Source organism: Camellia sinensis, chromosome 7 (assembly GCF_055761805.1).
Source record: "Camellia sinensis isolate YWXY chromosome 7, ASM5576180v1, whole genome shotgun sequence".
In the NCBI taxonomy this organism is placed as follows: Eukaryota; Viridiplantae; Streptophyta; class Magnoliopsida; order Ericales; family Theaceae; genus Camellia; species Camellia sinensis.
In genome coordinates this window covers 164,028,029-164,100,117 of record NC_138967.1, presented here as the reverse complement: position 1 = coordinate 164,100,117, position 72,089 = coordinate 164,028,029, and the positions used below count along the sequence as shown (strand labels likewise).

Below are 72,089 nucleotides of genomic sequence, written 5' to 3'. Positions count from 1 at the left end.
AACCCGTCTGAAAATTGCAGCAAAACTCATTCTTTTGGGAGTGTTTGCAAAGCTCTAAGATGGATCTTTTAATTGCTAAATCATGGTTCAAAAAGCATGTAAATAGGGATACAAACATACAACCATTTGCACATGGATTTGATCTTCTTCACTCTCTCACCATCACAATCCCATTCTCTCCAATACATACACAATTCATCTCTCACATAATTAGATGCAAGCATGTAAATTCACAAAGAGCATGTAATTTTCCCTCTTATGGTTCAAATTAACACAACTACAACATGATGATCATACTTCTTCAATTCCATAAATGTCACACACACACACACCACAACACACCTCTTACCTTACTTGAACACCCAAGAAATTCATGCCCCAGGACAAGAAGAGGAGTTAATTAAAGTGAAATTTACATACCTTGTGCCTAGATCTCTCAAATTCCCAACCTTCTTTGATGATCTACCTCCCTTAGCTCTCAACCCTTCTCTATTCTAAACTCTTCCTCCAGGAGATATTTTGAATGAAGTCCTAAATCCATTTGTTTAAAGAGCTTTGATACAAAGATATATATATAACATGTGAATAGGACAAAAATCATTCGTTTAATCATCCCAAATTGAAATTTCACAGAAACGCTTATTATTATCTAAAAATTACACTGATCTCAAATGTAAAATCAATTTTAGCTAATTAAGTCTCTAAGGCTTCCAATTTCTGATTCAAACATTATAATGGTGACAGATACTTCCTTATTAAGACAGATAGAAATCAATGTTCATAAGTTTTGCTTAATTAAACCTCATTTCACATGAAATTTCACAGGAAGCGAGTAAATGCACAGAATAAAGGACCGAAAATGTACCCGAAACGGATATAAGGGTCGGGTTATTACACCATCCCCCCCTTAAAATAAGTTTGGTCCCTCAAACTTGTTTTACCATGTAATAGATTAGAAGTCTCAGTCTCACACCATTGGCCAATTCTGTTATAGAGATTCATATAATTCCCTAGTTTGAATAATTCGCAGTTAATCCGATATTCTTCTGCAATTTTGAGAGCTATCCACATTTAAGCAAACTTTATACTTCTATTTCAGAAAATCATATGTCGAATAAGATAGGGCTATAAGACTCCCTGGCAGGACATACAGGGTATATCATTCCCCGTGGCAGAGTTTACATTCACAATACGTTTCCTGACAATACATTCTATCATATTAATTCCCACATGCAAAATACAAATAAACCATTCCCTTATACACATACTTCAAATATTCCTATAGCATAGGTTAATTTTTATCATATTATGCGTAACGAAATCAAATATTAGAGCCCACCACAAGATTCTGCCCATTTGACAAGGTATACTTCACTCCAATAGTTACAATTAAATCACTTAAGTACGTAATTTGTAGCTTCTTAATTTGTTTGTAGTATTTCCCTAGTTCTATAAGCATTTCAGGGTCATACCAGTATATTGGCTCAGAATGATAGGTAATAGTTCTTAACATAGTCAGTACAACAGAAAGAAAGATCACAGTATACATCGTGAATTCCTCATAGCTTTATTCTTAATGCAGTAACACAAAAAGAATCTTACTCCGAATTAAACAGTTATGATAATATCAAACTAGTATCATATGCTTTTACAAATTCATACCAACATAATACTGTCATAAATTTAAGTCTGAGCAATAGATACAAATATGACAACCATCATTTCGAGCAAAGGGAGCCATTCAAAGATAGAGTTAGAAATCAAATTTCGAATTGTATTTCATAGTCAGTCATAACGGTAAGGTACCACATCCACTTTTATTAAGCAATTTTTTTTTTGTCATCACCTCAGGGTTCTATTGGTCATATAACTTCTCATTTTCTAACTATAGGGTATAAAATCAGTCACATTGTTCCGTATCCACAATTTAGAAATACGGTGGTTAACACCAGTCATACAGCTTAGTTCTAAAATCATAGATCCCATTAAATATGCCGCAATCATAGTTATCACATTCATCCCGATTCTGTAATGTCAAAACCCAATAGACAATGATATAGCAAAAGAATAATTTCTCGTAAATCAATTCATAACCACGTGCTGAATATCGGTCAAATCTGTATCCACTTGCAATAAGAGGTAAATGCCTGGTGCATAACCTCAATCGAACATTATCATAGCATATTCCCAATTCCATTTGTTCCTATCAGAGTTCACAATGTCATGCAGAACAGTTCACATTATAATCTCCAAGTAGGTAATAGAAGACTAATTCACAATATCCAATATTTGCATTTTACACAGAAATGATTTCTCCATCTTAAATCATTAACACACATAGACAGAGTTTTCGTTCTTGCGATAAATTATCAGATCCCACTCATTTAATTTGGTTTCACGGTGGTCCTTAACTACCCTTTTTTTTTCCGGGTATCATATAAGCAGATACATAATATAGGTAGGGCTCTTCATGTTCTTCGCCCAGTTCTTATAAGAAATCTCGATTACAGATTACAGATGAAACGTAAACAGAACATATTACAAATTTCAGATTTTAGGTTTCAGATAACAGATTACAAATTACAGAGGGCAGAGTACAGAGTACAGAGTACAGATTACTTAACTATGAGCAGTCAGAATTATGGTTACCGATTCCCATAATCAAATTCCTGTTACACACAAACACTACTCCTTAGATCTCATCAATAATTCCCTATCAGAAGTCTTCGATAATTTCCTTAGTTCACGAAATCATGTCACTTACATACTATTTCAAGATCATTTATTCTGTACTTAGAGTTTAATCAAGTCACGTAAGCAGATGCTAAAAGCTCATTCATATTATCATTATTCCCATGATAACACACATTTCATCTAATCATTTGTATATAAATTGTCTTACCGACCAGCTCAAATCCTCACCACGCTTCCGCTACGCAACTTTATTGATTTAATCCCATCTGCAAGTCTTACCATGTTTTGCATGGCAATCAATCACAATATACACAAGGAATGTACAACCGACATAAATAATAACCATTACGGTTAGCGATATACATGCACCATTATCGTTGCTATCAATTTCTTGATATGCATTAAGGATGTCATGCATGATACCTAAGTCTTTTCTAGACATCCTAAAGCTCAATGGATTCGTGTGTGAGATAGCAACTCGTGCTCTGATACCACTTGTCACGCCCCAAACCCGCCCCTAAAAGTTTGGGCATGACTTATTCGGAAACGGACACTAAATCTGATATACATATCATATGTGGCTTGAACGGAAGCATTTAATATCATATAATAACATACATGACATCCATTGAGCTATCACTACTATGCCAGGATCGCGAACAGAACATAAGGCAGATAAACATACAGTGACGTGCATCTGAGAATTCGGCTATGTACATATACATATACAAACCCAGCCCTCAAAATTGGGCGCATAACAAGAATATTGAAAGGTAAAAGGATTATATACACTTCGACTTTAGACAGACAATTAAAGCATAAACCAAAAACCTAGTAAAATCTTGCAAAATGTATGGTTCCATCTAAGTGCCTGGATACACTGGGGTTGACAAGAGAGAGACGAGCCTTAAGGGTTAGGACTGGCCTCCCGGATGCTTACCTACAGAAACGAACAAAATGCAGAGTCAGTAAAACTCAGTGAATAATAGTATATAAATAATGTAATGGTTAACTTGAATGATAGAGCATATAACTGCAGAGATATATGATTAACTTCTTTCTGTAATTATTTTCAGAACAGCCATGGGTTCAGTTTGCTTAACAGAGTAGCTTTAAGCTCAGTAATGTACAGAATGGCCATAGGCCTAACAGATACAGAACGGCCATAGGCCCAAAAATATCAGAACGACCATCGGCCCAGAAAAAACAGAACGGCTTTAAGCCCAGAAATAACAGAACGGCCATCGGCCCAGAAATAACAGAACGGTTTTAAGCTCCATTCATATATGTATGGACTCAAGCGGTGGCTCGCACGGATTCTAGAGGTGGCTCCCATCAAAGTGTAGCACTTAGTTCCGTACAGCAATTTGTTCCATACCAGAAATCAATAAGTCTCATCATGTCATAATATAAACGAAATGAACATCATAACAGAATAACCACAGATATCATCAGAGCAGACTAGTCTTATAGTCATACAAAGGCACACGGTTTCTTTTTATCATTCAAATGAGTTAGCATAATTAAGTTACATTTAACAAAGTACTAACAACAACCATTAATAGATTGGGCGATTCCAAAGGTACATAACTACTGTAGTTTCATAATGTACCCACATTTCACTTGTTCATCATGAATTAATGCCACTAACTTGCAGATAACAGAATGTGCATATTAATTATCAGCATAGTTATCTCGTAAATAGCAGAACATAAACATTAACGAGGATCAAGAGCAACTATACCATTAACAGAGGGCATACATGCCATTCCATTGCATTTAATGAGGATAGAACACTTCACATTCTAACGTGGGTTATATGATAACATTAGACCTTTGCATTTATGTCATAGGATCTGAATGATCTCAAGTTCATGTGTCATCTAACAGAATAATCTTGATTCATTAGTGGCAACCCAGAATGATCTTAAATGCACCCAAATTTCATCATTCTAAGATGAACATAAGTTCCCTTTATGCTTAAAAGACGACATAGTTCGTTTATAGATAACATGGAGTTAATGTTCGTTATTGACAGAACAAAATGATTCCAAAGTCATACCGACATATGTAAACCTTTCAACATTTACATTGATTTCCAGCTGACATAACTGTTAGTGTAATCACTTACAAGGATAAGACGTTAGTAACAACCGTACTATTACTCACAGTGGTAGGTCTCTGATAGCGGTAGAACGATGTCCTCGTCTTGACCTACAAACATAATGCATATAACAGATTATGAGAATAAAACCAATCTCTTTTTATTCCTCACTCAATAGCTATGGTGGTTCTAGACTCATTATTCCTCCATAGGTTATAATCCATGCCTCATAAGATAGGAGGAATCGATAGGAGAAAGGTTCAGACGAAGAAATGGTACAAATCGGCGAACAGAAAGTGAACAGTCATCACTAATTTGGGCATAACTATTCTTGTATTTAAAATTTGGGAGTGAAACCACCACCATTGGAAACTAGACTTCTGGGGCTTGATTTTAGGCTCAAGAATCACTCAAAACGGAGTCTGGATGCAAAAGATATGCTTGTTCAAAGTTGGCCGCTCGTGGGCCCACTTTGGCCGCTCGTGCGGCCCAATTCCGCTCGAGCGGAAGAACCCGGCCGCTCGAGCGCCCAAAAACAGAATGAAAACTCCTTTTTTCTTCTTCATGTCCGCTCGTGCGGTGCCCGTGGCCGCTCGTGCGGTCTGGGCAAAGAAACCAGTCCGAAAATTGCAGCAAAACTCATTCTTTTGGGAGTGCTTGCAAGGCTCTAAGATGGATCTTTTAATTGCTAAATCATGGTTCAAAAAGCATGTAAATAGGGATACAAACATACAACCATTTGCACATGGATTTGATCTTCTTCACTCTCTCACCATCACAATCCATTTCTTTCCAATACATACACAATTCATCTCTCACATAATTAGATGCAAGCATGTAAATTCACAAAGTGTATGTAATTTTCCCTCTTATGGTTCAAATTAACACAACTACAACATGATGATCATACTTCTTCAATTCCATAAATGTCACACACACACACACCACAACACACCTCTTACCTTACTTGAACACCCAAGAAATTCATACCCCAAGACAAGAAGAGGAGTTAATTAAAGTGAAATTTACATACCTTGTGCCTAGATCTCTCAAATTCCCAACCTTCTTTGATGATCTACCTCCCTTAGCTCTTAACCCTTCTCTATTCTAAACTCTTCCTCCAGGAGATATTTTGAATAAAGTCCTAAGTCCATTTGTTTAAAGAGTTTTGATACAAAGATATATATATATATATATATAACATGTGAATAGGACAAAAATCATTCGTTTAATCATCCCAAATTGAAATTTCATAGAAACGCTTATTATTATCTAAAAATTACACTGATCTCAAATGTAAAATCAATTTCAGCTAATTAAGTCTCTAAGGCTTCCAATTTCTGATTCAAACATTATAATGGTGACAAATACTTCCTTATTAAGACAGATGGAAATCAATGTTCATAAGTTTTGCTGAATTAAACCTCATTTCACATGAAATTTCACAGGAAATGAGTAAATGCACAGAATAAAGGACCGAAAATGTACCAGAAACGGATATAAGGGTCGGGTTATTACAAAACCAAAACAGTCATATGTGGTACATCTAATAGCAAAACAGTACAGTAGGTCTTAACAGACCGAACAGTCAGTTGATGGCCATCATAACAGTAAACAGTAGTAGTTCCAACATGGAAACTGACAGAGATCTCTGTAACAGTAACAGTAACAGTAACAGTAGGTTGCTATGGATGCCACGAGTACAGTTTACAAATAGGACAAACATTCATTCATTGAACAATAGCATTTCAGTAAGCAGTACAGTTGATCATTCAGAAAATAATCATAATTGAATATATCTTTATAACATTGTTACTCATAGAGCATTGGGCTACAGATAGGCTAATGAGCGTCCTCGGATGCCAACCCTACACAGTTATAGAACAAACACACACTAAGTTACGCACTAGGGAATCAATAACTTAGCCCCTTATCTAGACTTGGTGTGGTTCTAAAACATTATCCTCATTAAGATGTCTTAAACTAGGCCTAGGAATGTCTAGGATGGAATGAGAATGCAAAAATGCACTTTAAAACACTTTTCAAATTTTTGCTGAAACAGGGGTCTTGCTCGAGCGTGGCTTTCTACGCTCAAGCAAGCGTGCCAAAACAGAGGGGTCGCTTAAGCGTGGACTTCCTCGCTCGAGCGGTCTGTAAAAATGCAAAAAGTGCTGGATGTTGAAAATCCCCGCTCGATGCTCGCTCGAGCGTGAGACACAGCTCTTCGCTTGAGCATAGGTCTCGTCGCTCGAGTGTGCGTCTGCGTGCACCAAAAACCCGAGAGCTTGCAATCTACACTCGAGCCAGCATTCCGTCGCTCGAGCGGAGCTCTGAACAAAACGATGGTCGCTCGAGCGTGGAATCCTTCGCTCGAGCATGGAAGCCAAATCTGGAATTTCTAGATTTGCCTTCAAAGCTCAAACCAAGCATTCAACACATCAAAACTCAACCTTTTGGGCCAATTTTCTAGAAAACACTTGCAAACTCATACTACAACATGTTTTTGAAGATCAATTTGTAAAATCAAGCCCAAAGGTGAGACAATTCAACACAATTTCAAAGAAACCTCCAAGAATAAAACTTAAATGCAACATGCATGATCTCCCTTGAATTTCAACACTTTAAACCAAGGTTAAACTGGCAATTTGATAGTGAGACATGATGAATTCATGGACTACAACAAAATTATGAACTTGCATGTAAGAATTTCATGAAAAACAACTTCAAAATGCTATGATATATACATGCATGCACGAATTACTACTCAATTCCATTCTTTAGACCAATTCTTGACTTTAACTCCAAATTTCCATGAAACATGCAAGAGATTACTTGAATTCACAATTAAGAAGATGATTTTCCTACCTTAGGCCTTGAATTCTAGGTATGGAAGCTCAATTTTTTGCAATCTCCTTCAATTCCTCTAAGTCTCCAATCTAATTCTTGTTGAAAACAATTTTTCTTCCAAGCCTCCCTCTCTCACTCGGTTTTGGTCTCAAGAAGATGAAGTGAAGAAAGATGCTAAACAATGTAAAGAGTGAGAGAAGTAGTGGCCTAGCATGATGCACTCAATGCCAAATTGGTAGTAAATGCAAACTAATGTAATTTAACTTTATTTAATCTAATTTAATCATTCCAAATTGATTTTTAATTAAACCTACCATAAAATCACATAAATCCTAATTAGCATATAACACTAATCAATTTCAGATTCGGTCACTGATAAGGCCTTTAATTCGCAGTCCAAAGTTAAAACATGAACACATTCATTTAGAAATCAAACAAATAGAAATGCATTCAAAACAATACACTCATGCAATCAGTTCAGAATTTCATTCTTATCAATTACTTATCATGCTTAATCATAGATTAGCACTAATCGGAGGTGAGGGTTATCACACTTCTCCTCCTCCAAGAAACTTATCCACTAAGTTTCTTCTCCTCCAAGACACTTGCCTACCAAGTTTCATCTTTTATAAATTGATCTAACTTCTTATCTTGGAGGTGAGAAGAAGTTTTTGTTACTTTATTATGTTTTGTGTGAGATTATCTGGCAAATAAAAAAAGGTATATGATAAAGCTTTGGGTTCAACCAATTGTGCAGTATTGGTGAACCATACGACTTAATCGGGCTGTTGTATCCTGAGGGGGACAAGTCAAAGTTTTTTCTGCTGCACCGGTGTGAGGCTTTGCCTAACTGTAGAGGGCTTGAATCTCCTTAAAGAGAGCGAATTTCCCGCGCCTCAGCCCTTACAATAATTATTGTAATTTTTATTATTTGTATTTTCTAGTGTTTTATTTGTAGTTATCACCAACAATTTTAAGGAGATTCAATAGCAAAAATTCATAGAGCCAGTACTGGAGAAGCCCAACGAGAATATTGGCGATCTCAACAAGCCCTTTCGGTTCAAGGGAGCCCATTTCAAGAGATAGAAAGGCAATGTGCTTTTTTACCTCTGTCTCCTCAAGGTAGCCTATATCCTGATCGAGAGAAATCCAAACAAAGTCCCCACTGAAAAGATGACCGACGAAAAGTATGCTGCTTATCTTGAAAAATCAAGAAATACAACACAGATGAGTATAAATGTCGATATTATCTTTTGAATTGTCTTTCAGATCAATTTATGATTATTATGATACTACTTACACCACAAGCAAGAAAATTTAGAAAGCCTTACAGAATAAATATGACATTGAAGAAGCAGGGGCTAAAAAATATACTGCAAGCCGTTTTTTCCACTATCAAATGATAGATGAAAAATCAGTGGTGGAGCAAGTTCAAGATTTTCAGATGCTAGTGGCTGAAGTTAGATCTGAAGGCATCAAACTTGGAGACAATCTTGTTGTAGCAGGTATTGTTGACAAACTACCATCATCTTGGAGGGAGTTCCAGAAGTCAATGCGTCACAAGCAAAAAGAGACATCCTTGGAGACTCTAATCACACGGATTCGGGTGGAGGAGGAAGCACGAGGACAAGATGCGCTTATGACACAAAAGCATTCCACTACAAAGGTAAATTTAACTTTTGAAAATATTTTACCTAAAGGTCGATTTCATAAAAATAGTCACTTGAAGCCAATTAAGAAAATCTGGAAAAATACTGGAAGACCACAAAATAAAAATTACCCGAGGCAAAAGAAATGGAACCAAGAACCCCCTTCACAAGATTTGACAAATGTGACATGTTTTGTGTGGAAAAAATGGGCATATTGCTCGAACTTGCAAATTTCGGAAACAACAGTCTCGACCACAGGCTAATGTCACCGAGGAACCATTTGTGGCTATGATTACAGATATTTTTATGGTTCAATCTGTGAAAAGGTGGTGGGTAGACTCTGGTGCCAATAGGCATGTCTACTATGATAAAGATTGGTTCAAAGATTTCACTCCTTTTAATGAGGAGATGACTGTTATGCTTGGTGACCCCAGTTTAACCAAGGTGCTCGGGTGTGGGGATGTTGAGCTGAATTTTACCTCTGGACGTGTGCTTGTTTTAAAAGATGTGTTGTACACACCATCCATGAGGAAAAATTTGATGTCGAGTTATTTGCTCAACAAAGCTGGTTTCAAGCAGACTATTGAATCTGACTAATATGTAATCACCAAAAAAAGCATATTTGTGGAGAAATGGTATGCTTGTGATGGAATGTTTAAATTAAATATTGAGAATAAGAAAGCACACATTTTTGTTTACATGTTGTCTTCTATGAACTTTTGGCATGCTCGTTTGTGTCATATTAATAGCTGATATGTGGGAGTCATGAGTAGTTTAGGATTAATTCCCAGACTAACAAATAAGTTTGAGAAATGTGAAGTTTGCAGTCAAGCAAAGATAACTAAAAGGCCTCATAAAAGTATGGTGAGAAATACTGAATTGTTATAATTAATTCACACTGATTTATGTGAATATTGAGGAATTTTAACACGTGGTGGAAATAGATATTTTATCACTTTTATTGATGATTTTTCAAAATACACTTATGTATACTTGTTGAAAAATAAAAGTGATGCTTTTGAAAAATTTAAAGAATTCCTTCTTAAAGTTGAAAATCAATTCAATAAAAAGATTAAAAGATATAAAAGTGATAGAGGCCGCGAGTATGAATCTTTTGGATATAACTCGTTTGCTCAGTCTTTGGGAATAATCCATGAAACTACTCCACCATATTTACCTGCATCTAATGGTGTAGCAGAAAGGAAAAATAGAACTTTAACTGATTTAACAAATGCTATGTTAATTGAAGCAAGTGCTCCTTCAAATTTGTGGGGAGAAGCAATTTTAACTGCATGTTATGTTATGAATAGAGTGCCACATAAAAAAACAAAAGTTACACCTTTTGAGTTGTGGAAAGGGCATAAGCCAAATTTGAGATATTTGAGGGTTTGGGGTTGTCTAGCTTTTGTTAGACTTGTGGACCCTAAAAGACCTAAATTAGGTGTGAAAGTTGCCACTTGTGCTTTTCTTGGATATGCAACAAATAGTACAGCTATAGATTTTTTGATATGGAAAACAAAATAATTTTTGAATTAGGTGATGCAATTTTTTATGAAGAAAAATTTCTTTTTAAATCTAAAAATGGTGGGGGTCAAAATTATCAAGAAAATATTTTATTTGAAACCGGTTCCTCTACTCATCTTTTACAAAACCAAGATACTGTAGTTTTTGAACTTAGAAAGAGTATAAGAGCTATATTAGAAAAAGATTTTGGCCCTGATTATCATATTTTTAATGTGAAGGAAACTCCATTAACTTTACAAGAAGCTTTGGCATTTCCTGACTCTGTTTTTTGGAACGAGGTTGTAAATGATGAGATGGAATCATCATTATCCAATAAAACTTAGGTATTAGTAGATTTACCACTAGGTTGTAAAACTATTGGCTGTAAATGGGTTTTGAGGAAAAAAAAACTTAAACCGGATGAAACTATTGATAAATATAAAGCAAGGCTTGTTGTAAAAGGTTTTAAACAACAAGCAGATCTTGACTTTTTTGATACATTTTCTCCGGTTACTAGAGTTACATCCATTAGATTATTAATTGCAGTGGCTGCAATTCATGATTTAAAAATTTATCAAATGGATGTTGAAACAACCTTTTTAAATAGAGACCTGGGTGAAGAAACCTATATGGATCAACCTAAGGGCTTTTTGAAACTCGATCAAGAAAGCAAAGTGTGCAAGCTAGTTAAATCCCTATATGGCTTAAAACAGGCCCCTAAACAGTGGCATGAGAAATTTGATTCCTGCATGATTGAGAATGGCAATAAAACAAATGAATGTGTTAAATGCATCTACTATAAATCTGAAGAAAATTCACATGTCATTATTAGCCTCTATGTGGATGATTTATTTATATTTGGCTCTAATTTGCATATCATCGTGGAAACTAAAAATATGCTTAGTAGTCATTTTGATATGAAAGATCTTGGTGAGGCTAATTATATTTTGGGAATGAAAATTACCAAAACTTGTGATGGTATATTTCTTGATCAGTCGCATTATGTTGAGAAAATATAATTTTTATAAGTGCAAGCATGTTCTTACTCCTTTCGATCCTCATGTGCATTTATTTCCTATTGAAAATGATAAGGATGTAATTAATCAAAAGGAATATGCTAGTATGATTGGTAGCTTGCGTTATGCGACTGACTGTACTAGACCTGACATTGCCTATGCAGTTGGAGTACTTAGCAGGTTTACTAGCAAGCCTGGCAGTGATCACTAGCTAGCCATTGAGCGGATTATGAAATATTTATCTAGTACCATAAAATATGACTTGTTTTCTAATAAGTATCCTGCAGTATTTGAAGGTTACAGTGATACTGATTGGAATACCTTGTCAGTTGATTCATTATCAACCACTGGTTACTTATTTACATTGGGAGGTGGTGCTATAAGTTGGAAATCGAAAAAACAAACCATTATTGCTAATTCAACAATGGAGGCTGAGCTTATTGCTTTAGCTACAGCTAGTGAAGAAGCAAATTGGTTGAGAGATTTGTTAAATAAAATCTTTTATTGGGAAAAACCGATCCCACCTATATCGATTCATTGTGATAGCACCACAGCAATTGGTCGAGTTAATAACCGTTATTATAATGGTAAATCCAGACCTATCAGAAGAAAACACAGTACTGTGAGATCTTATATGAATAATGGCATCATAAATGTGAATTATATTAAATCTGGTGATAATCTTGTAGATCCATTAACTAAGGCCTTAGCAAGAGATAGAGTCTGGAATACATCGAGGGAGATGGGGTTGAAGCCCATTGAATATAGCAGGAGCCATGTATGAGGATACTCAACCCAGGGACCAGAGATCCTGTAACTGGGTTCAATGAGAAAAACAATCATATGATGGCTGTGAGAAATGCACTGAATTACTTTTTACCTATCCCTATAATGTAAGTGCATTTATCCTGTAACATTGTAGAGGTTGAGTTATTAAAAAACTCTTAATGAATTTCTGTAGCTTTTATTGAGTGGGGTGTCATAGTTACAGGAGCACCCTTGACAGAATTCACCTATGTGAGTGTGATAGTGGGGCTGCTACCTATGAGATTTGGGCTAATTCTCAACCACACTCATGAATCTTGGGATCGCACTAGGCCGTAAGGTGCTGGCTCTTAAAGCTTATGTGAACACCTGGAATATTATGTGTGTGCAATAATTATTTATTTCCCTTAAGTAGTCATAGTTCAATGCTGAGCATACTATTGGCTCTGGAGTAGATATTATTGTTTCACTAATGGAGGTTCAATGCAGAGCACACCTACCATGATACATAATATCTTTATTCGCCTAATAATCTTAGTTTTTGTTACCTATAATATTAAAATAGGTGGGGGAATGTTAGCAGATATTTTAATATTATAATGTGTTATAGATTATCTTATGTGATTGGGCTCCAAATAACTTGTTAATCCTTTCTTTTCCTCCAAGGAAACTTGCCAACGAAGTCTTCCAAGTCAAGTCTTCTTCTCCAAGTCTTCCAAGTCAAGTCTTCCAAGTCTTCCAAGTCATGTCTTCTTCTCCAAGTTAAATAAAAAATGGTTTATGTGATAAAGTTTTGGATTCAACCAATTGTGCAGTATTGATGAATCATATGACTTAGTTGGGCTGTTGCATCCTGGGGGGACAAGTCAAGGTTTTTTTTGCTGCACCGGTATGAGGCTTTGCCTAACCGCAGAGGGCTTGAATCTCCTTAAAGAGAGCGAAATCTTGATTGTAAAGTTAGTTGTAGTTTCAAAACCGTGAGATATTTTTTATTTTATTTTAATTATTTTCAAAATCAAACTCTTCAAATTATTTTAATTATTATTTTTGAATCATCACAATTCGATTAACCTCTGAAGATTGACGCCGGATTTTAATCGTTATATTTCAGAATATGAATTATTAATTTAGTTTAAATAGAATATTTTAATATGTAAACAATCACACCAAATACAATATAAATTAAAATTTTAAAATTTTAATTAAAAGAATTACTATTTAATAAAATAAAATCACTCAAGGTTAAGCCTAATGGAATTCGATTAGGGCATACCTTTAATTTTAATTATTATTATTATTATTATTATTATTATTATTATTATTTTTTACCACGGGTCAATTGATGAGCTGCCTTACAAGTCAATGAGCTGAATTACAACACACAGGCACAAACCTTAATACTACAACCCTTATTCCGCCTAGTTGTTTTGTTAAAGTTTTTTAAAATTATTTTTATACCAGTTTTGTTTGTCTTTATTGAATTTTTATATTTTATTTATTTTTTTGTATTTTTTAAATAAATTAAGGTTAGATGTATTTTAAAAAAAAATTAATTTAAAAAAAATATATATATATATATAACTAAAAACAAATAAAATCCAAACAAAAATGCACAGTGATTTTTATTAAATTTTTATTTTTATAATGATTTTTTTAAAAAATATTTTAGTCAATTTATTTTACTTTTTAGATGCAATTGATTCGGTGCATTTAAAAAGTACCCAAAAAAAAATTAAAAAATACAACAAAAAAATCACTAAAAATAAACAAGAACTCATCTAAAAATAATTTTTAAAAAACCAAGCCAAATAGACACTAAGGCCTCGTTTCGGAATTTGACTATTTTAATTGACTTTTTGACTATTTTATGAACAAAATTTATGTTTGGTATAATTTGTGAATTTTTTTGTAATTGAATAGATAGTTATGAGAGAAAACATGATTAATTTATATGTAAGATATAATATTTTATTTTATTAACTATTTTTTTTTTATCTTTTATTAATTATTTTAGCCCCAACACTTGTTTTCAAACAAGACCTAAATTTGAACCATATAAAAACTCGTCAGTTTAGGTGGACTAATTGTACCCCCAAAAAAGTAATGATACTAATAGAATTTTTGCACAAAGTTACGTACAAAATGAGTTGACATCTTATAATTTTTTTTTTAATTAAAATAACAATTATTATTTGGGAACCGCTATTCCCACTCTATTTGACTCTAAATACATTCTTTTCTTAGTCTTTTATGGATTAATGCTTGAGACCCAAAAATGGGTGATCCCCATAACTCCCAATTGATGTGGACAAGACATATATATCTATATATATATATATATATATTTTTGCCCCTCTCTCATAAGTGCGTGGGTGTCGTGGGGTTTAGGTTTTGTAGGAGTCTGTATCAAAACTGCATACATAGTTACATTAATTCCTTTTCACACAAAATACACTATTTGAAAAAACTAAAATTCCAAGAGTATTAATGCAACTATGTATAATAAAGATAAAGAAGGGAGTATATTTAGAGTAAAGTGTAGTGAAAAAAGTAGTTCCCTATTATTTTTGTAATTTCATAAATATTATTGATACTTATATATTCAAAGAATTTTATATTCATAAATCACTATCTCCAAGTAGGTCTTACTTTTGAAATTTATTCTCCATTAAGTTTTATTGATAAATTTATCACTTAAATTTATTAGTCTCTCTTATTTTTATGAATAAATTTATAGTGAAAAATTTATCAATTAAGATCTGTAGATAAATAAATCTAATGAATAGGGCTGATTGATAAGTGGCCCAAATAAAAATTGGTAATGAGAGAGAAGCTTCTATTTGCACCCCAAAAATTATGTTGGACACCCTAGTTTAATAATATTTTTTTTATTGCTATTAAGTCCCTATTTAAAATGACCAAAAAAGGCTTGACATTAGAAAAAGTATAAATAAAAGTGTTTTGAACAGCCCATTAATCATCAATCTCAATATGCCTTTTTTCTCTTCTCTTTATACTTTCATTATTTTGCATCGTCATACACAACCCTAACCCAACCCTATTTGTTTTAATTCATCATTCTTGCATTTTATTTCATATTGAAATCAACAATGGATAATAAAGAAAATGTTTTCAAACAATTTTCTACAGCGCAAGTAGTTTTTGTTAGAAAAATGGTTTAATATAGGCAAATTTTTTTTTTAGCTCTAATTTGAGTGGGCCCCGAACGTCTTTTGGGGTGGGTCCGAAGAGGTGACGTGTTCCTTACCGCGTGACAAGTCACACGGTGAAGACGGGAACGCCAAAACCATTTATGAGTGAATGAGAAGTTGACGTCGTTTTCGGATTTAACATTAATTTTTTAGATAAAATTCATTTGAATTTTTTAATAAAAAATTATTGTGGAAATTTAATTTAAATTCTAAATTTAATTTTTGGGTTCCTAAGTGGTCTCCTAAAATTTGTACCTCTTTCTTTATTTATTAAACTATTTAATTTGTTTTATATATATATATATATATATATTCAAATAGTTTAATATATATATATATATTCAAAATAGTTTATAAAATAAAGTCCAAACATGTTTTTCACTATTGACTCTGATTAAACTATTCTAATAGTTTAAATAAAGTATATTCCAAACAGTTTGTTTGATAGTTCTCCAAACGGCTACTTTTTCAAATTTGTTTGGAAGGAAGAAAACTGCTTCATGTGGTACGGGCAGTTTTTCTTCAAATTTGTCCAGATCTGTATAATATTCAAAACAGTATCTGTTGCACCTGTTCACTACATGTAATTGCACCTGTTCAGGAGTGTGATGTTGCCTATAAATACTTGGGTTTACCAACAGTCTTGGGGATGAAAAACAATCTCACATTTTGTCTTTTTGTTGTCCAAATTACTTTAGTGCATTATTCTTCATTTTAGATTTAAGAATAAATAAATCTGAATTGATGGCTACTGAAACGAATGCCCAAACAAGTACTACTGTGGTGGCTGCAATGACGCCAACCTCCTCTCCTGTGATGACAGTACCAATAAATATAGCAATCCCGGTTTTCCCTTTCGTGTTTAACTATAATCCGGATTCGGTTTCGTAAGGGTGCTGTTGTCTTATCCTCTTTCTATCCCTTTACTCCTTGTGTTCGAGTCTTGGGTTGTGTTGGGCAGGTTTGAAACAGGATGGTTGAACTTGGAAACCAAGAGTAGTTGCCCAGATTTTGGCCTTCACACTCGAGCGGGGATTTTGACGCTCGAGCGGGACCTTCGTTGTTGTCTGTCCGCTTGAGCGGGGTTTCCGACGCTCGAGCGTAGTTTTCCATCTTCCAGTATCTCCTCTGCAGTGTTGTGCGCTCGAGCGGGATGTTGTGTGTGACGCTTGAGCGGTGAGGGTTAACGCTCGAGCGGGGGTATGGTTCTGTAAAAGTTCTGGAAGTGTGTATCCGCCGCTCGAGCGGGATTGTTGACGCTCGAGCGGCAGTCTGTGACTGACGCTCGAGCGGGGGTTTGGACGCTCGAGCGGGACGACTTTTATATAAATCCGAGATCCGACTTTTGGATCACTTTTTCAACTCCTTTTCTCTCTCTTACTTTTCAAAATCTCCATTTGAGAGCTCCTCTCACTAGAACCTCAACTTCTCTCTAAGTATTGATCTAGCTAGGGTGTATGCCTCACCTTTGGTCTTTACAAAAGTTGGGTTGATCGTCGAGGGCTTTGCATTGATCCGAAAATTTCGAGTTTTGGAGCACGTTGAGTTTCTTCATCTTCACCCCTTGAACTCCGAATTTGAGGTAGGGATATCCTACTCCTCTTTATGAGTTTTGTCTTTAAATTTTGGCATTTCGATATGTTGGGAGTTGTTGGGTAACTTTGAGAAAGTTTGGGCCTTTGTGTAATTTTACAAAAGTTGGGGTTTTAATCATATAAAACCTAAATGCATGCTTGGCATGGAAAAGTGAAATTAATGTTAAAACATTAATGAAAATGGAACCTAAGGGTTGTGATGTTAATTATGGAATATGCCCTAATTACATTGGTAAATTAATTTGTATAATTAATTGTTAGAAATGAGGAATTGAATTGAGAATGTTGAAATCGGGAATGTATGGGACTAAAGAGTGTGGTTGGATCATTTATTGCTCACCTAATTGAAATGTCGATTTAATATCCATTTTTATGCATTTATTTTCTGTTTAGAAATAACTGCTTTGGGCTATCGGTGGAGGATAGTCTTGATTGTTGTAGACAATGCATGATGATTAGGCAAACTAAAACTAATCGATTGAATGTGTCATAGAGTATGACGGCGGATAGAATACATTAATTTTATGTATTGATTGATTGTATATAGGACCCTTGGGTTTATATGCATTGTGTGTAGAGGAGGAGATGGGGGATGTACTCCGCGGTTTAGGGGAAGATGGGGGATGTACCTCTAAACCGGATAGGATTGGAGGAGATGGGGGATGAACTCCGTAGACACAGCTCATATGCTTGTCTAGAGAAGTGAAGATACAGCTCATATGCTTGTCTAGAGAAGTATAGATACAGCTCATATGCTTGTCTAGTGAAGTGTAGATACAGCTCATATGCTTGTCTAGTGAAGTGTAGGTACAGCTCATATGCTTATCTGTTGATGTGTAATGTGTTTGTCTGTTGTAGCATTGATATAGCTCATATGCTTATCTGTTGAAGTATTGATATAGCTCATATGCTTATCTATTGTAGTAGTGATATAGCTCATATGCTTATCTATTGAAAAGTTTGTTTAATTTGGTATAGCACTAAAATGTATATCATCATCATTTGCGAAGCATGGAAGTAGTTTATGTGTTATTGATACAACACCAAAATGTGTATCCACCTTGGATTTCGAAAGTGTTCTAGTGATGAACTATAATCTCATCAAATGTTTTGGCCAGAGTACTGAGCCTTGTTTTCAAACTCAAAGTTGAATAAGAAATGGAAAGTGAATTGTAACATAGACTTGGCTGTCATGGAATTGTAATAAGATGTAAATGGAAGTGTAAGTATTGACCATCTATCAGTTGTTAATCTTTTAGGCATTGTTCATAGTCGGTTTAGTATATTTCTACTGGGCTGTGGCTCACCCTATATGGGAACATCATTTTCAGGTACAGGTAGCATGCCACCTCTGAGGACATAGCTTGGGAGGCTAGAGGCAAACATACTTTTGTTGCCTTATTCTTTCTTGATTGTATTACATATAGATTCAAGCCAAGGGCTTAATGTGTAATTGAGTTAGTACTCTCTTTTGTAACCAAGTGTCAACTTGGAAAGCTGTAAGCCCGTAGGGCATTTGCTTTTGTTGTTAACATGTAATACTTTTGAAATGAAATACTCTGATGAATTGATGAATGTGGATTTTTATATATAAATGCATGTTTATATTGATGGGTTTAATGTTATTATTTTGAGGGCGTTACAATAAATCATGGAGAAAAGTCAGAGAAGTTCTTAGGAACTGACTTTAAAAGATGGCAACAAAAAATGTTGTTCTATCTTACAACTCTGAACCTGGCTCGTTTTCTCCGTGAAGATGCTCCTATCCTGAAAGAAGATGAAACCGACCGGCAAGTGGTTGCTGCGGTTGATGCTTGGAAACATGCCGATTTCCTTTGTCGGAATTATGTCTTGAACGGACTGGACAACACATTATACAACGTCTACAGTCCAATCAAGACAGCAAAGGAACTTTGGGAATCGTTGGAGAAAAAGTACAAAACAAAAGATGCCGGCTCAAAGAAATTTGTGGTTGGCAGATTCTTGGATTTTGTAATGGTTGATTCAAAAACTGTGATCAGCCAAGCTCAAGATTTCCAACTCATTCTGCATGACATTTACGCAGAAGGTATGTCTCTCAGTGAATCCCTTCAAGTTGCAGCCTTAATTGAAAAATTACCAAAAGGCTGGAAAGAATTCAAGAACTACCTCAAACACAAGCGCAAAGAAATTTCTATGGACGAGTTAATTGTGCGTTTGAGGATTGAGGAGGACAACCGCAATTCTGAAAAATGGGCTGGTAAGCTTCCTATGGAGTCTAAGGCAAATGTGGTGGAACATGCTTCAAAAACCAAAAAACGAAAGTCTTCTGGAGAAAGTTCATCACAAGGCTCTAAAGGGGGGGAAAATAAAAAGTACAAGTTTAATGGCAAATGTTACATCTGTGACAAAGAGGGACATCGGGCCAAAGATTGCTGTAGCAAAGGCAAAAACAAAAGAAGAACAAGCAAGAAGCCTGCTCAAGCCCACATGATTGAAGTGGACAATATTTCCAATGGTGTCGATGACATCAATCTTTCTGCAGTTGTTTCCGAGGTAAATCTTGTCGGAAATCCTAAAGAATAGTGGGTGGACACTAGTGCTACTCGCCATATTTGTGCCGACAAAAAGATGTTCACATCTTATTCTTCAGTGGACAATGGTGAACAACTTTTTATGGGCAACTCCTTAACTTCCAAAGTTGAAGGACAAGGAAAGATTATACTCAAGATGACATCTGGAAAGGAACTCACTCTCAACAATGTGTTACATGTACCGGACATTCGCAAGAATCTTGTTTCCGGATCTTTGTTGAGTAAGAATGGGTTTAGGCTAGTATTTGAGAGTGATAAATTTGTACTTACTAAGAATGGGATGTATGTAGGAAAAGGTTACATGATTGATGGCCTTTTCAAGTTAAATGTAATGACCGTTGTACCCTCAGTTATTAATAATACTACATCTTCTTCTTACTTGCTTGAGTCTTCAAATTTATGGCATGGTAGACTAAGACATGTTAATTATGGATCTTTGCGTAGATTAATTAATATGGAATGTTTACCTAAATTTAACATTGATTCAAATCATAAATGTGAAATTTGCGTTGAGGCAAAATTATCTAAAACTCCTTTTCATTCAATTGAAAGAAGTACGGAACCACTTGAATTAATTCATAGTGACATTTGTGATTTTAAATCAATTCAAACTAGAGGTGGAAAAAAGTATTTTATCACTTTTATAGATGACTATACTAGATATAGTTATGTTTATTTAATTCGAACCAAGGATGAAGCTTTGGAAACTTTCATTCAATACAAGAATGAAGTTGAAAATCAACTTGGTAAGAAAATCAAGAAACTTAGAAGTGATAGAGGTGGTGAATATGAATCACCTTTTGGTGAATTTTGTAAAGAACATGAAATAATTCATCAAACCACCGCTCCTTACTCACCTCAGCAAAATGGAATTGCTGAAAGGAAAAATAGGACTTTAAAAGAAATAATGAATGCCATGTTAATAAGTTCTGGATTACCTCAGAACTTGTGGGGGGAAGCAATACTTTCTGCTAATTATATACTTAATAAAGTACCCCGAAAGAAAGTGAATCAAACACCTTACGAATTGTGGCATGGAAGAATACCATCCTACAAATACTTAAAAGTGTGGGGGTGTTTGGCTAAAGTGGCTATTCCTAGTCCTAAAAAGACTAAGATAGGTCCTAAGACCATTGATTGCATTTTCATTGGTTATGCCAAGAATAGTAGTGCATATCGGTTTTTGATTCATAAATCAGAACATTCCGAAATGCATGTAAATACTATTATTGAATCTCGGAATGCATCTTTCTTTGAACATGTATTTCCGAATAAGATTGGACAAGAGACTAATAATAAGAAAAGATCTTTTGATGCTATTACTAGTAATGATCAAGAACATGATCAAGAACAAGAGTTAGATCAAAATGAAGAAGAGGAACTTAGGCGTAGCAAACGTGCTAGAACCTCAAAATCTTTTGGTCCAGATTTTCTAACATTTTCGTTAGAAAATGAGCCTTTGACTTTTAAAGAGGCTATGTCCAGTCCTGAAGCTCCTTTATGGAAAGAAGCTGTCAACAGTGAAGTTGAATCCATTTTGCAAAATCACACTTGGGAATTAGTGGACTTGTCACCAGGTTGTAAACCTCTTGGGTACAAGTGGATTTTCAAAAGAAAATTGAAAGCGGATGGATCAATAGACAAATACAAGGCAAGACTTGTAGTCAAAGGTTTTAGACAAAAAGAAGGTCTAGATTACTTTGACACATACTCACCAGTTACTAGAATAACATCCATTAGAATGCTAATTGCCATTGCATCTCTATACAATCTAGAAATTCATCAAATGGATGTTAAACCGCTTTCTTAAATGGTGAGTTAAATGAAAAAATTTACATGGAACAACCAGAAGGGTTTTCTATTCCAGGGAAAGAAAAGAAAGTGTGTAAATTGGTCAAATCATTATATGGTTTAAAACAAGCGCCAAAGCAATGGCATGAGAAATTTGACAAGGCAATGATGTCAAATGGATTTAAAATTAATGAGTGTGACAAATGTGTTTATATTAAAAACACAGACAAAGGTTATGTCATTGTATGTCTTCATGTAGATGATATGCTCATCATAGGTAGTAATAATGAAATGATTAAGACTACTAAGAAAATGTTGAATAAACATTTTGACATGAAGGACATGGGCATTGCTGATGTAATACTTGGTATGAAAATTACCAAAACATTAGAAGGATATGCTTTGTCACAATCTCATTACATTGAGAAAATACTTGACAAATTCAGCAAAGATGATGATCATCTTGCTAGAACTCCTGTAGATGTTAATTTGTATCTTTCTAAAAATGTACAGGAAAGTATTTCTCAATTAGAGTATGCCCAAATTATTGGAAGCTTAATGTACTTGATGAACTGCACTCGCCCAGATATAGCTTATGTAGTAAGTAAATTAAGTAGATATACGAGTAACCCGGAAGTAGAACACTGGAAAGCAATTATAAGGGTTCTAAGATATCTCCGATTTACTCGTAACAGTGGGCTTAACTATACTAGATATCCAGCAGTACTTGAAGGATACTGTGATGCAAATTGGATATCGGATACTAGAGACTTGAAGTCCACCAGTGGGTATGTCTTTACTCTTGGTGGGGCGGCTGTATCTTGGAAATCTTCCAAACAGACTTGTATTGCTAGGTCTACTATGGAATCTGAATTCATAGCTTTAGACAAAGCAGGGGAAGAGGCAGAATGGCTTCGCCACTTCCTTGAAGATATTCCAATATGGCCAAAACCGGTGCCTGCTATATGCATACATTGTGATAGTCAATCAGCTATAGGTAGAGCACAGAGTCATATGTATAACGGTAAGTCACGACACATTCGTCGTCGACATAACACCGTGAGACAACTACTCTCTAATGGAATTATTTCCATAGAATATGTTAAGTCTAAAGACAACATAGCGGATCCACTAACCAAAGGGTTAGCAAGAGAGTTAGTTGAGAATTCATCGAGGGGAATGGGACTTAAGCCTATGAAATAAGAGTTACCACAACGGCAACCCAACCTAGTTGACTGGAGATCCCAAGATCTAGGTTCAAAGGGACAACCAAGTTGTGATTGATTTAGAAGGATCACTGTGGAGTCCAACTCCTACCCATTTCCATGATGAAATAAGTGATGTCTGCAGCGATTTAGGTTAAGTAATACTTTTAATGATTCTTATATCTAGGTAAACCTAGTGGAGTATGGCAGGATACTTTTCATAAGAATCACCTATGTGAGTGTGAATCGGGCCGGTTCTATGAGATTTGTGAAGGGCTACAATTCTCTAGAGCACTCATGAAAGACCAGGTTGTTCAGGGCCAAAATGAACACAATAGTGAGAACTAAACTGTGTCTGGGAATATACTGTATGAGTTCTATTGTCTTGGTTTATACAAACGGCTAAACAGTTCAAGACATCATGTTCACTGTTTAGCTAGTAAATCCGATAGTGTCTCACAAGGGAAGGTTCAAAGCCAAAAGCTACCTATCCTTTGCAGAATATTACCAATTTTTTAACTCTCTGATTAGATCATGTTGTTGCATTTTCTCTCCGTCAAATTCCATTCATGTGGGGGATTGTTGGAAAAATGGTTTAATATAGGCAAATTTTTTTTTTAGCTTTAATTTGAGTGGGCCCCGAACGTCTTTTGGGGTGGGTCAGAAGAGGTGACGTGTTCCTTGCCGCGTGGCAAGTCACACGGTGAAGACGGAACGTCAAAACCATTTATGAGTGAATGAGAAGTTGACGTCGTTTTCGGATTTAACATTAATTTTTTAGATAAAATTCATTTGAATTTTTTAATAAAAAATTATTGTGGGAATTTAATTTAAATTCTAAATTTAATTTTTGGGTTCCTAAGTGGTCTCCTAAAATTTGTACCTCTTTCTTTATTTATTAAACTATTTAATTTGTTATATATATATATATATATTCAAAATAGTTTATAAAATAAAGTCCAAACAGGTTTTTCATTATTAACTTTGATTAAACTATTCTAATAGTTTAAATAAAGTATATTCCAAACAGTTTGTTTGATAGTTCTCCAAACGGCTACTTTTTCAAATTTGTTTGGAAGGAAGAAAACTGCTTCATGTGGTACGGGCAGTTTTTCTTCAAATTTGTCCAGATCTGTATAATATTCAAAACAGTATCTATTGCACCTGTTCACTACATGTAATTGCACCTGTTCGGGAGTGTGATGTTGCCTATAAATACTTGGGTTTACCAACAGTCTTGGGGATGAAAAACAATCTCACATTTTGTCTTTTTGTTGTCCAAATTACTTTAGTGCATTATTCTTCATTTTAGATTTAAGAATAAATATTCAGAGAGTTAGAACACAGGTTTGGTTCGCCGAACAAATTTGTTTGAAGTGCTACAACAATTTTGTGAAGATCATTGTATCCTGGGAGATAGACGCCACTCAACCGTAAGTACCGTAGCGGGACGAATCTGTCTTAAGGACAGAGTGTCACACACTTGACTTGGTCTTAATTTTAATTCGTTTCGATAAATAAATCTAGTATGATATTTATTTATTTTGTTTGAATTTATTTCAAGTTATTTTATATACACAGAAGATTGTTCCAACAGTTTTTAATTGTTGTTCAATGTTTTTCGTAATTTAGTTTTCTGAATACATTCGAAACTGGAACAAACTCCATATGTTTGGAATTAAGTAATTAAACAAATATATTTTGTTCAACACTGAGTATCTAGATAAAATAAATAGAACCAATTTTCTTGTGTTCGACACTAAGTATCAGAACAAATTTCATATGTTTAGAATTAAGTATCCAGAAAAATATATTTTATTCGATACGGAGTATCCATATGAAATAACTTGAACAAATTTTCTTATGTTCGGTACTGAGTAGCTGAACAAATTTCATATGTTTGAAATTAGGTATCTAGACAAATATATTTTGTTCGATACTGAGTAATCATATGAAGTAAATGGAACCAATTTTTTTGGGTTTGGCACTGAGTATCGAACATATTTCATATGTTTGGAATTATGCATACAGACAAATATATTTTGTTTGCCACTGAGTATCTATATAAAACAATTGAAATCGATTTTCTTGAGTATTAGGAAACCGATAGTCGCCGATAGATGTAGAGTGAGAGGAGATCTTCGTCTAATGTAAAATGGGAGGAGACCGCCGATAAAGGTAGAGTGGGAGGAGTAGACTTTCGTCGCTTGGAATCCCTTTTTGTCTCGTATGAACCTTCTTCGTCGCTTGAATTTTTTTTCCCTGATTATGTTCTTCTGTTTATAGGTAATAAGGTCTACAAAATAGATTTGTATAGAGCCCATGTTTGGTAAGTGGTCTTTTTGATGTTGGGGGTTTAAATTAGTCGCTAAAAACAAAATAAACTAAAAAGATAATAAGATAAAATGTCACATCTAAACCATAATCATTTTATTTTTCTCTCACAAAAGTCAAAAAAGTCAACCTAAACGAACTTTTAACCCCATGCTAAAATAGCTAAAAAGCTAATCCATTTCCCAAACGAAACTAGAGTTTTAAGGCCCCGTTTGATTGTTTGAGGAAGATATGTAATACATACGGATAAAGATGTGATATAATATGTTGTAAGATATGAGATGGATTATATATATACTGTGGGATCACTTATATTATGTTTGGTTAAGATAGGATATAGAATGAGATAAGAAGAGAGTAATTATTTTTAAACTTTTAAGGAAAGATTTCATATATTCAACGATATATAATATTATGGGGGGCTGGTATTGCATATCCCCCTTTTGCATCATATACTATACAGACTCTCTATATTAGGAGCAACTAAACACGGGATATAGGGGGACAAGAAAACATATGGGACCCGCCTTGTAACGCCCCAAAAATAATCCATCAAGACGAAATACTTTAACTAACATTCACTATATAAGTATAACGAAACCTTCAACTTTTACATCATTAATCACTGGTTTTATACAAAAGTTCTACATGCAAATTATACATTCAAGGATGTTGAATACATGGATCTATAGCATGTAGAGCGTCAGTTTTCAAAAATAAATAAAATGCCCTCATGGGCTACAACTTCCAAAGCTTAAGCCCGGTTACACAAAAGTGGCCTCTCGGGCCCATACAAGAGTAGCCCTTGGCTAGCAATTAAATCACAACAAAATAGAGCTATTTACTCTTCATAAATTATCTACGCCCTCAACTTGGCGGAATCACCACATCTTTACCTGCACCAAAATCCCATAGGGGTGAGCATAAAGCCCAGTAGAGAATCCTTACAAAGTATATACAGTTTTGCTAGACTTTCCAATATTAAATGCAATGCCATGCAATGCCAGTTTGAAAGAAATTTCATGCACACGCTTTTCTTAAAAAAAATCATCACATTTCAACAATAGTTTAAAATCTCAATAATTTTGAAATCTCCAAATTTAATCATAGGGGCGGTAAATACGACTCAGGTAATCCTTAGGTTGGTGTCTGCAAGTAGGCTCAACAAACACTACCAATAACCCTACTCTACCGGTTGCTAACAGGAAGGAAAATGGTACCTCCTCCGCGCGTGTTTCGGTCTTTCACCCCAGACACTCAGGCCAACTTATCAATTCCATTTACACCCCATATCCGAACTTACCAACGTATTTTCCCCAAACATTTCAATAGTTCTCATTCAAAACATTCTTTTCCCAATGTAACGTTTCCAACTCAATTCAAGATGTGCAAAAATGATAATGAATAGAATGAGTATATAATGCAATGATTAATATCTCATAACATTTCTCCATTTCTCTTCCTTCCAATGTCATTTCACAAATAACCATATGCTCAACCGATGCTATCAACACATAGCAAGAACTTCTCATCATACACAATTTTTAGCATTTTAGTCTCATCCAGGCTATATGTAATTTTTCAAACATCCATTTCTAAGGTTGAAATTCTCATAATCCATGGTACTTAACAATTATCATCTCACAATTATACAGGTTCATGCATTTAACAATAGTTTTTAAAACAATTTTCCCCATTCTCATATATCAATAAGATTGCCATTTTGCAAACCACACCATGAAACCTACACTCATTCATTCTTTTAACACAAGAAAAGAGAGAAATCTATAGGCATTCCCATACTTTCCCAAAACTCCCAATTTCTAGGGTTTTTCATCAAAAACCAAGCATTTCCCATTTCCTTGGTGGAACCCTACCAAAATCATCTTTCTTAAGTTTAATGAAAAGGAAAACCCTCTAGGATTGACAAAAGGGTTGAGACTCAAACCCACCTTTAAAACTCTCTACATTTTGGATCTCAAAACAAAAATCAACATAAGAACTTCAAGAAAACTTTTAAATCAACATCAATATAGCCAAACATGTATATATAACTCAAGAAATCCCTACCTCAAGCTTGATGAAACCCTAGGATCAAATGGTGTAGAAATTTTTGACCTCCACCACACAAGGGATGTTCTAGCTTAGGTCTCCAAAGCTTGAGAGAGAGATGATGATGGATCTAGACCCAATGGATTGCAAGAACCAAAGAGTTTTAGTGTTTGATGAGGTTTTCTAGAGAGAAGGGGGAGTAAAAATGTTTTTAGAGAGAGAGGAATGTGAAAGAAATGAGATACACTCAACCCTAAATGAGAGAAAAAATAGAGCCCTCGGACTGCCTAGATTGTCGCATGTGCGGAACCCATCCTGTACGTGTGGAGCACCTCCTTCGCACGTGCGACCTTCATCCCCGCACGTGTGGTGGCCCTCCCAGCTCTTCAATCCACACCTGTCTTTTAGGTAGTGTGCAACCTTCCCAACTCGCCTCTCCCTACACGTACAGTCTCATCCCCCGCACGTGCGGCCCTAGCCTAAAACCCCAGAACTTTCTCGGTTCGCTCCCGGACATTCCGGACTCGGCCGCGCACCCTCCAAAACAAAAGAAAAGCCAACCCAAAATAAACAAGGATAAGAATTTGAGAAGAGATGTCCGGACACACAACAATCCCAATGAAAACAAAAACGAAGAGACATATAGCAAAACCGATCATCACACGCCTTACATTATATCTGGTCCCATCCTCATATTCACCCCTTATATACGATAAACAAACAGGGCCTAAGAGTTTTAGAAACTATAGCTTGCTTTTCGTGCACCTTTCAAATACGATAGCCCTACAGTTCGGACTCCTGTGGTTCTGAATCTGATTTCATAAGTGCAATGTGAAATAGATAAACACAAATGAGTCCAATTCTGGCAATTCTTTTGGAGAATCGATTTTGACTCAAAATGTCAAAAATGGACTGTTTTGCCAGATTACAGAGTCACCACCTAAATATTTTTGGCAAATTTAAGAAACCCGAGACTCGTGCCAAAGGCCACTTATCCGTCATCACCAAAGCGTCTTGGCTCGGGAACTTAGGTATGAGAGGGGAAGGTCATGAATTGAGCACCCTACTCACCTGATCAAAGATCGGCCTTTACTAATCATGATGCGATTCTTATTTACGCTATATGCTATTGTTCTGACTATTAGGCTAATTTTACTATGTGATGCACACAAGTATAGATTAATTTGCAAAAGTTGGAACACTTTGATTTCATGTTTGTTTTGAAAGGTGTTTTGAATATGTACCACTCAAAAGAGTGATCTCATATGTACATTAATCAAATTATCCTAACATAAGCAGCACTTAAGCACTTAGTGTCACGACCCAAACCCGTCCCTAAAAGTTTGGTTCGTGACCGGCCCGAACATAGGCCTCAAACAGAATTTAGAATAATATTTAAACACATAAGGGGCCTTACGCGAAGCAATGTCAATAAAAGACAACATCCATTGAGTTTGTGCATACATGATGGTTTAATTAGATTCAAGTATAAAAAATACATTCCCAGAGTTACACATACAATCACAGAATCTATACAGATCTCACACACTCTTAAATAAGACTCCAAAAATTACACAACTCCCAGTAATCAAAATTACGGTCTTAACACGGAGGCGTACCCTAGGCGGCTTAACAGACGGTAGATCTCAATACAACTCTAGTGTTAATCCCCGATGGCTCACTTACATAAATATACACAAAAACAGAGTGAGCGAGACTTAGTGAATAATAGCAATGTAAGGAGGTGAGTTAAACGAGCATAGACTTAAAGAATGTAAATATGCATATTGAACCATACACAGATCTTATTCATAATCATGTGTTAAAACGGCCTCAGGCCCACATGTAAAACAGATCGACCTCAGGCCCAGATATAATATAGAGCGGCTGTAAGCCCAGATATGATACAGAACGGCTGTAAGCCCGGATATAATACAGATCGGCTATAAGCCCAGATATAATATAGATCGGCTATAAGCCCAGATACAATACAGAATGGCTTTAAGCCCAGATGTGATACAAAACGACTTTAAGCCCAGATGTGATACAGATTGGCTTTAAGCCCACAGATAATACAGAACGGCCTTAGGCCCAACATATTATGCAGAGCGGCCTCAGGCCCAGATATCAACGGATTGGCCTCGGGCCCATTATTAACAAAACAGAATGATTCCAGATACATAAAGATATCATTGTTCCATAATACACATATGTTCCATTTGTTCATCATGAATTCAGATAATTAACTTGCAGATAACAGAATGTCAGTATTAACTATTAACAGTAAGCAAAACGTACTGCTACAGTACTACTACTCAATAGTGCACAAAGATTTTCCCATGGTTTATTACAAGTTGACATAGTTGTCTTGCGGATAACAGAACATTAATAATAACTATTAACAGAAGGCAAATGTATCACTGCATTAATAGGGACAGAACAATTCACATCGTAACGGCACAATCAAAGCACAACATCAATGGAATAGACCATTCACAAATAACAATACATAAATCATAATCACCGGAAGTAAGTGGAACATATTGTTACACTACTATTACTCACAGTGATCGGCTCCCGGTAGTAATGGGACGATGTCCTCGTCTCGACCTACAAATACAGTGCACAACACATAACATGAGATTATACTCGATCATTTACTTATTCTCTTTGATCATTCAATCAATTAGCCATGGTGGTACCAAACTCATTATTCCTTAATAAGTTATAATCCATGTCTCAGAAAATAAGAGAAATTGATGGGAAATGGTTTAGGTGAAAAAATGGTATAAAATTGGTTGATAGAAAGTGAGCAGTCGTCACTAATTTGGGCATAACTATTTCTGTATTTAGAATTTGGGAGTGAGACCACTACCATTGGAAACTAGACTTCCGGGGATTGATTTTAGGCTCAATAATCACTCAAAACGGAGTCCCGAGGCAAAAGATATGCTTGTTCAAAGTTGGCTGAACAGAGCTATCTCCTGCACGTGCGGGAAACAGAGTCGCAAGTGCGGCCCTGGGCAGTTTGCAGTCCGAAAATGGCTGAAAAATTGGGACTTCTCATTTTCAAAATCAAACCTCAATTCCATGTAAATCAAAGCCCAAAACCCTTTAATACATGACCAATTTCACATTATTAATCTCCACCAAACATCATAACTCAAAATATTACTCAATTTCCAAGCACAAGAACACAAGAGCATAATTAGCCATAGTTGGGGTTCAAAATTCACATATTCCATATCAATCCTTGATTTCATGTAATTGATGCTTTAAACATCAGGATTCAAGATAGATGATCATACCTTAGTTCAATCTTTGTCTTCCTCTTAATTCTCTTCCATTTCCTCAAGCCTCCATGGTTGATCTCCCTTCTCTTTCTTCAATTCCCTTCAATCCTCTTCAAACCCCCATTATTGTTAAGCTTTTCTTCAAGAATCTTAGTCTCTCTTCTCTTTTCTCCCTCACGGTTCTCTTCTCTCTCTTTTAGATATTTTGGGCTCCCAAAAGATGAGACCAACCACTCAAAGACATATCTATATGTATAAATAAACACACACACATCGCTTAACACAATAGGGAGAGCCAAACGTGGCCTTACGAATCACACGAAATCAAATTTCAATTAAAGTTCCCAGGTGACTCTAAAAATTATGTTGATCATAAATATGTCCCCTGTTCTGGTTTCTGAAGCCTCTAGGGCCTTCAATTTGCAGCACAAAGTTAACCACCCAAATATGCATTAGCAAATCAGACAAATTAAATTTCCAATTACTTTTCCCAAATAGCTTTAAAAATTCCCATTAATATATCTATGTACTCAATTTCGATTTCTGAACCCACAAAGGTCGTCAATTCTAGTTTTAAAGTCATGGCTTAACAGATAGTTCTTCAATTCCAATAGATATAATTAAATTAAAACACATTATCCCATAGTTAAACAATGATGACTTCTTATACGCATTTTGGGGTCGTTCCACTTAGCCTCATGGAATATGCTTGATATGACAACAATCACACACAATGCAACATGCTAAAGCAATAAGTGCTCACCTAGTACTCCAAGGCAAGCCAAACAAAGCAAAATAATTAGAAAATATGCATACTCCTAAACAATGCAATATGACTAATGCAACACATACAATTATGCGAATAACAAGTTCGGCTACTAGCATGGCATATGATTCAATCCAAGACATGGGATAAAACATGTATTCAAGCAAAGAATTTGATCTTGATGTTGGTTAGAATGATGAGCCGAACCCTTATGTATGCAAGACAAATGGATGCGAGACATGGACAATGCTAATTAAAACATGATGCTGTTATGTTACCATCATAAGCGGAGAAATGAAAGGGAGAAAGAAATGTGGGTTGGAAGACATACACACTTATTACAATTTTGCCCTCATGCAAGAGGGTTTGAATGAATGTCCAAATGTCCGAATTTACTAACTATTACAAATTTAAATGGAAACTAATTAGCTTAATGAACTAACTACTTATTACATATTTGAATAAATTCTAACTTAACCAGCTATCTAATTTATTACAACAAGGATATTATAACAATACTAATTACAACAATGAAATTGAAACAATAAATATTTACAACAACAATAATCACAATTGTAATATTAATACAAGCAACGATCGCATGCACAATGTCCAGAAACTGCTTTGTCTGCCCAGACTTGCTCTGTTTCACCCCCAGCCACTACATTTCGTTTCTGCCAGAATTCACTGTTTACCAAACATTGAGGGTCGGCCGGCCCCAAATGAGACCCGACCGGGTCCAACAACAGCTGGCCATGTCCTAATTTCATGCCAAAAATATTTTTTGTGCTCTAAGGTGAGAACAGTGCAGATATAGCCTTTCTAGGCCCTGTTTGTCCCTTCTACTCTTCTCTGCCATGGGGAACTCAAGAGAAGAACAAATTCGAGTCCAAAACCACCAACGATAGCAAGTTGATTACTTCATGATTTTGGGCACGTTTGGACAAAAAACTTAATAAATGCAATGAATACGACCACCCCTCCTCCTATCATGGAATTTCAAAAATGGAGGTAGACACGTCTCAAGACTCATCAAAACATCATGAATTGGTATGTGACGATTCTTGACATGATGGACTCGACATAACGTCTGGCCAAATCCAATTATTCTAATCCCTTTTCTTTATGTCGATTTCATTGATTTTAAGCCAATTTTATTAGTCTTTTCGTTCTTTAGTCAATTTGTCCAAAGTGATAGTTAAGTCCACTAAATGAGAAGACACATCAAATGAGAAGCGATTATTGGCATGAAAGAGAGACTACACCTTGACGATGAACCTCTGTAAAGGTTAAGCCATTGAGCATAGGTCTCTTTCCCATGTCTTGAATAACCATCAATCTTTGAAATAACTCTCAAACAAAAGAAAAGAAGAAAAGAGGGAGGGCGCAGAAATTATTATGCGAGATTGATTATTAGAAGGAGACTCCTGACATGAAAACCAAGCAAAAGAAAGTTATTAACTCAAATGACTTGGTGTCTAAGGCTTAAACAACCGAAGGCATGAGGACTTACAACATAACAAGTGAAGCATTCAAAGCCTAAACAAATTAAATAAATTAAATCAACCCTAAATAACCCCTAAACATGAAAAACAATGGCTAAAAATTATGTTAAGAGCACCAAAAAAAAAAAGAAGGTAATAACAAGGAGATACCAAACTAGTAAGCAAAAACAAGGAGAGAAGGCTAACCCTTCCACTTTTGATACTTCAAACCATGTTTTTTAGCCTTCTTTAAAATTTAAAAAATAGTTTAGAAGTCAAAGAAAAGAGTGTAAAAACAAGGGTATAAGCTATGAATTTAGGTGCAAGTAAGGGTGTTTATCCTAACTACCTTTGGTAGCTATTCAAATCCAAGTCTAAACACTTGAAATGCATCCAAAACAACACAAGAACACAAGAAATAGATATTGATAGATTGAAATGAAAGCAAAAACAAAGGTGACAAGTTTATACCTCTTGAAAGGAACAAACTTTGTTTGCAAATCAAACTCAATCCTAGCACACTCTCAAGGTTGAATTATGATTTTCAAGGCTTAACCAAGACTCCAAGGTTAAGGTTTGAGGGTGTGTATGGTGTATAGATATAGCTCAAGGATGGTAAGCTTGATCAAAGATGGCTTGGCAAAGAAGAATGAGCTCTTAAATGAGTTTATAAGCTCTTTGGAATTTGTTCAATCCTCAAAACAGATATATGACCTCATATTTATAAAATTTGAGCAAAATAGGTCGAAAATATCTTCAAAAATAAACAGCTAGCATGCTTCTACCCAGAACAATGTGTCTTGCCAACAAGGCATGGCTGGCTCCAAATGGCCACAGCTGGGCCCCAATGTGCTCCCCTGTTCCTCTGTTTCAGGCTTAGTGTAGGGTGGCACAATGTTCAAAAAGAGACCTCTGAGGTAAGAATAGTGTAAATAGGAATGTATTGGGATTGTTCCAAAGCTCAACCTTGGAGTCCTTCGTTGAGAATTCGAGTCATACACAATGTAACTTTCATCATCGAGTGCACAAAACAAAGCGCCCAAGTCTTGCGGGCAGTCAAAAATGAGATGTCTACAGAATTATGATAGGTATTGTTTAAAATGTCCAAATAAATAAATAAAATTTCAAATTTATTAGGAATAATTGTTGAAAAATCCAAGCTAAGGAAGGCATAAGACATTAGGTCCAATGGATATTTTTTGTTGGTGAAAGGTTCTTCCTTTGTGAAATAGTGTGGTGAAAAGTCCTTTTATTTGTTTTGAAGGACATTTTGTTTCTAATTTAAATTTATTTGTTGACTTTCATTAACTATCTGTTTAAATTTTTTTCCTATTTGTTCAAATTTTTTTTCTATCTATTCAATTTTTTCCTTAGCTGTTCAATTTTTTTCGTTATCTGTTTAATTTTTTTCCTATCTATTCAATTATTTTTTACCCCATATGTTTAATTTTTTAATCTTTACAATTGAAATTTCCTTTATCTGTTTAAATTTCCCATATTTGGTAAGTGGCTTTTTGGATGTTAGAGGGTTAAATTAGTCACTAAAAACAAAATAAACTAAAAAGATAACAAGATAAAATGTCACATCTAAACCATAATCATTTTATTTTTCTCTTACAAAGGTCAAAAAAGTCAACCTAAACGAACTTTTTAACCTCAGGCTAAAATAGCTAAAAAGCCAACCCACTTTCCAAACGAAGCTAGAGTTTTAAGGCCCTGTTTGATTGTTTGAAGAAGATATGTAATACTTACAGATAAATATGTGATATAATGTGTTGTAAGATATGAGATGGATTATATATATACTATGGGATCACTTTTATTATGTTTGGTTAATATAGGATATAGAATGGAATAAAAGGAAAATAATTATTTTTAACCTTTTGATAAAAGATTTCTTATATCCGACGATATACAATGTTATGGAGGGCTGGTATTGTATATCCCCCTTTTGCATCATATATTATACGAACTCCTTATATTCAAAGTAACCAAACACAGGATATAGGGAGACAAGAAAACATAGGGACCTACCTCATATTATATTTGGTCCAACCTCATATCCACTCCTTATATACGGTAAACAAACAGGGCCTAAGAGTTTTAGAATTATGATAGATATTATTTAAGATGTCCAAATAAATAAATAAATTTTCAAATTTATTAGGAATAATTGTTGCAAAATCCAAGCTAAAGAAAGTGTAAGGCATTAAATCCAAGGGATATTTTTTGTTAGTGAAAGGTTCTTCCTTTGTGAAATAGTATGGTGAGAAGTTCTTTTATTTGTTTTGAAGGACATTTTGTTTCCAATTTTAATTTATCTATTGACTTTCGTTAACTTTCTGTTTAAATTTTTTTCCTTATCTATTCAAAAAAATTTCTATCTATTCAAATTTTTCCCTATCTGTTCAATTTTTTTTGCTATCTGTTTAATTTTTTTCCTATCTGTTCAATTGTTTTTTACCCTCTATGTTTAATTTTTTAATCTTTACTATTGAAATTTCCTTTATCTGTTTAAATATTTGTCCAAATAAAATTCTATCTGTCCAAATTTATTATTTGTTCAAATTTTTTGACAATCAATTTTTTTTTTCCCTTATATGTTGAAAATTTTGACCAAATTTGATTATCTAATGCAATTTGTTTATTCATCATCATCGTTAACAACAACAACAACAATAATAATCAACTAAAAAATACATAAAGAAATAAAGATTTGATTTGAGAGAAACAAATAATTTTTCCGTGCATAGAACTGAGAGATTCCATCACACAATAATATTTGAAAAGTCTGGATCTAAAGATTCTACACTACTTTTGATTACTTAAGAGATTCTATCAGTAAATAAATTCATTATTCAGTGAACAAATCTTCCACTCGATTAAGCCAAGTACATTATAATGAAATCTAAATCAACAAAATTCAAATTTATACTCACAACACCAAAAATTCAAAATCATAATACATCAGTTCCCTCAGTATACTCAAACAGATACTTCAAATAACACATCAAATCACGTAATTAAAACACTATTATTCAGATCAATGAGAAACAAATCATAGCACACCACTACTATCTAAACCGGTATGTCTTTTATGATTTAAACAGATAACATGTGAGAAACTTCACCGATGGACAAATCTTATTGAAATAAATGCAAAAATGATAGAATTGATAACATATATATATATATATATATAGAGAGAGAGAGAGAGAGAGAGAGAGAGAGAGAGAGAGAGAGAAAATTCAATTCTGTTTGGTCTGGGTGTTTACCGTATAGAATATATATACGTGGGTAATGTGATTATTTTATTTAAGCTTGTCTTTATGGATATATTATTGTAACGTTTGGACCTTTAGAAGAAAAATAATAATTTTAGACTTTTGACCCCGAGTGGTGTGCCAAAATAATAGGGAAATTCTATTTTCACACACATAATTACCTCAATACACACACTTAATGAAATATTATTTTAATGATAATTATATCTTAAATTAAAATGACCATAATGACACACACCTTTTTGTATTATCACTTTGCGCTATCATAGGGTTCGGGGTGTGGGCGCGTTTAGCACCAGAACAGATAGTGTTGTAACCAACCATGCTAACAGCTATCGACCTCAAAAAGTTATTGAAGTAGTTAGGGATACGTTGGCCAACAAGGTATGTAGCAACCACTTGCAGGTAACCAGTCCTTGTGAATGCGATGAGCCAATGAATACTGAGACCAGACAGTTGTTTCAGGGAATTGACACCGAGTTCGACCTTCTGGATATCAACAAAAAGAAGCTAAGGATGCAGGCAGGGAGTTGTCTTTGCTGTTTCCATTATCCTGGCTATCACGCTAAAACCATATCCCCCACAGTGTTTCTCTGCGTATTAACAAGAAGCGACAAATCGGCTCAAACCAACACCTACAATATTATATGAAAATATTCTCTATATACATCTTTTAAAAAGAAAAAAAAAATCGCAGTGTAGAGCTTTTAACTAAAAAAACTAAACCATAGTTGTTTTTTATTATTTTTTTTGGTTGTCACTTTGCTTGCTACACACTCTATACTACTCTATTACTTGCAAAGCAATACTCTTATAATAACTCTCATATTGCTTTAATCTGTACGTTTATACTCTATTATTTATATTGTTTCTTATTTTTCTTGATTTTGTTATGGAAGAGTTGCAAAACAATAGAAGTTCAAACTCAAGCAAAAATATGTCTGGTGACAGCAAAATCAGTGATAAACGGGTTGGTTTTTTCGTGCATAATTTTTTTTTTCTTTTTGCAGTTTTCACTTGGACAACCTGTGCTGAATTATTTCAATATATTCGGATATCAATTGCTGAATTATTTAATTTATTTCGACACACTAAGACCGAAAATAAGAGATTATTTTGATAATTTAATATTGATTTTTGTTTATTTTTTTGATATTTAAAAATCAAATTTAGTAATTTATTTCGACTATCAAGTGCCGAATTATATTGTTCTATTCGGTTCTATATTGCCGAATTATATTGTTCTATTTGGCTTTGTACTGCTGACTTAAATTTTTTCCTCCCTAGTCAGATTCCATGCACTAAACAAACTGAGGTTCAATATGATATTATGGTGGATTGTGCTAGTCATTTTACAGCAAAACAAGTAACCTTTAACATGAATGTCATAAGTTAATAATTTTTATTAGTTAATTTGTTTAGTTTGTTCTTATGAAAGTTGTATGACATTATATATAGGTTTTCGACAATAAGGATGATTTGCTTACTTGGGTACGTGATATTGGAAGGACCAATGGCTATATTATTATTATTAGGACGTCGGACTATGGTTGTGGACGCAAGAGACCAAGAATTTATCTTGCTTGTGAGCAGAGTGGCAAGTATAGATGCATTAACAAGTTGAACGATGGTTCGAAAGACTTGTTGAGGCAAACTGATACGAAGAAGTGCAAATGTCCATTTGATTTGAGGGCATACAAGTTGAAAACAAATGATGAATGGACATTGAAAGTAGTTTGTGGATTGCATAGTCATCCAACTGCGGAGTAGCTGCAAGGACATTCATATACCGGGAGATTGTCAGCTAATGAGAAGTCACTATTAGTAGATATGTCAAAGAGCCTGGTAAGACCAAAAAAGACTCTCATTACACTCAAACAAAGAGATGCCCTTAATATGAGCACAATGAAGACAGTTTAAAATGTACGACATCGACGTAGGGTTCTACAAAAAGCTAGTAGATCCCAGATACAACAATTGTTGGGTGAATTAGCGAAACATAAGTACATTAAGCATCATCGATGTGAGGAAAGCTCTATGATTGTGACGGACTTGTTTTGGGCACATCCAGTGAGCTTGGATTTACTTTAAACATTCCTTCGTGTATTGATTATGGACTGCACATATAAGACAAATAGATATCAACTTCCTTTTCTTGAAATTATAGGAGTGACATAAACTCAAATGACATTCTATGTGGCTTTCGCATACTTGCAAACTGAGCGAGTTAATAACTATGGGCGTTACAAACATTGCATGATCTTATGGACAAAAGTATTTTACCTGAAGTCATTGTCACAGACAGAGAGCTTGCCTTGATGAATGCAATTAAGAACACCTTTCTGAATGCCCGACATTTGTTATGTCGTTGGCATATTAATAAGAATGTATTAGCAAAATGCAAGAAAATATCTGAGACAAAACAAAAAATGGGAAAAGTTTTACACTGCATGGAACTATTTAGTTTTGTCATCGACTAAAGAGGAGTACAATGAGCACCTTGCTATACTGCATAATGATTTCAGTAACTATTATGAAGCAGCCAAGTATATTACTCTAAGTTGGTTAAATCTGTATAAAGAAATATTCATTATGGTATATACAGACATGTATATGCATTTTGACAATATTACAACCAATCGGTAATATTTATTTTTTCATTTTCTTGTAAGTCATATTGTTGTTTTTAATTATTATAGTTGATTATTTTTTGTTTACATCCATATGAACAGGGTTGAGAGTACTCATGCTAGATTGAAGAGGCGATCAGGTTCAAGTTAAACGATATTTGAGATATCATTTGAAAAAATACATTGTCTTGTTGAGTTACATCACGTTCAAGTAAAAGCATCGTTCGAGAAGAGTTTGACTGTTGTACAACATCAATTTAAACCTTCTCAATTTAGAGAGCTTCAGGGTAATGTGTCTATTTGTGCATTAGAGTGCGTGTTAGCAGAAAGTAAGAGAGAAAATTCAGTTGGAATTGATGTTGCAGCATGTGGGTGTGTTCTTAGGCACACGCATGGTTTACCTTGTGCTCACGAGATTGTAGATTACATGAGACAAGACCGTCCTATTCCACTCGGTAGTATACATGTACATTAGACGCGGCTTAATATATGTGTGCACAATCCAATGGCTTACAAATTGGTATTGACTTGTATCCTAGAACTTGAGATGATTTTGAAGTGGTTCAATGAGCCTGATATTGCCACGCAATTGGATATCTTGAAGAAGTTGAGGGAAATTGCAAACCCAACGAGCACTTTTCTTATTGAGCTTGATGTGAAGCCTAATCTACATCGAGGACATAAGAAAGTTGATATATCTTGTCGTCGTGACCCGTGTGCATTCGAGTTGGTTGATGTTGACCATGATAGCCAGAGCACATTAGCTTCCAGTCAATCAAAGAAAAGAAGATCTTTGAAAGTCCATGAGAAAAAACAGAATGTAAAGACAAAGACATATTGTGCTAGAACAAGTTTACCGAATGCATATGTTAGTGACTTCCTGCCTATGTTAAAACCATTCATAAAGTTGATGAAGGATGTAGATGGTGATGGGAATTGTGGTTTTAAAGGTATTGCAGGTTTACTTGGTTTTGGAGAGAATGACTAGGTGCAAGTAAGGCGTGATCTGCTACATGAATTGAATGGTTACAGAAATGAATACGTTGTACTATATAGGTCACATGAGAGGGTTGAGGAGCAGACACACATCCTGTTATATTTTGAAGATAACACAAGCTTTGATCGTTAGATGACTATGCTTGACATGGGGCATCTAATTGCATCATTTTATAATGTAGTCTTGTACCACTTGTCATTGCAACAGTGTCTCACTTTCTTACATTTGAGATCACCACCAGCTACCCCAGCTAATCATCGCAAGATTGCCATTGGATTTGTCAATGAAAATCATTTTGTACAGGTATAACGTATGAAACTTACCTACCATTGTTGTTTAATAATTGTGTATTAGCAAATTTGATTTATTTGGTAAATATATGTAATTTTTTATTATTATATTAATTTGGTTGAATTCTCGTTGGATGTTCGTGCAGGTATTTTTGGAGGCCGGTCATCTAGTTACTCTCATTGCTATGCTTTGGCGAGTTCGCCATCACCCTTGTGCATTAGAATGAGAGAATGCATATATTAGTCGCATTCAGAAATTCAAAGACAACATAGGAATGGATATATTAGAGAGACATTTGATGAAGACATTGACTGATACATTAGATAGCAGTTCTAGGATATTTAAAAGATTTAAGACATTAGTTTTTATGATTTATACTACCACGGAGTTATGAAATGGATATCATTTTGCCATTGGATTTTGTAATGGCCATTTTTTGATGGAATGTCATATAAGTTATAGTTATGTTATGTATAAAATGGATATCATATTATTTACATTGTCTGAACACAAAACGCAATGAAAATAATATTAACCAAGTGTAACTATTGTTAAAGAGTAATAATATTAACCAACAAGTATCGAAAAACAGAAAATAATATTAACTAGTAGTTCATTCCATCGACATCATCACAAAATACATGTCTTGTTCTACATAATACAAAGAGTAATAATAATATTAAAGAGTAACTGATAAATATCTACTACTAAATCCACCAAAGTATCCAAAAAGTACATAATCCAAAGATAATAATAATATTTGTCTCCTTGTACATCCACCAACACTATCACAAAATACCTAATGTAACATTATGAACTACTCTCAACTACGTGATCGGCGAGTGTAATGTGCTCCAAAATGATGTGTAGTAAAAGAGCTAGGTGCAGACCGACCCCGAGCGGATGTACTAAGCGCAGCTTCACCAATGTGTTGATCTTGCAAAAGCTGTTCAATTACATAGTAAAGCCTATCAGGATGTTGAACACTGTCCTCATAGCCTGCCTCAACGAAAGGATGAGTAATCTATATTTGTGACATATGATGTATTACGAGAACAAGTACAACATTATATACATTATCTGAACAGTTTACATACATAATTTGTAATGTAAATGATAAAGATGATACTTGTGTGTATTGGCTAAGATACTGATAATGATGAATATTTAGGTCCACCTGAGAACGACGCATTGGGTTTTGAACATATATATGGGTAATAGTTTGGTACCAATCCATGTAACCAGGAACATAATCCCAAGGCTGCCGTGTCGGTGTATTTCTCCTCGGCTCAGATAACACATGGTTATTTTATGCCTCCCAAATGATGTTCAAGTATGCATACATAACATTGTAGCATGGAGCTGTGTTTCCTCGAGAAGCACGCATAGGGATTATTTGTACTCTGCCAAACTATCGTAAAACTCTATCAAGGTGATATGGTTCAACTACTTTCAAACACTTCAGGCAACCGTGGTAGAACATAACTGGGTGACACGGATGGACATCTCTACAACTCTAATACGGGTCCCAAATAACCTACAAACAATAACAACTATAAGATATAACAACTGTAAAATTTGCATGAAATAGAGTTTCAATTTTGAAGGACTTCTTAACTTACATCGTGTACACCCAACCTATTAAGCTCCTCTTGAAAAGCCTGCAACCGTATCTCTTCACCAGACTCTCTCCAAGAAGTCCAACGGTAAACATGTGGCTTGTCTTGAGTGTAATTCATATTTAGGTGTGGTTGGAATCCATGAAAGTGCTCATAAATCCATCTTTCAAGGAGTATCATGTAACCGGCTATTTGTTTCACACCGGACCTACTAGCGTATCCCAATTGTCTATATAAATATGCCAATGTAGCAGCCCCCCAAGCATATAAAGATATGGTCATCAAATTAGACAACAAACTCAAATAAACAATGGGGATCCTAGTACCAGTCTTGTCACTGAAAACTGTATAACCCAACAAAAATAGCAAGTATCCTTTGCTTGCACATGCAATTCTTTCCATTGAATTATTGTCTGTAACATTATGAAAGTGTGCTCGTAACCACTCGAGCCTCACTGAATTGCCTTTAGCACTAGACAACTCATGTTTGACTTCTTACTCATCAATTTCCAAGGTATTAACTACTAATGCAATGGCCCGCCTTTTTGACAACTTACGCACGCTAATAGATTTGCCTACAATATGAAGCCCTATGATAGTGGCGATATCGTCCAATGTGATAGTCATCTCTCCAACAGTCAAATAGAATGTGGTTGTCTCCAGTTGCCATCTCTCAACAAAATTGGACACAACAATTTTGTTAACAAAGCGGTACATGCAACGAGCTAAGTGTGCAAGTCCTGACAACTCCACAATGTTTACAAATGTAGCATTGTTGCCTTGTTCCCGCCACGGCCATGAACGAATCTTAGATGAGTGATTATGACACTGCAAGGGCCCCCTTTCATTAGCATCATTCCAAATAGCTGCAGCAACATGACTTTTAAAACTTTTAAGGATTGATAGATCATTTGGCCCACCCGGCAATGGTTGAGTAAGGATATCTTCATCATTAGTGTCAGCATCATCACCAGTAGGGTCATTATCTATAGCAATATCGCCCATAACTGGTGCATCATGTATAAGATCATCATCCATGGCAATGTGTGCATCATCATCATGCACTCGAGCACATCCACATCCACGTTCAGCATTTTCTGATTTGTGGAGTCTTCTATTCGAAGCTGTTACTGACTGACGTTGACTAGGACCGGCATTCATCTGCATAAGGAAAATTGTTCTTATCAACTCAATATAGCAAACCACTATAATAAAAACACAATGAAACAACCAAATTATAGTCATCAACCAATATAGCAATAACATTAGAGGTTAGACTAGGGTGTGTTCTCTAGTTATATGAAATTTGAGTTCAAATATCACTAGTAAAATAAAAATAAAAATAAAATTGTTGGAAAAGAGGAACTGAAAGGGGAAAAAAAAGACCTAAAGGAATAAAATGATCGCATGAATTTCAGTGAATAATACTAGCTTCCATGTCAGTGCACCACCATAGATTTGCTTTAACTCTCATTTCCAAAATCAAACTCTGAACAACACTCCAATCTTGTGATCCTTTAAACATAAAAGAACCTAAGGTCCATCCAATCATGGTGTGTAACTTGGTCCAAATAAAATAAAATAAAATAAATCATTCAGAACTATAGTGTCAAAACAAAATACATAATTTGGAGCTCTACTGTCAAAAAAATTGACAAAATTCAGAACTACAGAACCGAAATAATTTGTTAAATTCATAATTCGACCATCGATATTTTTATTTTTATTTGGAACTAACTTGTTGAATTAGTAAATATTATTCGAAAGTAAATTTCTGAAATAAATATATAATCTCGGAAAACCAAGGCCGAATGCTCAAAATGGCTAAAATTGGAAGAAAAAACGAGGGTTTTATGGTAATGGAGTACACAAATATCTAGAAATGATAAATGCAATAACAAAATGGTAAATGAAATAACAAAATGAGATAATGCCTCACCTTCGACAATGTAATGGAGTCTCCTTAATGTTGTCAATGGAAGTCTTCAATGGAATGGAGGCCTTCAATAGAGGATTTTGGTTCTTCAATGTGGGTCTTTACTTTGATTGTATTATTTGAAGAAGAGTCTTCACTTTGACTACAAATTTTCAAACTGTAGCACTAGTAGTGTGTAGAAGAAGAGACAAGTGTGTGGAAGGAGGTTTGAAATGGTGTGTGTACAATGATATAAGTAAATGGTATAATTAATACATTTACTACGTGAATTTAAAAAACTAATTAATAATTAAATTACAAAATATATGCACGAAAAAATAATGTGAATTGAGATAATTATGTGTGAACATAGAATTTCACAAAAGAATGGGAGTGCATTTGCAGAGGGGCAAAAGAAGAATACCTCGGACTGAAGGGTACTCAAACCTTAGATTTATATCAAATAAATAAGACTCTTACTTCTTGACTAGTACACAATATATATCAAATTTTTTATTTTATTTTTATTTATTTGAATATCAAACGCATCCCGTATAACAACAGGTAGTTATTAATATATGTGTGACTATCACTCGTATATTCACTCATGTATGTACAGGCGAACACCATTGCTTAAGATCCAAAGAAACTGTAGATAAAATAATGAATGATGAAAAAAAAAAGTCTCAATCATTGTTGGGGGCAAAAACAGGTGCGAACTCGGAACCAACGGCCATGACATCCATCTGAAGACTTCGCCTAAATTCAAAACCCACAGAATACTTCCAATCGATGTCGATCGATTTCATCGTCCTCACACACTCTACATTCGTGAATTCAAATGCTAAAATTTCGGTTCCTACGCCTCTTTGTCTCTCCTTCCAATCTCTCTCCAAAACCCACAACAACACTTCTTCCACCTCTATTCACCTCTCTCTCCACAACTCCAATCACAAAACCCACATCTCCAATGGCCTCTTACACCACCTCCTCCGCTTCTCACTCCCCCAAGCTCTTGTTCCGTCAGCTCTTCGAGAAAGACTCCTCTACTTATACTTACCTTCTAGCCGATCAATCCCACCCTGAAAAGCCCGCTCTGGTTCGATTCCTAATCTGAATTCATATTCATTTGCATAGATTTGGGTATATTTGTGTTTTGGGTTGTGGGTATATTGAGGTGATCTATTATGGGTTTTTTTTTTTTTTTTTTTTTTACTTTTTGGGTTTTGTGCTTAGAATTGAAATTAATTGAGCTATTTGTTGAATTTAAGTGTTTTTTTTGTTCTTTTTATTCTTGGAATTTCTTCAAATTAAGGGTATTAAGGAATTTACTATTGTGATTAGCTCAAAATGATGTGGTGATCTTGTTTGATGCTTGTTGAAATGTGTGTATGAGAAAAAATTGTTCATGGCTTTATAAATGCAAGAACTGATACAAAGGGTAAGCATGAATTACAAATGGTGATTGATTGCTAGTTTGACATGGATATAGAAAAGGGAAATGAATTTTCTTCGGTTGTGGCATATTGTTTGAAGCTTTCAGTGATTAATCGAAGTTGGACTAATATTAGTTTTTATCAAGGTAAAGTTTTTGAATTTTAAGGTTAATAATAGCTGTAAAGTGACAGATCAATTCAGATTTAATTTGTATACCATGGTTGAAATTCTAAAGAAGTATGGGGAGTTATGTACTCAAAAGACTCTGAAATGGATTGAAATCAATCAAAATGCCAAAATTTGAACTTTTTAGGACTTTGAAGTCTTGTTTTTTATTTTTATTATTATTATTATTATTATTATTTATTTTATTTTTATTTTTTTTTTACAATCTACTCTTAAATCTCCAAATGTTTGTTTAATGTGTACTCTGCTTGACTAGTCAGAATACACTACATAGCCAAGCTTTTTAGTAAATATCACTGCAGTTCCTTTTGTTTCTACAGTTTATTTGCATTGTAAATCTAGTGTTATCTATTTGCTTCACTTTCTCTGTTGGTTGCCAAGTTCAGTATATGTTGACATCTTTACCTATATGTAGTTAGTTGACCCAGTAGACAGGACAATGGATAGGGATATTTCTCTGGTAAAAGATCTGGGATTGAAGCTCATATATGCCATAAACACCCATGTTCATGCGGATCATGTCACTGGAACTGGTCTGATTAAGGTAGGTCAAATTTTCATTTCAATTATAAGCATTTTGTAATAGACCTTTGCTACTGCTTCAAGAAGTGATCATTTTCAGGAAATTTATTTGTGTCATTGGCTTATTTCATTTTACAGTTCAATAGAACCTGTCAGAATCTGTTACTTCATTTTTGTTTTGTTTATGTTATTGTGTCTTGCAGACAAAGGTTCCTGGTGTGAAATCTATCATTTCGAAATCAAGTAATGCAAAAGCTGATCTTTTTGTTGAACCTGGTGATAAAATTTATTTTGGTGGTCTTTTTTTGGAGGTAGGCATGCATGTTTGTTTCATATCGATATTGTCTGAAAGTTGAATGCTACAAATGTACATTAGTATTTTATTTATTTAAGCTTCTCTTCATTTTAATAAAAACAACGCCCAATTAGTACACATTAATTTGTGTTTGGGAGGGGAAAGATTGAGTAAACATCCAACCTTTGGCATAATGTACAAAGTGATGGTCCCAAGGCTTGAATCCATAACCTCAAGGTTGTTAGGTCAAGTCTTAATCATTGAACTAATGGTCACCCCTTCTTCTCTTCATTTTAATGTTACACAAAAAAACCATGAAGTGCCTTGTAGATGGTGTCTCTTGCGAAAGAAAACATGCATAGCAGGATCAGGCTAATAGGCGTCAAACGGTAAAGACCAGTCAACTTTTAATATGAAATAACATTATCATATCAAGCAAATATGAAAAAACACAAACAATGTTATTTCTATGATTTACTTCAAATTCAACTGCTGATGTTATGATGTGAGGATAAATAACAATTGTGGTTGGGTTCTAGGTCTTAAAGATGCTTTAGAAAATAGTACCACATACTTCTGCTGAAATGTGAACCTAATGTAGTTGAATTCAACCCTCAAGGGATGATATTACATTTTATATTGTAATTGAATGGTATATGGTATTGTATTCTATTTATAGTTTTATACATATATTGATTACTGTATTAAGGAATTATTTTGAAACTATGAAGTGATACAGTGAATAGCAAGGAGATATAAAAAGTTTGGCTTCATGTAAAGAATAATTTATTAATTTGGCAAAGAACAAACAATTTCAATACCTAGGCTGAATCATACATAGGAGAGAGAGATTCATATTGGTGTTACTCATAGAATTAAGGCAGGATAGACTAATTGGAGGAATGCTGTGGGTTTCTTCTGCGATTGTCACATACCTATGAGATTAAAAGGGAAATTTTGTAAGATGACTATAAGACCAGCCATGCTTTATGGTAAAGAGCATTGCACAACCAATCAAGAAGACAGATAAGTGCCCCGGTTAGAAAGTGTAAAACTACCTACATTGAGGATAATGCTAGGGGAAGAGTGAGGCCAAAGTTAACTTGGATTATGATAATAAATAAATACTTCTTGTCTTGCGGCTTTTAACTAAGATTATTGTCCTTGATAGAGCAGAATCATGAAACAAAATTCATGTAACCAACCCGAAGTAGTTGGGAAAAAGGCTTAGTTGAGCATCCAGGCCATAGAGTGCTCACTGAAATTATACTTGAATTTCCATTTTAAATTGCAGAGACAGAATAAGCGCGACATTCACACTCTGATCAGATTAATGTTTACTACAACAAAATACATAAGAGAATGTAGGCAATAACTATAACCCTGGTTGTAATTAGGATCATGAATATAAAAGATCCAGTATAGCTCACGTCACTTACTTTTTAGTCATGGCCAGTTTGATCAGAATCTCATGTCAGCGGTCTTGAATACCACCTCTGGATCAGTCATCATCTAACATTTCCTCGGTCTTGAAGAAAATCTTTGCATGCAATCATGATTCTTCTTGGTTGATCATTATTACATTCCATGCTTAATAATCCTTTAAGTAGGTCATTTTGTCATTATACAGTTCTACCCTTGAAGGTATCAACATGCTTTGTTGTGTTTTCTTAGAGCACCTCTATGATAGATTGAAGTGTAAAACGACAACGTAAAGGGTCATTTGGGAGGTCACTATGTAGTATGTAGGACCTCTACAACTGAATTGAGACCTGTGTGATGGTTATTATGGTTTGATAGGTTGCCAATTTGCTATATATAATTATTAATCTACATGTTTATACATGTAGATTAAGGCGGGGTGGCTTGAGTGGAAGAGTGTGTGGAGTACTGTGCAATAAACGAGTACCCATTAGACTGAAAGGGAAGTTCTATAGAACGGCTATTAGACTAGTGATGTTGTATGGGATGGAATGTTGAGCAATTAAGAAACAACATGTAGATAAGATGAGTGTTGCTGAGATGAGGATACTAAGGTGGATGTATGGTAAGACTAGAAAAGACAGAGTTAGGAATGAGTATATTTGAGAATGGATAGGAGAAGTACCAATAGAAGATAAGTTGAGAGAGAATAGATTGAGATAGTTTGGTCATTTACAATGGAGACCAACAGAGGCAGTAGTGAAAAGATGTGATACAATGACGGTAAATGATAGTGTTACGGGAAATGGTAGACGTAGATTGACGTGGACTAGTGTAGTAAATAAAGATATGAATCTTCTTAATTTAACTAATGAAATGGCCTTGGATAGAGTCGAGTTGAGAAGAAAGATTCATGCAGCCGACCCCATTTGATAGGCCTTAAGGCTTGGTTTGGTTTGGTTAGGTTTGGTATGTTTATCCATGTAGCATGCTTGTGTGCATTTAGTTTTATTGCTTAGTTTTTTCCTCCCCCAAAAACCTATCTTCAATCTCCATCTCACTTATCTGATAACAAACTATATATTTTTTGTAGGTTCGTGCTACTCCAGGTCATACCGTAGGATGTGTTACGTATGTTACAGGAGATGGACGGGATCAGCCTCAACCAAGGATGGCTTTCACTGGTGATGCACTATTAATACGTGGATGTGGGAGGACGGATTTTCAGGTATAGTTGTTTGTCAACAATGATTGCTTCTCATTTCTTAAGAATAATATTCATGCATAATGATTTTGAAAATGTGCGGATAGCAAATTACAGATTCTCAATCTTATGAAGCATCATGTAGTGATGAAATTTTTTGGCTAGGCATCATAAATCATCGATTCTTCCCTCCTGTTCCAGTAGCTGAATGGCATTATATCAATTGTTAGATCTTCCTTCCTGCTTTTAGAGCCTTGAATTGGTATCTTTCCTTCCACTCAACATTTTCATCAAAGCCAGATTCAATGCATGAACGTGGGCTTTTATTATTATTATTATTTTCTGTTTTCTATTGTTGGTTTCTCATGTGATGGGACTTCCATTGTGTTCTTCACGCATGCAAGATATAATGTTCACATGTGCAAGACAAGAATGTGCTTAATTCTTTTCAATGGCGGGGCCTCATACTGTGGGTTGGGTTTACTGCTTGTTTGCAGTGTCCTTTTAACTGGAATTGAACATACGCAGCTAGATTTATTTTATTTTATTTTTTCCTGCAGGGTGGAAGTTCTGAGCAGCTGTATAAATCGGTGCATTCACAGGCAAGAACATGAAAATCAGTGTGTTTTTACCCAAGGAGTAAACCTAAGAAAAGTAAAAAAAAAATAAAAAAAGAAAAAAGAACTCATAATATGTTTATGCTTATTTTTCTTTTTCTTTCGCCACTGTATCACTAATTCTATGACATTATATGAGCCAGATCTATACATTGCCCAAGGACACATTGTTATATCCAGCTCATGACTACAAAGGTTTCACTGTAAGGATACATTTAAGGCCCCTTGTTTATATATATATATTGGAAAAATGTAGCTTCTTATATGACGCCAATAATTTCAGGTTAGTACCGTAGAAGAGGAGTTGCTCTATAATCCTCGCCTGACAAAAGATGAGGTGATTCCCTATTTGAAAAGTGTATTACTGTTACTTAAATTTTGACATTTTGTTTATCTTGGCTGCATATAGCTAAAATAGCAAGGGAGTTATCCAAGTATGGTTCCATTCGGTACTGAGGAAATTTCCAGGAATTTACTCTAGATATGTGTCACCCTCAAAAGTGCTCTTATCATATTTAAGATTCCTATCTCAGTAATTTGTTCACATGACAGATAAAATCCATGGCGAAATTTGGCACAGTAAGTTTGGAAAGGCATTTGATTACCTTGCACATTGCTTGGTAAAAAATAAGTCTTTTTAAACTTGTTAGTGTGAATTCGATAGAAAGCCAAGTGTATTGCAAGAGCTTTTCAAAAGAAAGATAAAAAAGAAGATTTATATTTACAAGAATGCTATGATGGCCAGATTTGTATATCAAAAGTTGTTTAGCATTTAATGTGTCATCATCGCATACTCTGTTTGGAAATCTCCAAGTAAGCTGTTTTTTGGTTAAAAATTTCAGAAGTAAAAAGGTTGTTTGGTTTTGGCTAAAATAAGTAACTTCTCTAAAATTTATTTTATTTTATTATTATTATTATTTTTTTGTGTGTGGAAATCTTTGCAGATTTTGTGTAAAGACGATTTTCGTGTCCCTTTGGTTTCACCAAAAATCAGAAGTTTGAAAAAAACCCCACCAAACTATCTCCATAACAAAAAAAATGAACTTTTTTTGGGCAATTACCAAACATATAAGCTTTTTAAGATTGTAAAAGAATAAAAAAGTATTAAAAAAGCAATTGCCAAACCGTATCTGATAAAATATATGAGTGCTAGGGCCCATTAAACTAATGCAATGGTGACATATGAGATGATAAATATTTTTTGGTATACAATTGTGATAATCATAACATTATTATTCTATTTAGCAATGCAATGGGGAGAGGTTGATGCATTTCATTTAAATAATAAAAACAAATCTCGGTTCAGTCTCCATTTGATACATTTCATTGAAAAGCAATTTTATTCTCTGCCAAAAGACAATTTAGGTTTTATTGCATTCTATTTTGGAAATATATATATATATAGAAGCATGATGGTGAAAACCCTTTTTTTTTTTTTTTGCAGGAAACATTCAAAAGCATCATGAAAAGTTAGTAGATTTTGCTACAACATGTGGAAAGCTAGTTTATTAGTATTCCTCTTGACAAGCACAAATAACCATATAAAATTCCTAAAATTGTTTCCTAATTCTACAGATTTGAACCTGGCATACCCAAAGATGATTGATGCAGCAGTCCCCGCAAATATGGATTGTGGGTTGCAAGATCTGGTTCCCAAAGCCAGTTATTAATGCACTTAAAGGCCGGATGGACCAAATTACGGTACCAGTTGTTAATAAAGAGCTTGATTCTATGTGTTGAGCAGAACAACATAACTAACACAGTTTGCTGCTGTATTTGGGCCTGAAAATGTTGAATAAATGGCCCTATGAAATGGGTTTTAGAAATGATGTTCATTGTAATTAACGTGGTTTTTTTTTGGTCAACATTTTAGAAAGTTAGAGTTGTTAAGTTTGTTAGTAAAGTTAGTGTATAGAAGTGTATCACTTAAAGGGATCACTGCTAATTCATCAGCTCGAATCCCTCATCTCTCCTCATTGCACCTTGAGGTGCAGTTACTTGCCAAAGTGATGGATTTTCTCGAGATATATATTTATATATATATTTGGTTTAGCTCTGCAAGTACTGTTTTGGATGCATAAACTCAAACTTCTCAATCCTCATCCAAACTTCATAAATCTGCAAGAAAGAAGCCATTGTAATCTTTTCTTTTGTTGAAGTTTTCCTGATTGCTGTTGTTGTGGAGGTCCATTGTTACCACGCGTTTTAAAATTGTGCACAAACTGGGCAAATTTCTATAACATTAGGTCAGGAGCCTTCCGTTGCGCGCCCATCGTTCCGTCATGCATTAAGCATAGTTTGGTACTTCAATTTATTTTTCTTAAATTGGGTTTAATGAAGAAAACTCTGTTTTACATAACCATATTTGCTTTTAACAATGTATCCTGCATGCATTCATACAAACAAGAGAAATCATGTTATTATCCCGGAAAACGTTGTACTCTAAAAATGTTAACCAGACACAACTTTAGGCTTTGTTTGGCTATCCCAATTGGGATTAAAAAACACAAAAGACAAAGTTTTCATTTGGAATCTGAGTTGACGTTTTGGCTATTTTTAGGGGCGTCGCTACCCTTTGCTTAGGGGTGTCAACTGAACCCCTCGGTGATTTTTTTTTTAATTATTTATTATTATATGGATATTAGAATTTATAACAAAAGTCAACAACTGAACCCACTAAATTATAATTTTGAACCCACACTTTTCAAAACCATTACTTTTTGAACCCTCCAAAAAAAAGTTTTTACTTTTGATTTTTTTTTTTTTAATGATGTCTACTTTTTGTTTAAATATTTTATATGTAAAAAAGTGTTATTTTGGGAGATCAATAGATGAATGATTGTTCGGTTATATATATTGAGAATGATGTATTTGATAATATTGATAATGAGCTTATTATGCAATGATTTCAAAATATGAAATCTCGTCATGGTCAATTGTAAGAGCTCATGTATTAACATGTCTTTTTGTTTAAAGAGTAGTATCAATATATTGACATTCCTTTTATTTATAATTTGAGAATTTAAATTAACTTGTTGGTTTTTTTGTAAATAGGTGACATATATGATTAATGTGAATTTTTCTGTATATATGTCATTTAAATTTTTGATTGACACCACTAACAATAATTCCTGGAGTCGCCACAGGCTATTTTAGCCTGAAACTAAAAAGTTTTTTTTTGGATTATTTTTTGACTTTTTTTTTTTACTTTTGTGAGAGAAAAAATGAAATGATTATGATTTGGATGTGACATTTTATCTTATTGACTTTTTAGCTTATTTTATTTTTTTTGTGGCTAAAATAGCCTGAAGCCAACACTTTTGTAGACCCCACACCCATTTGAGTCATTTAGTTATTTATTTAGTAGGAAATTTGGTATCTCTAGCATTATTCGTAGGTTAAAACTGATTTTTTGATTTTTTATGAAAAAATGTGTAAAAAAATAAAGTGATAATGTGACCCAAACTAAAAGTAAAAAAAAAGTGACTTTTAGCCAAGTTTCTAAATTAAGGCCTCGTTGTAAACTATATATTTTAGTTAAAAAGTTCAAAAGTCGCTATAAGTTATCACATCACTTTTTTTTATTTATTTTTCTATATATTTTTTCATAAAAAATTAAAAAGTTAAAATATCATATTCCCAAACGAGGCCTAAGTCAAAAAAAAAAAAAAAACCAAAAAAATCATTAATTTACAATCAAAGGTGGTCTTATTACAATAAATCTCCATGAATTATGACTTATTTGTATTTTATCTTTCCAAACGTTAATCTCCTTATAATATTATTTTATTATAATTAATTATTTTTATCAGGATTGTATTCGAGTTTTATAGCAAGGAAAATGTTTAAGACTCTCTTTGGGGATGACTCTTACATCCCAAAAATGATCATGACCCTCCATATATGTGTGGAGTTCACATCATGAGTGATTCAAATTTGTAAGAGTCTTGTAGGTGTTTTGTGGGGTGAGGGTCTCAATCATTACTCTTATAGAAAATAAGATCATATATAAAAGGAAAATGTTTGGGGTCCCCATTTGGGATGACCCACACACTCTCAAAGTGATCCTGACCCTCCATGTATGTGTGGGGTCCGCATTATGAGTGATTCAGATTTGTGAGAGTTTTATGCGGGTGGGAGTCTTAATCATTGCTCTTAAATTTTTAATAGTGTCCTAATAAAAAAAATTAATTATAATAAGATAATACTAGTGGTAATTCGTGCTATGTACGGGAACTTTATAAATTAAAAATATATATATAATTATCTTGAAGTAATTTAATATTTTGTCTTATATATACATGAAATTTATAAGTTAACTTTTATGTTTATAACCTTTTAAATTATTAGTTTAAAAAAATTAAAAAATATATATACATATAAATCTATTTAGTGCAATTTTGATAATTTGTATTAAAAAAGTTAAACCTAATTAAATAAGATTAAATGAGTTATGACATATCTATTCTTGTTATGAAAATATACAAATTTAAAAGTTATAATTAAGATAAATATAGAATTTAATTATAATGTGAAGTGAAGTGATATTTAACAATAATTAAGGGTTGAAGATTCTTTTAATTGAAATTATAGTGAAATAACATCTTGAAATAGTCAAAGTTTGAGTATTTGGTTGATTGAAATGTATAATTTAATTAATTCTCTTATCATATTTGTATAAAAATTGACACTGATGACTATATCATTATAAGTCAGATTATGGAAAAAAAAATAGAGGTGTCCAACATTTCCCATTTGTAAATATCCTACATATTAAAAAAAGAAAAGGAAAAAAGATGTGTAGCTTTTTGGATATGTGTTTATCAATTTTGTTTTATGAACATACACAATTGATGTTTCAATTTAAAAAATAAATAAAAAATAGATTGAATTTTTTAGAGATAAAAGAAGCCATTTAACTCTTCTATATAATATTTAAGATGGACTATTTAATCACATAAAAAAAATCAAAATTATATTTAGAGATTATCCCAATATATTATGCTATTGTATGTAACTATAACTAACAAATTAACTATAATAAATATGAAAAGCTATATTAAACTTTCATTTTCAATTAATTGAATTATAATTAACAAACTAACAAATAACAGCAATGGTATAATAGGATAGAAAGATGATAAAAATAAAGAACACAATGATATTTAAAAGTTTTAAATTTACCTAGTTATACAGAAATCTAATGTTACAATAAAATCTTGATTTTTCAATAAATTTTCACATTTTCTATAAAATAAAATGACAATAAAAAATAATTAAATTGATACCTATTTTTTTTACTTCAATTTTATGGTATTCATTGAAGAAAACAAAATTCGATCAAAATCCTTGGCACAAAATGGACATAGATACTTCGATTGCAACCATAATTACCAATACTTTTTGGAAAATGCGGGCGACACCCAGTAATGGGCGACCCCCAGCCCACATGGCTGTGGGTGATTAGCAAGAAAGAAAAAAAAAAAGAAAACTGACGAATGACGCTGCGCCACATCACTGGGGGTCGACCCCCAGTGGGGGTGTGTAGCATTGTTGATACTTTTTCTCTACCATACAAACCTGTAAATAAACACATAACCTCACTAAAATCGAAACCAACAGCAGAGAAAGAGAATCACACAGGGAAAAAAATAAATAAATTTATGGAATGGTAGGATATTACCCCAACTTAGACCTCGTCCCGCCTAATCCGTCAGCTTCTCCGCCAATGCCCGCGAAATTTAGGAGTTGGGATGACTAATTAAATTATTCTTTAAATAAGACTTGAAAATTGATTAATTTTTCCCATTAAGTGATTTAAAATTTTGATAGATATACATCAGAAAAATAAATAAGGGTAAATTATATTAACACACTCTGAGGTTTATGTTTATTACAGTTCCCCCTCACCTTTTGAAAATTACATCCCTCTCTCTGAGGTTTAAAGTTTCATTACAGATTGCTCCCTCAGTTAGTTGACTGTTAAGTCAACTAACAGATTTTGCTAATGTCAACAATTTAACTTTTTTTAAATACCAATTTTGCTCTCACTGGGAAAATTAGATTGACACATTTCACATTTTAGAAATTACAATCCCTTCCCAAAGATTTAAAGTAGCATTACCAATTGCCCTATTGGTTAGTATTAGTTGAAAAAAAATTAATTGGAAAAAAAAAATTAATTGAAAAAAAATTTGGTTAGTCAAATTTTTAAATTTCTGTTTAAAAACCAACGTAAACTCATTTTTTAAATTTACATTTTTTCCTCAAATTTACAAACTAAGACAACCATTTATAAACCAAAAAAATTATCAAACAAGTTTTTATAACACTTTTTAAAATTTTTGTAAATATAAATTGAAAACTAAAAACGAAATGGTTATCAAACAGGTCTCAAATGGTAAAAATATCGTAAAATTAACAAATAATTAAATAAGTTACCAACGTAAGAAATGACTTATCAAAAGATTCTTAGGCTTTGTATGGTTTGATTTTTAGAAAAAAAATTAAAAATAAAAAATTAATTTGGTTAAGAAATAAAAAATAAAAAATAATTATCATTTTTATATAATTTTTATCTTTTGAGTGGTTAGAAATAATTTTTTACAAATTAAATATATTTCTTCATATTTATTTTTATTAAATTAGTTTTTTTTTTTTTAAATGTCAGGGGAGGATCCGTATTAAATTGAAACCGCAGGTGGTGTCAATGTAATTTACCCTTTAAAGTATATGTAAAGGTTAAGGGTAAGCCTCCGTTTGGGAAGTGAGTTGACTTTTTAGCTTTTTTGGCTATTTTAGCTTGGGCTAAAAAACTTGGTTTGAGAAGGCTTTTTTGACTTTTTTTTATGAGAGAAGAGTGTAATGATTATGGATTAGATGTGATATTTTGTTTGTTGTAGTTAAAATAGCCTATTTTGTCTTTTGTGGCTATTTTAGCCCCAAAACCACTTGCCAAACACCACCAAGGGGGGTCATTTTAACTTAAAAGTTAACACTGTCAAATAAGTACACTGACAAGAGGGGTCAATGTAATTTCCCAAATGTGAGGGGGAAACTAATAAACATAAACCTCAGGGGGTGTCAGTGTAATTTACCAAATAAATAATTATATTACTAAATTATAATTCAAATTTAGATATTGTCATATTTTTTTGAGATCCATATCCAAATTCTTATCTTTTTTTATTTTTGTATGGTTTCTATTTGTTTTTTTTTTTTCAATTTATTTAAGATAGAGTTGTGGGTTTCTATTTTTAAAAAAAATTTAATTTATCTATGGTTTCTATTTGTTTTTAATTATTATTGTTTAGGTAAGTTATGATGTGAGTTAGAAATGTGATTGACATGTGAGTTTTATTAATTTAAAATATAATGGTAAGAGATATTTTCAAAATTGATTTGTTTAGATAAACTTTAAAAAATTTAAAAATTTAAAAATTGGATATTGAGATCCAAAATAAAGATTTTAACTGAATAAATAAAAATCAAATTTATTAATTTTATTTGTTTGTATATTTGATTTTTAGTTTTGTTTTGTTTTGTTTTATTTTTTTTTTCTTGCTATGTTATAATATAATATATAAGATATAGATAGATATCTACAACTTTCATGAAAAATATTATCTGATTTTTTTGGGGAACAAAGAAGTTTTTAGAAATCAGGGAGAGAGATTATGATTGAGAGATTATGAAATATTTTTGTTATCTTTCCATTTAAAATCCGTAAATTAAGAAAAAATTATTATTTCTAAAATAATTAAACAAATAAATCAGTCAATAATTTTTTTAATCTATTTTATAAATTGAAAAATCAATAATTTTAGAATATTGATTAATTTGTCTCATTAAGTAGTTTAGAATTTTGATAGATATACATGAAAAAAAAGTAGATAATTATATTACTAAACCATAATTCAAATTTAGATATTATTATATCTTTTTGAGATCCATATCTAAATTCTTATCTTCTTTATTTTGTGTGGTTTCTATTTGTTTTTTTTTTTAAATTTATTTTAGATGGAGTTTTGAATTTCTATTTTTTTAATTTAATTTATCTATGGTTTCTATTTATTTTTAATTATTATTATTTAGGTTAGTTATGATGTGAGTAAAATATGTGATAGGTATGTGAGTTTTATTGATTTAAAGTATGATAGTGGGAGATATTTTCAAATCAGATTTATTTAGATAGACTTTATAGATTTTTAAAATTGGATATTGAGAGGCAAAATAAATATTTTAGCTAAATAAATAAAAATTAAATTTATTAATTAATTTTATTAATTTTATCTGTTTGTATATTTGATTTTTATTTATTTATTTTGTGTTATGTTATAATATAATAGATAAGATATAAATGGATACCCATAACTTTCATGAAAAATATAATCTAGTTTTTTTTAGGAGAGAAAATGAATGCAAATTTTAATATTTTTTTTAAAAAAATTGGTGAGAGAGATTATGATGCATGGATTATGAAATATTTTTTGTTATCTTTCCTTTTTCCTTATATAATATAGATATAGATATAGATATTTATATTTTTTTTAGATATTTTTTTAATATGCAAATTATTTTTTTTAACAATCTCATTACTAACCATAATGTATGGGAGAAGTTGAAAAGGGTGCTGCAATAACAATAAAAGAAGTAAAAAAGGCTTGTGAGTTAGGAGAAGTCAATAAATGTTAAGGTTATTTTTTTTAAATCAAAAAATTAGAAAATTACGATTAAGATATTAGAACTTCCGCAAGGCTTGTGGGTTAGAAACCCCATTTTCCTTATATAATACTAGCATATCACCCGTGCTATGCACGGCATTAAATTTTTTTTAAAAAAAAACTATTTATATTATGTCAAACATATTTATATATTGTTAGCATAAAATATATGTAATTTTAAAAGAAAATGTTGACATTGCATAATTAAAGTAATAAAAATAAGAATTTATTACATTTGTTCGAAATTCACTGAATAAGTAAAACAAAAAAATAACTAAAATCTAAATTGTTGTGGGCATTCCATCAGCATTCCTGCATTGTCAGCATGATAGTTAGGAGGTGTTTGGTTATCATATTTGGCTAAATAATCACAAAAAGACAAAAAAAAATTCAAAAAATCACAGAAAGCCAAAAATCACAAAAAGACAAAAAAAAAATCCATTATTCCAAAGCTAAAAAGTCAAAAAAGCCAATCAAGAATACCAAACGAACAAAAAAGTCTCCGGCTAAAAAAGTCAAAAAGCCAACTAAAAAAGTCATTGCCAAACAAAGGCTTAGTATTATAATTAATAAACAATACATATATTATGTGTTTATAAAATGATATAAAATAAAAATGTTATACTTACATTTTTTTTTAACCTTCTGAAATGTATAGACATTCTTCTGACCAATCTACATTTAAAAAAAATAACCGTTGAACTAACAACAATCACATTTTTCTCTTGGTGAGTGTTTATATCTATCTAACTTCAATCATATTAAAAAATCAAATTATAATTTTTTTTTGGCTAGACCAAATACAAATAAAAAAATGAGATAATTTCAATCATACAAATCGCAAATATTTTTATGCTATCTAGCTACAATCATATTTTTTTCATAATAAAAAAATAATTCTAAAGAAGAACCATTAAAGTAGTAAATAAAATGATTAACTCACATTAAAAAAAAAAATCATTGAACAAACTACAATCACATCACATTTTTCTCATAATAAAAAAAATAAATGAAAAAAAAAAAACCATTGAACTAACTACAATACAATCACATTAAAAAAAAAATCATTGAACAAACTACAATCATATCACATTTTTTCCATAATAAAAAAATAAATGAAAAAAAAAGTATTATTAAACTAATTACCATACAATCACATTAAAAAAAAAAACCAATGAACTAACTATAATCACATTTTTCTCTTTGTGAATGTTTATATTTATCTAACTTCAATCATATTAAAAAATCAAATTATAATTTTTTTTTTAGCTAGACCAAATACAAATCAAAAAATGAGATAACTTTAATCATACAAATCACAAATATTTTTATGCTATCTAACTATAAACATATTTTTTTTCATAATAAAAAAAATAATTGTAAAGAATAACCATTAAAACAATAAATAAAACAATTAAATCACATTAAAAAAAACCATTGAACAAATTACAATCACATCACATTTTTCTCATAATAAAAAAAAGTAAATGAAAAAAAAAGAACTATTGAACTAACTATAATACAATCACATTAAAAAATAGAACCATTGAACAAACTACAATTACATCACATTTTTCCCATAATAAAAAAAAAAGAAAAAAAAAGAACCATTAAACTAATTACAATACAATCTCATCAAAAAAAAGAATCATTGAACTAACTACAATCACATTAAAAAAAAAAACTGTTGAACTAATTACAATCACATTTTTCTCTTTGTGAGTGTTTATATTTATCTAACTTCAATCATATTAAAAAATTAAATTATAATTTTTTTTTTACAAATCACAAAAGCAGATAACTTCAATCAAAAAAAACTATTAAAAGAACCATTAAAATAGTACACAAAAGAAGAAATTGCTAAACCAAATACAAATTATAATTTTTTTTTTTTGGCTAGACCAAATACATAAAAAAGGAGATAACTTCAATCATACAAATCACAAATATTTTTATGCTATCTAATTACAATCATATTTTTTTCATAATAAAAAAAAATTGTAAAGAAGAACCATTAAAATAATAAATAAAATGATTAAATAATTATGAGGGGATTTTGACCAAATCTCCCAAAAGTCTTGAGGATTGGGAGAAATTAATAAATGCTGAGTTTTTTTTTTAAATCAAAAAATTAGAAAATTAGGATTGAGATATTGGAACTCCCACAAGACTTGTGGGTTAAAAACCCTCTTTTGCTTAATATATAGTTCTAGCCTATCACCCGTGCTATGCACGGGATAATTATAGATATTTATATTTGTTTTAGTTTTTTTTTAATATATAAATTATGTTTTTTAAGATTTTTTATAAAAATAATTTAACAATCTTATCATTAACCATAGTGTATGGGAGAAGTTAAAAAGTGTATTGCAGTAGCTATATACGGATTGTATCTATAATTATATGTATGAGGGGATTTTAAATGCTGATTAGTGGATTTTGACCAAATCAATAAATGTAGGTATGTGGAAAGACATGTGGATTGAAAAAATTTAATAAATGCTGATCAGGAGATTTTACCAAAACCAATAAATACTGAGTTTTTTTTTAAATAAAAAATAAAAAATTTAGAAAATTCATATTGGGATATTGAAGCTCCCACAGGCCTTGGGGGTTAAAAACCCTATTTTGCTTAATATATAGTATAGAAGTATAGCTATAGCTATAGATAGATAGATAGATAGATTGTAAAGAAAAACCATTAAAATAGTAAATAAAAGATTAAATCACATTAAAAAAAAGAACCATTGAACAAACTACAATCACATCACATTTTTCGCATAATAAAAAAAATAAATAAATGAAAAAAAAAACCATTGACTAACTACAATCACATTAAAAAAAAAGAACCATTGAACTAACTACAATCACATTTTTTTCTTTGTGAGTGTTAATGTTTATCTAATTTCAATTATAATAAAAATAAAATTAAAATAGCAAATAAAAAGATTAAATAACATTAAAAAAAAACATTGAACTAACTACAACAATCATATTAAAAAAAAGAGCCATTGAACAAACTGCAATCACATCACATTTTTTCCATAATAAAATAAATAAATGAAAAAAAACTATTAAACTAACTACAATCACATTAAAAAAAAGAATCATTTAACTAATTATAATCACATTTTTCTCTTTGTGAGAGTTTATATTTATCTAATTTCAATCATAGTAAAAAATCAAAAATAAAATTAAAATAGTAAATAAAAAGATTAAATAACATTAAAAAAAACCATTGAACTAACTACAACAATCATATTAAAAAAAAGAGTCATTGAACAAATTACAATCACATCACATTTTTCACATAATAAAATAAATAAATGAAAAAAAAGAACTATTAAACTAACTACAATCACATTAAAAAAAAAGAATCATTGAACTAATTATAATCACAGTTTTTTCTTTGTGAGGGTTTATACTTATCTAACTTCAATCATATTAAAAAATCAAATTATAATTTTTTATTCGCTAGACAAATCACAAATATTTTTATGCGCTCTCTAACTACAGTATTAAAACAGTAAACAAAAGGAAAAGTCAAGAAGGAGAAAACAAAAAGAAGACTTATTGTTTGCATACGTGGTCACTGAAGTTGAAAATGTAGAAGTGAGAAGTCAAAGAAGAAAAAAACAAAAAGGAGACTCACTGTTTGCAATAGGTATGTGAAAAGTTAAAAAGAGTGTATGTATTGGAGAAGTAAAAAAGACTTGGAAGAATTTAATAAGTGCTATGTTTTTTTAAAAAAAAAAATCCAAAAAATTAAGAAATTAAGGTTTAGATATTGAAACTCCCACAAAACTTGTGGGTTAGACATAGATATAAATAAAATAGATAGATATAGATATAGATATTTATATTTGTTTTAATTTTTTTTTTAATATACAAATGATTTGTTTTGGAAAAGGTACTGCAGTAATTATGAGAGAAGTCAAAAAGTCTTGTGGGTTGAGAGAAATTAATAAATGCTGAGATTAATTTTTTTTAAAAAAAAAACAAAAAATTAAAAAATTAGAATTGACATATTAAAACTCCCACAGGCCTTGGGGTTAAAAACCCCTTTTGCTTAATATATAGTATAGATAGAAGTATAGATAGATAGATATATAGATATAGATAGATAGATAAATATATAGATATAGATATAGATAATATAATATAAATAGATAGATGTGTCGAAATTTTGAAGGAATTTTGTTTATGCTGGTCTTTAATGCATTAAAGGTTAATTATGAGGGAGTTTTGACCAAATCTCCCAAAAGACATAGGGATTGGAAGAAATTAATAAATGGTGAGGTTTTTTTTTTAAATAAAAAAATTAGAAAATTAGGATTGGGATATTGGAGCTCCCACAAGGATAGACTAATATATAGTATAGACTAGCATATCGCCCGTGCTATGCACGGATTGTGTTTACAATTATCTATATATGTGAATTGTGATTTTTAAATGTTTTCTTTTTTTCTTTTTTTTTATATTATATTAAAGTTTAATATTTTGATAATAATCATATGTGTTGGACTTTTCAAGGAATTAAATGTCTTTTTTATATATATATATATATTATATTAAAGTTTAATATTTTGATAATAATCATATGTGTTAGACTTTTCAAGAAATTTTTTTTATGCTTATTCTTAATGCATTAAAATGTTATTATGAGGGATAATAATCATATGTGTAAGGACTTTTCAAGGAATTTATATGTGTTGAATTTCAAATTTTTTTTTTTTATACTTGTTCCTAAGACATTAAAGTGTTATTATGATAGTAAGACTTGAGAGTTGAGAGAAGTTAATAAATGCTAAGATTTTTTTTTTTTAAATCAAAAAATCCAAAAATTTAGATTGGGAGATTGGAGTTCCCACAAGGCTTAAGGTTAAAAACCTCATTTTGCTTAATATATAGTACTAGCCTATCACCCGTGTTATGCACGAGATAGTTATAGATATTTATATTTGTTTTAGATTTTTTTTAATATATAAATTATGTTTTTTAAGATTTTTTATAAAAATAACTTAACAATCTTATCACTAACATAATGTATGAGAGAAGTTGAAAAGGGTATTGTAGTAACTATACACAGATTGTATCTATAATTATTTGTATGAGGGAATTAAATGCTGATCAGAGGATTTTGACCAAATTAATAAATGCAGGTATGTGGAAAGACATGTGGATTGAAAAAAGTTAATAAATGCTGATCAGAGAATTTTGACCAAATTAATAAATGCTGAGTTTTTTTTTAATAAAAAATTTAGAAGATTCAGATTGGGATATTGAAACTTCCACAAGCCTTGGGGTTAAAACACCATTTTGCTTAATATATAGTATAGATATAGATATAGATAGATAGATGTAGATATAGATATAGATAATATAATATAGATAGATAGATGTGTTAAAATTTTTAAGGAATTTTGTTTATGCTGGCCTTTAAAGCATTAAAGTTTAATTATGAGAGGGGTTTTGACCAATTCTCCCGAAAGGCATGGGGATTGGAAGAAATTAACAAATGCTGAGTTTTTTATTAAAAATCCCATTTTCTTTAGATAATTATGTTTACAATTATCTATACTAGCCTATCACCCGTGCTATGCACGAGATAATTATAAATATTTATATTTGTTTTAGATTTTTTTAATATATAAATTATATTTTTTAAGATTTTTTATAAAATAATTTAACAATCTTATCACTAACCATGGTGTATGAGAGAAGTTGAAAATGGTACTGTAGTAACTATACACAAATTGTATCTATAATTATTTGTATGAGAGGATTTTAAGTGTTGATAAAGGGATTTTGACCAAATCAATAAATGCAGGTATGTGGAAAGACATGTGGATTGAAAAAAGTTAATAAATGCTGATAAGAGGATTTTGACCAAATCAATAAATGCTGATTTTTTTTTTTAGGAAAAAAAAAATCATATTGGGATATTGAAACTCCCACAGACCTTGGGGTTAAAAACCCCTTTTTGCTTAATATATAGTATATATATATATATATATAAATTATAAGATGAGATAAATAAAATGCTATCTTATTATAATGAATGAGATCTTATAAAAAAACGTTTAGACATGAATGCCCTTCTATTTTATTGTGTTTACAATTATCTATACATGTGAGTTGTGATTTTTAAATTTTTTTTTTTATTTTTTAAATGTCTTCTTTTTTTCCTTTTTTATATTATATTAAAATTTAATATTTTGATAATAATTATAAGTGTTGGACTTTTCAAGAAATTAAATGTATTTTTTTTATTATTATATTATATTATATTAAAGTTTAATATTTTGATATATATAGATTATAAGATGAGATAAATAAAGTGCTATCTTATTATAATGGAGGAGATCTTATAAAAAAAACGTTTAGACATGAATGCCCTCCTATTTTATTGTGTTTACAATTATCTATACATGTGAATTGTGATTTTTAAATATTTTTTTATTTTTTAAATGTCTTTTTTTTTTCTTTTTTTATATTATATTAAAATTTAATATTTTGATAATAATCATAAGTGTTGAATTTTTCAAGGAATTAAATGTCTTTTTTTATTATTATATTATATTATATTATATTTTAATATTTTGATAATAATCATATATGTTGGACTTTTCAAGAATTTTTTTTTATTATTGTTATTAATGCATTAAAGTGTTCTTACGAGGGATAATAATCATATGTGTTGGGACTTTTCAAGGAATTCATGTGTTGGATTTTAAAGAATTTTTTTTTTTATACTTATTCTTAATGCATTAAAGTATTATTATAAGGGTAAGACTTGGGAGTTGGGAGAAGTTAATAAATGTTAAGATTTTTTTTTTTTAAATCAAAAAATCAAAAAATTTAGATTGGGAGATTGGAGCTCCCACAAGGCTTTGGGGTTAAAAACCCTATTTTGTTTAATATATAGTATAGATATGTGAATTGCGATTTTTAAATGTCTTTTTTTTTTAGATGTCTTTTTTTTTCTTTTTTATATTATATTAAAGTTTAATATTTTGATAATAATCATATGTGTTGGACTTTTCAAGAATTTTTTTTTATGCTTGTTCTTAATGCATTAAAGTATTATTATGAGGGATAATAATCATATGTGTTGGGACTTTTCAAGTAATTCATATGTGTTGGATTTTAAATTTTTTTTTTATATTTGTTCTTTATGTATTAAAGTGTTATTATGAAGGTAAAACTTGGGAGTTATGAGAAGTTAATAAATGTTAAGGTTTTTTTTTTTAAATCAAAAAATCAAAAAATTTAGATTGGGAGATTAGAGCTCCCACAGGGTTTGAGGTTAAAAACTCCCTTTTGCTTAATATATAGTATAGATAGATAATATATATATATATATATATATATATTATAAGATGAGAGAAATAAAGTGCTATCTTATTATAATGGAGGAGATCTTATAAAAAAAACGTGTAGACATGAATGCCCTCCTATTTTATTGTGTTTACAATTATGTATATATGTGAATTGTGATTTTTAAATGTTTTTTTTTAAATGTCTTATTTTTTTTCCTTTTTTATATTATATTAAAGTTTAATATTTTGATAATAATCATATGTGTTGAACTTTTCAAGGAATTAAATGTGGTTTTTTTTATTATATTATATTAAAGTTTAATATTTTGATAACAATCATATGTGTTGGATTTTTCAAGATTTTTTTTTTATGTTTGTTCTTAATGCATTAAAGTGTTGTTATGAAGGATAATAATCATATGTGTTGAAACTTTTCAAGGAATTCATATATGTTGAATTTCAAAGAATTTTTTTTATATAGATTATAAGATGAGAGAAATAAAGTGATATCTTATTATAATGGAGGAGATTTTATATAAAAAAACATGTAGACATAAATGTTCTCCTATTTTATTGTGTTTACAATCTATACTTACTATATATTAAGCAAAAGGGGGTTTTTTAACCCCCAAAGCCTGTGGGAGCTCCAATATGCCAATCCTAATTTTTTAATTTTTTGTTTTAAAAAAAAAAAATTATCCTCAGCATTTATTAACTTCTCTTAACCCATAAGACTTTTTGACTTTGACATGGACAGGCCCACGAGGCATACAGCCCACGGCAAACCACCCAGAACCCATCGCTTTGGACCCATAGCATAACTTGGTTGGCAAAGCCCAGGACAGCTGGAGGCCACCTGGACGTGGAGGGCCAAGGGCATTCGGACACATGACAGATGAGACACAGGCCACATCAGCAGACAAAGATTTGCAGAGTTATTGCCACAACACATCACCATTAATGCAGCCCATCACAGCATTTATTACGACAACACCTCCCCGTCGGAACAGAGCCCCCTCACCCTGAACAAGGTAAGCTACGGCACAGGCTTTCGGCGGAAAGGGGGCACGTCACAAGGGACAGTGAAATGATTACCAAAGGATATAAGCAACAAGAGAAGCACAAGAAAAAGGTTAAGCTTTTTATCTCTCCATCTTCTTCCCTACATTTTCCTGTTTTTCTCTACTAATTCTCTCGCCGGAGGGTTTACTGGGGGACTGCCCCGTTCCCCTTTGGACTTGCTTGCAGGTCATTTGACGGAATCACCACCCGAAGCCGGAACCTGAAGAACCTGGGCCAGCCTGACCCATCCACCCGGGACGGACTGTATCATCAGTTGGCGCCGTCTGTGGGAACCTGGTGGTCTATTCGCGCGCTAGTTGTGTTCGCTATCGCCGGAGCCCTCCTTTCTCACTATCATCTTTTTCCTCTCACCCGTCCAGGTGTATGGTCACGACTAGGTCCATGGCCTCCCACCATAATGCCACCGATCATCAAATAGACCCTTCCCATCCAAACAACCCACCACAGTACATCATCGAGCTTACCAACAGTATTAACCGCATGGCCGAGCAAAACCAGGCCCTGATCAATGCTCTGCTCCAAAGAAACCTCCCTGCTCCACCCCCAGACATTCCACCCAACCAAGAAAGAACCCCGAACCACACGGCTTCACCACCCCTTCCCCCCAACCCAGAAGGTTTACGACCCCCTCCTCCTCCACATATGAGCCTACCACCTCCGTCTCCACGCCCGCCAGTTGTGCCACTACCCCCTAAGGGGAAGCCAGCAGTGTCCAGCCCCCATTTACCGACCATGGAGACAACATTCCCCTCTGGGACGCGGAACTTCGAGCTATGAAACTCCAACTACAAGGGGTCATCCAGAACATCCAACACAAGCCCTCAACCACCGCCCACTCGCCTTTTGTTGCCTCCATCCGCGACAAACCGTTGCCCGCCAAGTTCAAAATGCCTACCATTGACTCATTCAATGGCACAACAGACCCCGACCATCTGGAAACCTACCGCACCCTCATGATCCTCCATGCTTTCCCTGACGAGATCATGTGTCGAGCCTTTCCAGTGACACTAAAGGGATCAGCTCGATTGTGGTTTAGCCAGTTACCGGCAGACTCCGTCTCCACCTTCCAACACCTCAGTGACTCTTTCCTGAGCCACTACATCGGGGCCCAGCGTCAGAGACGCCCAGCCACCCAACTCCTCAACATTCGTCAGACCGAGGGGGAGTCGCTTCGCAGCTTCGTCACCCGCTTCAACACCGAGGCCCTTCAAGTAGCGGAGAATGACGACAAGGTCATCCTCACCGCCTTCATGGCCGGCCTGCGGTCGTCGGATTTCCTTTTCTCCCTCTCCAAAAACCCTGCAACCACCATGGCAGCCCTCCTATCCAAAGCCCAGAAGTACATGAATGCTGAAGATTCTCTGGCCGCTCGACAAGAACCCACCCCTAAAAATCCGACCCCTAGAGACAAGAGGAAAGACTCCGAATCAAGAACCGCCCAGTATAATAACCAAACACCCCACTATAATGACCGACCCCCCCGTGCCGACCGGACGACTCCGACCAGACCGCCCGGTCGGTTTGAGCGATACACACCTCTCAACTCCCCTATGGAGCACGTCCTCAATCAGATCCAACGGGACTACCCCCTCAAGTGGCTCCTACCTTCACGAAACCCTTCCACTCGAAAAGATCAGTCCAAATACTGCCGCTTCCACCAAGACCATGGTCATACCACCGACGAGTGTGTTAACCTCAAAGATCAGATTGAGACCTTCATATGCCAGGGCCGCCTCAGCCGATTCACAGATAACCGCCCTCCATAGAGACAAAGAACTGACCTCACCAGGAACAATCACCGACAAACACCACCCCGCAACCAAGGCCCACCTAACCAAGGCCACGATCGCCCACCACCACAGCCTCGGCCTCCTGGTAATCCCCATCCACCAGTCGGAGAAATTCGAGTTATCTCAGGCGGCCTTGCTTGCGGGGAACCATCCCGCTCGGCTCAGAAGGCAGAACTCAGAAAAATCAGGCAGGGCTCAGACAAAGCGGTGGCGACGGTGGACCGACCTCCCAAACAGTCAAAACAATGGATCGAACCCATCACCTTCACCGACACCGACTGTGCAGGAGTCCGTTACCCACATGATGACCCCCTTGTCATTTCCGCCATCCTCTCCAACTACAAAGTCAGACGAGTCCTCGTAGACAACGGCAGCTCTTCAGACATTATCTTCCTCAATTGCTTCCGCCAGCTCAAGATTGGGGAAGAGAGCTTGTCTCCTCTCCAAACCCCTCTGGTCGGCTTCACCGGCGACCGCGTTACCTCCATCGGCTCCATCGATCTACCTATCACCATTGGCGAGCACCCGCGGCAGACCACTAAGTTGCTCACCTTCCTTGTGGTCGACTGCCCCTCTGCTTATAACATCATCCTCGGCCGCACAGCCCTCAACGCCTTCCAAGCCATCACATCTACATATCATCTTGCCATCAAATTTCCTACCGATCTCGGTGTCGGCACTGTCAAAGGAGAGCAGACCGTGGCCAGGGAGTGTTATGTCGCCTCACTCAAGGAAGTCAGGCTAAAAGAGGCCATGATCATCGAAGGGCTTGACGTCCGAGATGAGGACGAGCTGGTCAGAGGTGAACCTGTAGAGGAACTTATTGAAGTTAACATTGATCCCACCAACCCAATCGGAACCGCCAAGATTGGCAGCCAATTACCTACCCAAGCCAAGGCCGACCTTACTGCTCTCCTGACCGAGCATAGAGATGTATTCGCCTGGACCCATTTTGACATGCCAGGCATCGACCCCTCCTTCATAACCCATCGCCTCAGCATCGAACCCCACTTTCGACCCCACCGCCAGAAGTAACGCATTTTCCATCCGGAGCGCAACACCCTTATAGCCGCCGAAGTTAACAAACTCCTCGAGGCCCAATTCATCAAAAATGTGGACTATCCTAGGTGGTTGTCCAATGTGGTCCTCGTCCGCAAACACAATGGCAAATGGCGGCTCTGTGTCGACTACTCTGACCTGAACCGAGCTTGTCCCAAAGACAGCTACTCCCTTCCCCGCATAGATCTGCTGGTCGACGCCACGGCCGGTCATCAAATGCTCAGCTTCATGGATGCCTTCTCAGGGTACAACCAAATCCTGATGCACACATCTGACCAGGAGCACACATCCTTTATTACCGATCGAGGTACCTACCACTACTGTGTAATGCCGTTCGGATTGAAGAATGCTAGGGCCACTTATCAGCGGCTGGTTAACGCCATCTTCCATCACCAAATAGGTCGGAATATGGAAGTCTATGTCGACGATATGCTAGTCAAAAGCAAATACTCCTCCGATCACCTTACTGATTTACGTGAGACCTTTGCCACCTTGCGCAAGTACCAGATGAAGCTCAACCTAGAAAAGTGCGCCTTTGGCGTAGGGTCTGGCAAATTTTTGGGCTTTATAGTCAGTCAGCGCGGCATCGAAGCTAACCCTGAGAAGATCAAGGCTTTGGTTGAGATGCAGTCGCCTAGGATGGTCAAAGAGGTTCAGAGACTCACCGGCCGAGTGGCGGCCCTCAACCGCTTTATCTCCCGTGCGACAGATAAGTGCTTGCCCTTCTTCAAAGTTCTTCGGCAGACTTTTGAATGGACAGCTGAATCCGAGGAGGCCTTCCAACAGTTAAAGCAATGCATGGCCAACCCCCCCTTCTCTCCCAAGCAATCACAAGCGAACCCCTCTTTCTCTACCTAGCAGTATCAGGAACCGCAGTCAGTGCAGCTCTCCTCCGAGAAGATGGCTCAATCCAACGACCGGTCTATTACATTAGCCGAGCTCTCAGGGGCGCGGAGCAGAACTACCCCTTGCTGGAAAAACTGTCCCTGGCCTTGGTCATTGCCTCTAGACGACTCCACCCATACTTCCAAGCCCACTCCATAGTGGTCCTCACCGACCAGCCCCTGAAGAAAGTCATGCAGCAACCAGAACTCTCGGGTAGACTGATGCAGTGGTCCGTAGAACTCAGCCAGTTTGACATCTCTTACCGCCCTCGGACAGCAATCAAGGGGCAGGCTGTAGCTGACTTCATCATGGAGTTCACCAAGCCAACCCCAACCACTACACCTCCGCCCCTACCAGCTCCAACAGAGCCAGAAGATCCTCATTCTTGGATCCTTAACGTCGACGGTTCGTCCCGAAGAGAAGGAAGTGGTGCCGGCCTCATCCTCACCTCCCCTGAGGGCGGCTACTTCAAATGTGCCCTCCGTTTCTTGTTTGAAGCAAGAAACAATGAAGCCGAGTGCGAGGCATTAATAGCAGGGCTCCACCTTGCCAGGGACATAGGGGTCAGCCACCTCCGAGTATTCAGCGACTCCCAACTCGTCGTCGGCCAGATGACGGGAGACTTTGATGCCAAGGAAGACACGATGCGAGCTTACAGGGACCTGGCACTTCCCCTTACTCGCCTCTTCAATACCTTCCACATCAGGCAAATTCCTCGGGCAGAAAACTCCAAAGCAGATGAGATGGCTCAGTTGGCCTCTGCTGACCATCCTACTCTCAGCCATGATGTCCGCGTCGAATATCTACACCACCCAGCCATTTCACCCGATCTGCAAGCTGTACAATACATCCAGAGCGAACCCATCCCTTGGGCATCCGACATTCTCCTATTCCTACCACAGGAGCACTTCCAGATGACCAGCAGCAGGCTGCCAAAGTCCGATCCCGAGCATCCAATTACGTCATTGTCGACGGTATATTGTACAAGCGCGGTTTCTCCCGGCCATATCTACGGTGCCTCAATCCAGCGCAAGCAACTTATGTAATGCAGGAGATCCACGAGGAAATTTGTGGTAATCACTCAGGTGGCAGGTCCCTTGCCCAGAAGATACTCCGTACTGGGTACTTTTGGCCAACCCTTAATCAGGATGCGACCGACTTCGTGCTCAAATGCGATAAATGTCAACGCTTCGCCAACATCCCTCATGCTCCTCCTACAGAGTTAATCACACTCTACAGCCCTTATCCGTTTGCCAAGTGGGGGATCGACCTGGTTGGTCCACTTCCCACCGGTCGAGGCCAGACCAAGTTCGTGATTGTTGCCATTGATTACTTCACCAAGTGGGTCGAGGCTGAACCCCTTGCCACAATCACCGAGCGGAACACCACCAGGTTTATCTGGCAATCGATCATTTGCCGATTTGGCATCCCTCAAGCCGTCATCTCTGACAATGGCAAACAATTCGATAACGCGAAGTACAGAAAATTTTGTGCAGATCTCCAGATCCAACTGTGCTTCTCCTCCCCCGGTCACCCCCAAGCAAACGGCCAAGTTGAGGTCACCAACCGTTCCCTTCTAAAAATCATCAAAACCAAGCTTGAAGCTGCTAAAGGCCTTTGGGCTGAGGAACTACCAAATGTACTCTGGGCTTACCGAACCACTGCTCGCACTCCCACTGGTGAAACCCCTTTTCGCTTAACATACGGCGCTGAGGAGGTTATCCCGGTAGAAGTCGGTTTGCCCACTCCCAGGATCTTACATCCGGATCTGGCCGTTGCCGAAGAACTCCATCGAACAGACTTGGACCTCGTTGAAGAGCTCAGAGAGACCGCTGCTGTCAGATTGGCTTTGTACCAGCAGAAAATGAGAACACACTACAACCGCCGAGTCCAACCACGAGAGTTCTCCGTAGGGGACCTTGTCT

General features: G+C 34.1%; 2 protein-coding genes across 2 annotated transcripts; both read left to right on the top strand.

Moving 5' to 3' along the window:
- Window positions 1–44,224: 44,224 nt before the first annotated feature.
- LOC114310884 (persulfide dioxygenase ETHE1 homolog, mitochondrial) lies at window positions 44,225–51,363 on the top strand. Its single transcript, XM_028256991.2, has 9 exons — window positions 44,225–44,718; window positions 45,658–45,786; window positions 45,968–46,075; window positions 48,575–48,709; window positions 49,246–49,287; window positions 49,446–49,505; window positions 49,586–49,639; window positions 50,747–50,771; window positions 50,878–51,363. The coding sequence occupies exons 1-9, from the start codon at window positions 44,461–44,463 to the stop codon at window positions 50,970–50,972; spliced, it is 906 nt and encodes a 301-aa protein (XP_028112792.2). The 5' UTR covers window positions 44,225–44,460; the 3' UTR covers window positions 50,973–51,363.
- Window positions 51,364–70,472: 19,109 nt separating this feature from the next.
- On the top strand, window positions 70,473–71,210 carry LOC145796259 (uncharacterized). The gene has a single exon (XM_082881321.1). It carries the CDS (start codon window positions 70,473–70,475, stop codon window positions 71,208–71,210), a length of 738 nt encoding a protein of 245 aa, XP_082737447.1.
- The last annotated feature ends 879 nt before the right edge of the window (window positions 71,211–72,089 follow it).

What these genes read in the sequence shown, in the direction of transcription:
- LOC114310884 (XM_028256991.2), top strand. Translation starts at nt 44,461, where the DNA reads ATGCTAAAATTTCGGTTCCTACGCCTCTTTGTCTCTCCTTCCAATCTC. An exon ending in ACCCTGAAAAGCCCGCTCTG is followed by an intron (nt 44,719 to 45,657) that starts GTTCGATTCCTA and finishes ACCTATATGTAG; the next exon opens with TTAGTTGACCCAGTAGACAG. An exon ending in ATGACTACAAAGGTTTCACT is followed by an intron (nt 49,506 to 49,585) that starts GTAAGGATACAT and finishes CAATAATTTCAG; the next exon opens with GTTAGTACCGTAGAAGAGGA.
- LOC145796259 (XM_082881321.1), top strand. Translation starts at nt 70,473, where the DNA reads ATGGAGTTCACCAAGCCAACCCCAACCACTACACCTCCGCCCCTACCA.